This window comes from Coregonus lavaretus, assembly GCF_964263955.1.
Source record: "Coregonus lavaretus genome assembly, chromosome: 6".
NCBI classification, from domain to species: domain Eukaryota; kingdom Metazoa; phylum Chordata; class Actinopteri; order Salmoniformes; family Salmonidae; genus Coregonus; species Coregonus lavaretus.
Genome location: NC_139993.1, coordinates 40,351,232 through 40,423,320, shown reverse-complemented (window position 1 = coordinate 40,423,320; position 72,089 = coordinate 40,351,232). Strand labels below are relative to the sequence as shown.

The following is a 72,089-nucleotide window of genomic DNA, read 5'->3' as shown; positions in this document are numbered from 1 at the left end:
CACAATAATTATCTGAAATAATTATATTAATTAAAAAACAAATAAACAATCACTTAAGAATAAAAAACATCTTTATAGTGCACAGGTGAACCAGAAACCTACAGTGAAAGGTCACAATGACAGGCAGAGCTGGTCAGAAAGCCATGTGCTGAGAGCCGGCTGCAGGGCGGCAGTACACTGAGGCCTCTCCACTCATTGTTCACAGGATCTGCTGCTCTCTTTCGCTGTCTATGGCACACCTCTGGAAAAGCCGCCGGCACATCCGTCTGGAGAACCCTGAAGTACTGGAATGGGGTAAGAAATTATGTATTTTTCTCTCCACTGTTAGATTTGGATTTAGTACTTTTGCATGAGTGGACGACTTGACTGGTAGTGGAAATCAAATTTACAGAAATAAAACATTCAACCTTCAACTGGAGGATACAGATTTTTTAAATTGTATTGTTATTTGAGACATTCACTCCATCTTAACAATAAGCAAGAAATTAAAAAGAAAATACATTTACAATGTGTTTTATTATCTTTAACAAAAACAATGTTATTACATTTTAGGGTCTTTTGAAGCTTTCAAAGTACATCTATTTACATAGGCCCAACAATATGCATAAAAAAAATATTCCTAGTAAAATAGTGGAGGGTAATATGCTCAAATCTATAAAACTAGTATTATCTATAAACACGTATATTAATTTATGCATGTTAAGTAACTTATACATTGAACAGTGTGCCTTGGTAGCACTGCAGAGTGAATTTCTCCTAAATTTGCAGTCTTGATTTAAAATATATATTTGTGTTAATAATCAGAGAGATGATCTTTCGAGAGGTGCATGGATATTAAAAGCTGTCGTTTTTAGAGGGAGCAGGTTTTCTATAATCAATTATCTTTCTGGATCCACACATGAATTGCCTAAAATGATAGGCTTCCATCAATACATCCTTGAATTAAAAAATCTTAGTGCCACTTTTTTCTCTTCTTCTATTCAATCAAATCATCTCAACAATTGCCCTCCTTTGGGGAGATATTATGGTAAGTAATTTGTGTTTCAATGTTACAAATTAGACTTCAAGCTTAATTCTGAAGAAAGCGCAAAAACTTGAGGCGCAGGGAGTGCCCATTATTCTACAGTACATCTGAAGATTATCACTGAGCAAAGTTATTTTACATTTCAAAAGCACTGAATAGAACCTTTTCTTGTATATATAATAAGCGTTCAAATCAGAGAATCAATCCCCCATGCACTTTTTTACTACAATATCAGTATTTATAGTCTTTAAAAATATTATAAAATGTTATATAATTCATATATATATATATACATATTAAGGGTCTGCTACAATTATATTAACAGTACATAGTAGAGTTTAGTATATAGGCATACAGTATACAATAAGTATAACTATCTTTCGTAGTGCTACAATTATATACATTTTTTACTTAATAATTCAAGTCAACGCTGCATTTGTCTATAAAAACATTATGCCCCAATTCAACCTAAACAACTCTTAATATAAAGGAAAATACAGGAGATACACAACAGCGGGGAGTTTAGTCCTTTATCGGGAAACAGAGTAAAAGGACTAGAAAGGCCGGTTTGTTATACAGACGAGAGATGGAAATTGCCACTGGAGAAAATGAGGGGTATTCAGTGTTCCAATAAGCACCAATTTTCTCCTGGTCCTATAACGGCCTTCTCACACGTCCTAAATCATCATTTAATTATAGTGTGAGGGGTGACTGTCAAAGGGTGCCTGTAGGAAGGAGCATGCTACTGCCCAGTACAAAGCCAGACATTACAAAGGTTTGAAAAGGTCCAAAGTCAGCATGTAAGATGAACCCCTCTTTAATTGTAGAAAATGAAGGATAATATTGTTCAAATATCTTAATATTGATATATTTATAGGTCATCAATGTTATCCCTTACATTAAATGTCTTATTCAATAAATCAAATGACAGAGAGATATGATCAAGTATGATCAATCAAATAATGGGATACAATGAGACTTCGTGCCATAGAACAATTTAAGGCAAGTCGTTTTTCCAGTCATGTTATATTTTGTCTCACGATGTCCAGTTCTTTGAAGACAACTGGGTGATGCTAGTGCATAAGGAAAATGTTGTGTCTTCAAATGAAATATTTCAAGAGGATATAATTAGATAAATATTTAAAGAGGATATAATTAGATAGTGCCTCTTCTTAGAACATTTTGCACACAATTAAATATGTTTTGTTGTCAGATAGATCATATGAAAATGTATGACTTGATACATTAAGGTGTTTGCATACATTAATAATAATATTGCTTACACTTTTGCTTAGGATTTTTTTTTTGTCAACACTGAAAATAATTTCACTAAAAGAATGTCAAAAACAAAATGAATCAGACATATTCTGCACCATCTTGATGTGAATTGTTCTGTATTGCAGACTGGAGCGGACTTGTGATGAAGACTACAGGATGCCGACCCACTGTGGCCTAGGGTTTTGATGCCATCTATTGGAATAATTGACCAATTTATCAAGGGGAGTTTACAGAGTGACTACCAACTGAAATGCTTTCTATCCTCATAATAAAAGTGGTCAATTATAAATATATCAGTTACATTCACTAAATTCTACCCAACAAACATTCAGTAAACATTCTGCTCATTTTGATATCAAAATGTTTATATCTCAACTATATCTCTACCAAGTCAAATTTCAAATGATGAAATGGTGATATGATCGTGAACTGAAGATATCTTGATTTTGCATGATGCCATGTGTTTTTATAAAGAAAAACAATTAATTGGATCACTAAAAATAATACCTCATTTCTCCCAACATGTGGAAATCACAGAGAACTAAAATGAAATACAAAGTGGATGGTTTCCTGTATTAAACCCTCTACAAAGGTTGAACTTTATAAATGTAAACATGATATGAATAATGAAATAACAATGATTATACTGTAAATTCGAACGATATCACAAGATACTTCAATTCTTTATGGACATATATGTTGCTCCAACAAATTGGCTAAACTCTTGGGTACACCCATATACAGTCTATGGCTTACCCACCACTGTTAAACAGCACATAATAATTAATGTATCTTTGTTTTAGAAATCTTATCTCCCTCTACTCTAATCATACTGCAGGGGGCACTGCATCCAAACAAATATGCAGCACTCAACTCATCCCACTCACTTCAATTACTCCTGATTAAAGACATCTGTTCCCTGGGAAAGCCCTCCTAACAGTCCAGACAGGAACCATGGGACAAACTCATATTGTAAAATAGTACAGTCAAAACCTTAACTTTTTGAAGAAACCAAAACGTTTTTTAAAAGGTAATTGTTCTCTACATTGGAATGTCTTCAAAACCAATGTAAGAGTTAAGTCAAGTTCAAGGTGAAGAAGAACTTTGTGGATGATCGCAGCACATATTGGAAGGAGGAGGTTTTCTATGCAACAATTGTGTGCAAATAAACCGCTCAGGGACATCAGTAGAATTGTCAGTGTGGGGTGGAATGTTGCACTCACATCTAATAGCAGTGGTTCTGATGACCCTGTTGGTCTGGAGAAGGTCATGGGTAAGGAAGGCTTCACTACGTTCTCCCTGTCCCTGTACACACACACTCTCCATCATCACACCTTCTCAATGGCCTAACAGGGGCCATGGCCGCACAGGGCAAAGGGTTCATTTGATAATTGACTAAATCCTAGGACTAATTCCAGGGAAATGTTTCCATCTCTCTTCTGCCACTGGGATCGATCTGACCTCAAATCGTCTGGCCTCCATCAGAAGGACATTTTCCATCCATCACATGCTGATAGACGCTTGACATTAATTGGACTAAAAAGCAGCCGAGCTCTGGGGCAGGCTGCTACTGTGCTGCTACACAGCCATGTGTGAAGTGGGCCACTCTGAAGTGGCCTTGAGAGGGTGACAAAGAGAGACAGCAAATTACAGTCTACTGATTCAGCCCAAGAGGACATCATAAAACGAATCTGTCAGTTAGCCTGTTAGTGCCTGCAACACTCTGAATGTGTCTACAGACTTCTAGGGCTGGAATTCTATGGAAACCACCATAGCGATGCCTACACAGTGTCTTTGTTTACAAACTACCCATGAACACATCTCTTCTCCACATTTCCAAATACATGATCGGGACTGGTAAGATACTCTTACTGTACCTGTGTGATTGTAGCATAACAATCTAAGTCCTTCATTGTTTGTAAGAACAATGTACAAAACAAAAACATAACTGAGAAAAAATGGTTTAATCATTTGACCAAAGTCCGTTTAAAGGGGCAATCCACAGTTGCTACATCCATTTTTGGACTTATAAATTAATTACATGTACGCATTGATTCTTGAAGAATATAAATGCCTCATAAGCTTAGTTTAACTGTCGTACCCCATTAGAACCCAAAATATATGCTTGTTTTATTCCAATGTTTGTAAACAATGCAAATGTAAACAAACATAGCATAGCCTCAAGACATGGTTAAAAGTATAATTTTGATATTATGGATGGTCAGTCCTTGCACCCATAGCTCTGTCTATGAATTTGAGTGGTTACATTTCTCCAGCCCCATTCCTCAGCTTTTTACCGAAACAGTGGCAGGGGAGTATTGTTTCAATTGCAGATTGCCCCTTTAAGGGGATTCTATCATATTTTCAGCACCCCAAATTACAAAGTGGATTTTTTGTATTTTCTCACTTCAGCACTTACTTTAGAAAATACATCTTAAACTGGTTGGAGAGAAATCACGTAACTCTTCCTAGATGTAGCCGTACTCAGTCATCTAAAAAGGTCTGAACATTCAATGTAAGCAAAAAGTAAGTTCACATCCCTGCAGCCGATGTGAAAGCCTGTCCACAATATTGAGACACATCCAAGTGCATTTCGACAGAGCAGATATTCATCCTTTTCCCTCAAACAGATGGCTGTGCTCATTGTGCTGCTGTCACAAGCGACTAAGATTTATGACAGACAATTACAGTGTCTGCCGTTAGCAGCCTCATAAACAGCGCTATTATTTATAGATTGGAGTAATCAATTGACTGCTACTGCTGTTTATCGGATATAAGGCCTTTTGGACAAATGTTCCCCTTGCTGTCTTCACTCAGTATGGCAGCTCTTAATGGCTTGGAACTATAACCTCTCAGAGGGGAAAACACCATGGGAGGATACAGTAAAAAGCAAAAGTGCCCAATTATTCATGAGTGATGCCTTCCCACTTTCAGCTGTCAGTTTGTACACATTACGTCTGGATCCATTCTGCTCCTCTCTAAATAACAGGCTGATGTTTGTCATTCACAGTATGCAAAGAACACAGAACGCTGAGCAGTTTAAGATAACTAGCGACATCCAGCAGAATGGGGGGAAACAGTGCATTACATTCACAAAAATATGTTTGTTGTTGTCTGGGATCATAACGGCACAGCTAGCAAAAGTGCTACAATTTAAAAAAACACAGACACAAATAAAAGATAGAACAGAGAGAGCTCTGAGTTTTCGGGGATAATAACTCAAATTTCCCCTATGGGCCCCTATGGCACAGCGTTTACATGTGGTAGATACGTTTCAGTCAGCACCCCTGAGTTGTTAATGGCCTCGATTGACCACCTGCAATGATCTGCTCTGCCAGAGCAGAGTGACAGTGAGAGTAAGCACCCTCACATATCCTGCTTTCACAGGATTCAGCACCTGCCATGACACACACACACGTGCATGCCAAATGCATACACATTCTCCCAGCTTCAGCACCCAAACAAGAGAACCCCCATCCCCCATGATGAATGGGCCAGTTGCCAGATGCCCAATTTTCAGTAAGGTCCCTAATTGCAGGTAGACATTTTGCACCACACTTCAGATGTTTTTAGAGACAAGGAAGAAGGACATCTTTTAAGACTACTGGGGGGGGGGGGATCTCTTGTGTACAATTAAAATGGCCAGAGAAGGACAAAAGCAGACGTAAGAGCTAACTCTATAAAAAGCAGCCATGGTCCTGCAAACAGTTTATTTATTTATTTTTTACTTTTGCAATACTGTGGATGATTGCCCTCTTCACATTGAGGCTGGATTCTTTTTTCACATTCCAATTAAATGGTAAAAATCCAGCTGTTAAGAGTAGTTCGTTTTGACTGTGTGGGAATAGCTTACATGGGTAACCCAGTGCAGTTCCACTAAACCAACAATGACCATCCTTTTCTAGGAATTACTATGGTACTTTAAGGCAGGTCTTCTAATGCTCTAGTCAACAGCAGAGTATGTTTCCCTGGGCAGCTCCCAATCTACCTTTCTGGCCCTGTTTTACTATGGTGGAAATCCTGTCCTGTGGAGTCATAGGCCCTCTATCAGCCGTGGCTGAAGCCTGCTGGAAAACCTAGATTGAGGTCTTAATTCTCAAGTGTCTCCTGGACATCTGGTAACATCATTTTTAAATCCTTCATTTACATTAGAAGATTAAGACAAGACAGACTCTTGAGAGGTCTTTAACCATATTAGTTGCAGCTTTCTCTGGCGCAAGATGGAGTTGCTGACTTTAAAATCAAGTTTTGGGTCTCCTTTGCTGGGGTTTGTCCATAAACCGTTTTAATTTCCTGTATCAGAACTAGCAGGTGTTTAAGACCTCATTATTCCACCAAGCTTCTAAGACAAAGTGGTCTCAGGTTAATCCTACATGGAAATTAAACCCATTCAGATATTCAAATGAAGGAATACCAGCTATGATAACCCTGCCCACATATTAACACATACATGCACAGTGCACACAAGTTCACCGGTCTCCATTGCATGTCACCTCGCTCTATTAACACCACCGGGAAGAGCAGTCATATTCACATGCAGTTCAGTCACTCGTTGCATGTGATTAATTGCACTGGTTAGTGCAGCGTATGGTTGACTCCCTCGCTGAGTGCCCAGGGGTCAGATAGCTAACCACAGGCCTGGCTCAGCCTCAGAGTAGGCCTAATGACAGGGTCTGTGGGTACCAGGGTGGAAGAGCGGCCCTATCATCTCTGACTGGCAGGCCCCCAGCTCAATGGGCTCTAATTGCCGGTCAGCGTCGCCCCTCCACTCCTCCAGCTCAGCAGCAACTCCTCCTCCCACTTTACCACGCCATTAAGTTCCTCTTGTTGGAGGGCCTGAGGGAAGCTCATACACCCAGCATAATGGAGACAGATTTATCCCTCAACCTTATTTCTGACGTATTCCAGTGTAATTACAAAGACTTATAGAGGTAATTGCTTACAAAGCATCAAACTGACCACATTAATATGATCATTTGTACAGTAAAGAGGTTACGTTTTATCACATTACACCAGTAAGTGACCACCCAAAAAATACTATTTCTCCATAATCTTTTCTATGTTATCTGTCTTGACAGAAAGTACAAGGTATGAATGAAACTCCATTTACTCCCTCACAGGAACACTGGCTGTTATAGAATACTAACAAATCTATGCTAACTCCCCCAAAACCTGCATATCTCTTATATAAAACACTTGAAATGACCCACACAGTAAGCATAGACATAACATATGGTATAGTATTATGGCAACTGAACAGAAAACGATTCCAGAAAAAAACGATGCTTAAAAGATTTAGAAGACAGAGCTTCAAAATAGACGTGTAACATGTCACAATACAGACAAAATACAGTGGTATTTAAGCCCTGCTATAACATACATATGGCTGCTCACTGTCACACACAAGCCTAAATGGGAAGTCTAGTAAGAATCAATGCAGAGATGAGATGCATACTGGCTGCCTGACTGACTTATTTCCCCAAAGGCTGAAAGATTCCTTTGCTAGTATTGGTTGGCAACAGAGAGTTGACTGATTAAATATTCTTTTGAAATTGAATTTTACCAAGTTATTTGTTCCAGTGCAAATTCTGACATTTCAATCTGCCAAGTGAGAAATCAACTCATTTGAATATTACTCGCTTGTCTATTGTCAACTGAGAATATAGAGGTGGGAACTACACATATGAAACTTGGCAGATAAGAGAAAAAAGTTTCTCAAAAAGTCATCACCTTTTTGAACATACTCAAGAAATGTTGTGTGCATAGGCATATGATTAACACATGTATTAATGACTTGAGAAGATACTTGAGCTAATTCACTTGAGGGAAGTTGAAAGGCAGCACCATAGAAAACAGAACGGACAGTTGGACACCTGGACAGTATCCGACAACCACAATAATCTCAGACTAAGTGTCAAAGAAGACTGATATTAAAATACTAATGATCATTTTACATTATTCATATACAATTTAATTTGTAACATTCCTTGATATCTTTATAGAATGATATGTCATTATATCTTTACAAAATCACAGAAGCTATATCATCAACTTTCACACAGGGGAGTCTTCTATGAACTATTTGTGTATCTCCTCTCATCGGTTAGTAACAAGGATGCTAATTACATCATTACAACTCATTTGTAAGTGCTGCAGTGATTTCCTGCCTTGCCCCTGAGACAGCAGGCTAGGATGCCCTGGGAGGCTTGCCTTACCTTGCCTTCACAGCACCACTCCATTCACATTTCCATGAAGCTACTTAAAGCCCATAGACCTTGTACAGAAGAAGCCTATATTCTGTTCTGAGTTTGAGGCATCAACTCAGTTCCATACATTACATTATGGACCTGGCTCATTGTCTAATACCTGTACTGTGCAGTGAAAAGAGTCCAGAAGCTTAAAAAATGTAATAGTAATATCCCTGTCAGTCAATGTAAATAGCTACAAAACTAAGCATGCCCAGAAAGAAGTATAGCAAGCAGGGAAATAGGACAACTCACCTTCTGAGAGGTATTCCATTGCCTGGCGACTGAAGGGAAAACAACCGGGGAACTCCAGTCTTCAGTGAAAGCTCCTCATCATACCAAGCAGAATAAGGGAACCATGCTCCACTCCCATTTCTTCTGTGGGGGATTGAGCATGACACAAGGGCCGCCTAGAGAGAGAGCAGGTAGAAACATTAAAGCCGGGGCTATTCGCACTACCCGGAACTCGTCTTCACCATTTCACCCCGAAGATGGTAGACTGTGGATGCCTGGCTTGGCACTCCACACAAAACAAACACACAGGGTTTTCAGCACTGTAACCCTGAGTCGGGCCCTGCCTTTGAAATGCTTTCTACCCCACAAGACGGCTTTCATTATCTTCGCAGTCACAGCAAGGCCTAGCTTTAAAAGCTACTGATTTCTTTTTTCCTTTAGCCTCCCACACAAAGGAAGGGCATTTTGTAAATGAATTGCTCGTTTCAGACCAACAAAGGGTACTTTCAATGAAAACTCCCCATTTGATTTTGCTCAAATTTGATTACAAGGATTGAAAAACTGGAAGAAAAAGGAGGAAATAAAAAAACAGATGGTGTCCTCATTCAGCGCTCTGAAAGGATTTATCTGTGTGCCTTTATAAACTGTGGCAATACAAAGCGTTTCAGTGGGCTAAAAAAAGAACTTGACAAAATTATTGGTTTGCTGACATGAGCAACTCAAATAAAAGCCTTTTCTCTCCCACTGTCTTTCAGTGAATCGCCTTCTTAGATCAAAATAATGGAGATTAGGTATTTCATTAGAAATTATAGTTGATATGAAGTAGGCTGTCATATTAATAGCAACCTGCCCATGGCCTTCAGTGTGTGCTATTCACCTAGACAATAGAGAGAGATGGGGGCATGTATTGAGCCTCTCATTCAAGCCTGATCAATTTTCCATCATCAAGACAGGAGGGGATTTAACAAAGAAATACACATAGTAGTGGTCTGCAGAGCACCCCCAACCTTACACACACACTACAAAACAGTTCAAATTAAACACACAAAAAAACATTTCATAACACAAAAAGATGCATTCTTCCATGAGAGAAAGAGACAGAGATGGGCTGTATAATTCCTTTTCTATGGCCACAATAGGCATTTCAGCCTGTACTTGTTTTTCCTTTGTGGGTAATTACAGGGTTGTGTCTAGCACACACAGAGAGAATAAAGAGAGGGAGCAAACAAGAGAACTTATAAATGTTGTTCATCCCCAGATGGCTGAAAGATGGTTGATGTGTCAATCAGTTGTTGAACCTGAAAAGAAGAACCCACTGTAGTGTTCGATAGCCACAATTGATCACACAACACATTTTCTCAAATCAGGTAGGCTACTATGCATTATTAGCTACATAATTGTAACGTGATATGGGATGCGCCATATCCATTACAGCTTAGCTAATGTAATGTAAAGCCCCTGCACCCATTTTTCAACGAACCTTTTCTTGGCGATACTTTCTTCGTTCTCGATTCGGAAGAAAACTGTCTTTTATAAACGTCCGTGTCCAGTTGCAGGTCATTCTCCAAAAACCAGAGAAAATTCAGAAAATTATTAAATCCACTTTTTGCACTGCCATCTTAGCTGCCGCACATCTCGCATTTCCCAACATCTTTGCAGGAACTAGTCGCTTCTATGTGACGCGTCCATGTGTAGAAGTAGATGAGTGTGTCACACAGTGCGACCAAAACAAAGCTCTACACCAGGGTTCTTCAATTCCGGTCCTGGAGGGCCGAAACACTTCTGTTTTTTATTTATACCTGGTAGTTAATTGCACTCACCTGGTGTCCCAGGTCTGAATTAGCCCCTGATTAGAAGGAGAGGATGAAAAACAGAGGTGTTTCGGCCCTCCAGGACCGGAATTGAAGAACCCTGCTCTACACACATGCAAGAGGCATTTCTCACTCCAAACAAAAAGTGGATTTAATATTTTTCTGAATTTTCTATGGTTTTTGGAGAACCACCTGCAACTGGACATGTTTATAACAGACAAGTTTCTTCTGAATCGAGAACGAAGAAAGTATCGCCAAGAAAAGGTTAGTTGAAAAATGGGCGCCAGGGCTTTCCTTTACATTAGCTAAGCTGTAATGGATATGGAGCATCACATCACGTTACATTTCTGTAGCTAATGCATTATTTATTTTGACAAGGAGCTCAGGGGCGTCATGCACCCAATATTTTAGAGGATGGATGTGAGGATGGACGGGGGGTGGTCTTGAGGAGGGCTGCATTTTTCAAACACCTGAAACTGCTTTTTCCTGCAATCTAGAGCCATAATCATTATGCCTAATTCTATGTTAAAAATATGTATATTTATCTGAAAAGGTTATCTAAGCATACAGTGGGGAAAAAAAGTATTTAGTCAGCCACCAATTGTGCAAGTTCTCCCACTTAAAAAGATGAGAGGCCTGTAATTTTCATCATAGGTACACGTCAACTATGACAGACAAAATGGAGAATTTTTTTTCCAGAAAATCACATTGTAGGATTTTTAATGAATTTATTTGCAAATTATGGTGGAAAATAAGTATTTGGTCAATAACAAAAGTTTCTCAATACTTTGTTATATACCCTTTGTTGGCAATGACACAGGTCAAACGTTTTCTGTAAGTCTTCACAAGGTTTTCACACACTGTTGCTGGTATTTTGGCCCATTCCTCCATGCAGATATCCTCTAGAGCAGTGATGTTTTGGGGCTGTCGCTGGGCAACACGGACTTTCAACTCCCTCCAAAGATTTTCTATGGGGTTGAGATCTGGAGACTGGCTAGGCCACTCCAGGACCTTGAAATGCTTCTTACGAAGCCACTCCTTCGTTGCCCGGGCGGTGTGTTTGGGATCATTGTCATGCTGAAAGACCCAGCCACGTTTCATCTTCAATGCCCTTGCTGATGGAAGGAGGTTTTCACTCAAAATCTCACGATACATGGCCCCATTCATTCTTTCCTTTACACGGATCAGTCGTCCTGGTCCCTTTGCAGAAAAACAGCCCCAAAGCATGATGTTTCCACCCCCATGCTTCACAGTAGGTTTGGTGTTCTTTGGATGCAACTCAGCATTCTTTGTCCTCCAAACACGACAAGTTGAGTTTTTACCAGAAAGTTCTATTTTGGTTTCATCTGACCATATGACATTCTCCCAATCCTCTTCTGGATCTTCCAAATGCACTCTAGCAAACTTCTGACGGGCCTGGACATGTACTGGCTTAAGCAGGGGGACATGTCTGGCACTGCAGGATTTGAGTCTCTGGCGGCGTAGTGTGTTACTGATGGTAGGCTTTGTTACTTTGGTCCCAGCTCTCTGCAGGTCATTCACTAGGTCCCCCCGTGTGGTTCTGGGATTTTTGCTCACCGTTCTTGTGATCATTTTGACCCCACGGGGTGAGATCTTGCGTGGAGCCCCAGATCGAGGGAGATTATCAGTGGTCTTGTATGTCTTCCATTTCCTAATAATTGCTCCCACAGTTGATTACTTCAAACCAAGCTGCTTACCTATTGCAGATTCAGTCTTCCCAGCCTGGTGCAGGTCTACAATTTTGTTTCTGGTGTCCTTTGACAGCTCTTTGGTCTTGGCCATAGTGGAGTTTGGAGTGTGACTGTTTGAGGTTGTGGACAGGTGTCTTTTCTACTGATAACAAGTTCAAACAGGTGCCATTAATACAGGTAACGAGTGGAGGACAGAGGAGCCTCTTAAAGAAGAAGTTACAGGTCTGTGAGAGCCAGAAATCTTGCTTGTTTGTAGGTGACCAAATACTTATTTTCCACCATAATTTGCAAATAAATTCATTAAAAATCATACAATGTGATTTTCAGGATTTCTTTTTCTCAATTTGTCTGTCATAGTTGATGTGTACCTATGATGAAAATTACAGGCCTCTCTCATCTTTTTAAGTGGGAGAACTTGCACAATTGGTGGCTGACTAAATACTTTTTTTCCCCACTGTACCTCTTTACCTGTTCAATTGTCATTTTAATTAATGATACACATTGATTCTTTAAGGACTTTTATGCCTTAGGAGTTTAGTACAACTGCCACACTGGTATATACAATAGTATCATATTCCTAACCCAAGAATTAAAGCAATTTGAGTATTTTCTAAAGTTTAGCAACCTTGCCAGCAGGCTTGCCAGCTAAAATACTTAGAAAAGCTACTTTAACTTGAATGATGTCCTGAAATGTCTTGGTAGCTATACCATTACACATTTAAAATATATTTTGTGGATGCATTTTAGTATACATGTGAAATAGAAAGAATTTGACAAATAATGTATTTATTTGTACATTTTGAAATGCATTTTAATGTGTGACATACAGTCAGGTCCATAGGTATTTGGACAGTGACACAATTTGCATAATTTTGGCTCTGTACGCCACCACAATGGATTTGAAAGGAAACAATCAAGATGTGCTTTAAGTGTAGACTTTCATCATTAATTTAAGGGTTTTGTCAAAATTATTGTATGAACCTTGTAGGAATTACAACCAATTTTAGGAGCTCATAAGTAATTGGACAAACTAACATAATCATAAATTAAATTGTGAGTTTTAATACTTGGTTGCAAATCCTTTGCAGTCAATGACTGCCTGAAGTCTGGAACCCATAGACATCACCAGATGCTGGGTTTCTTCCCTGGTGATCCTCTGCCAGGCCTTTACTGCAGCTGTCTTCAGTTCCTGCATGTTCTTGGGGCGTTTTGCCTTCAGTAAGTGAAATGCATGCTCAATTCGATTCAGTTCAGGTGATTGACTTGGCCATTGCAGAACATTCCGATTCTTTGCCTTAAAAAAGTATTGGGTTGCTTTCACAGTATGCTTCGGGTCATTGTCCATCTGCACTGTAAAGCGCCGTCCAATGTGTTTTGAATCTGAGCAGATAATATAGCCCTAAACACTTCAGAATTCATCCTGCTGCTTTTGTCAACAGTCACATCATCAATAAATACAAGGGAACCAGTTCCATTGGCAGCCATACATGCCCACGCCATAACACTACCTCCACCATGCTTCACAGAAGAGGTGGTATGCTTCGGATCATGAGCAGTTCCTTCCCTTCTCCATACTCTTCTCTTCCCATCATTCTGGTACAAGTTGACCTTTGTCTCATCTGTCCATTGGACGTTGTTCCAGAACTGTACAGTCTTTTTTAGATGTTTTTTGGCAAACTCTAATCTGGTCTTCCTGTTTTTGAGGCTTACCAATGGTTTACATCTTGTGGTAAACCCTCTGGATTTACTCTGGTGAAGTCTTCTCTTGATTGTTGACTTTGACACAGATATGCTAGTCTCCCGAGTGGCGCAGTGGTCTAAGGCACTGCATCGCAGTGCTAGCTGTGCCACTAGAGATCCTGGTTCAAATCCAGGCTCTGTCGTAGCCGGCCGCGACCGGGAGACCCATGGGGCGGCGCACAATTCGTCCAGGGTAGGGGAGGGAATGGCCGGCAGGGATGTAGCTCAGTTGGTAGAGCATGGCGTTTGCAACGCCAGGGTTGTGGGTTTGATTCCCACAGGGGGCCAGTATAAACAAATAAAATAATGTATGCACTCACTAACTGTAAGTCGCTCTGGATAAGAGCATCTGCTAAATGACTGAAATGTAAATGTATATGCCTACACCTGGAGGGTGTTCTTGATCTGGCCAACTGTTGTGAAGGGGTTTTTCTTCACCAGGGATATCATTATTCTGTCATCCATCACAGTTGTTCTCTGTGGTCTTCCGGGCCTTTTGGTGTTCCTGAGCTCACCAGTGCGTTCTTTCTTTTTAAGAATATACCAAATAGTTGATTTGGCCACACCTAATGTTTTTGCTATCTCTGATGGGTTTGTTTAGATTTTTCAGCCTAATGATGGCTTGCTTCACTGGCAGTGACAGCTCTTTGGACTTCATATTGAGGGTTAACAGCAACAGATTCCAAATGCAAATGCCACACTTGAAATCAACTCTAGACCTTTTATCTGCTTACTTGTAAATGAACTAATGAGGGAATAACACACACCTGGCCATGGAACAGCTGAGCAGCCAATTGTCCAATTACCTTTGGTCCCTTAAAGAGAGGGGGACCACATATAAAAGTGCTGTAATTCCTACACCGTTCCCCCGATTTTGATGTAAATACCCTAAAATGAAAGCTGAAAGTCTGCACTTTCAGCTCATATTCATTATTTAATTTAAACTCCAATATGCTGTGGTAGACAGCTAAAATAATCATAACTTGGTCAATGTCCAAATATTTATGGACCAGACTGTACATTTGTAAATGTATTTGGAATACACACATTTGACTGCAAATGTGTTATTTGGCCATTTTATAAAATATTTTACATGTATTTAACACATTTCACATTTTATTTTGGTATGGGTTGGGAGATTGGGAACCTGTCTAGCTGGCTAGATAACGCCAACTTCATTAGATTGCTAGGTGGCTAGTATTACAGAGAAACAACAAAACAGTTTTGCTTTATTTATTCGTCAAGAAGGAATCAATAGGCTACATAGCTTGATCAAATTAATTTACAAACATACCTACTGCGAGTCCTGCCCATCACCGGCAGCTAAAATCAAATCAAACGCTGTGTGTGTTACTCGACACTCTCTCTCCTCCTCTACTGACCGATACTGTCTGCAGGCATATCTGCTCCGTGGTGCACCTTGAAAGAAACCACTTACTTGGGAGAATAGCGTGGGGGGGTTACTCTTTGCCTGGTCCAGTCATTGTGCCCCCTCTACAAAATACAGCTGACAGATGTTTTTTATAAATAATTATGATCAAACGTAGGCTTAAAAATAAAGTTTAGTAATTAATTCAACATAAAAAAACCTTGGGTGATGCACAGCAACCATTTTGTGCTAAAACACTCACCACACATCAGCTAGCATGGTGGAGAGGTGAGGAGAGATCTATGCCAATTAGGAGTGAGGGGGGTGATTAGGTGGCCATGATGGAATTTTGGTATTTTATTAGGATCCCCATTAGCTATTGCGAAAGCAGCAGCTACTCTTCCTGGGGTCAGTGGTGTAAAGCACTTAAAAGTACAAATACTTTAAAGTACTTAAGTAGTTTTTGGGGGTATCTGTACTTTACTATTTATATTTTTGACAACTTTTACTTTAACTCCACTACATTTCTAATGAAAATAATGTAATTTTTGCTCTATACATTTTCACTGACACCCTAAAGTACTGGTTACATTTTAAATGCTTAGCAGGACAGGAAAATGGTCCAATTCACGCATCAAGATAACATCTCTGGTTATCCCTACTGCCTCTGATCTGGCGGACTCACTAAACACAAATGCTTCGTTTGTAAATTATGTCTGAGTGTTGGAGTGTGCCCTTGGCTATCCGTAAGTTTTTAAAAAACAAGAAAATTGTGCTGTCTGGTTTGCTTAATATAATGAATTTGAAATTATTTATACTTTTACATTTACTTTTGATACTTAAGTATATTTGAGCAATTACATTTACATTTTATACTTAAGTATATTTAAAACCAAATACTTTTTTTACTCAAGTAGTATTTTACTGCATGACTTTCACTTTTACTTGAGTCATTTTCTATTAAGGTATCTTTACTTTTACTCAAGTATGACAATTGGGTAGTTTTTCCACCACTGCCTGAGGTCCACACAAAACTTGAAACATGACATAATACAGAACATTAATAGACATGAATAGCTCAAGGACAGAACCACATACATTTTAAAATGGCACACATAGCCTACATCTCAATACATACACATAAAATATCTAGGTCAAATAGGGGAGAGGCATTGTGCCGTGAGGTGTCGGTTTATGCGTTTTTTTTAAGCCCGGTTTGCTGTTCATTTGAGCAATATGAGATGGAAGGGAGTTCCATGCAATATTGGCTCTATATAATTCTGTACGTTTTCTTGAATTTGTTCTGGATTTTGGGACAGTGAAAAGACCCCTGGTGGCATGTCTGGTGGGGTAAGTGTGTGTGTCAGAGCTGTGTGTAAGTTGACTATGCAAACAATTTGGAATTTCCAACACATTAATGTTTCTTATAAAAATAAAAAGTGATGCAGTCAGTCTCTCCTCAACTCTTAGCCAAGAGAGACTGGCATGCATAGTATTTATATTAGCTCTCTGAATACAATGAAGAGCAAGACGTGCCACTCTGTTCTGGGCCAGCTGCAGCTTAACCAGGTCTTTCTTTGCAGCACTTGACCACATGACTGGACAATAATCAAGATAAGACAAAACTGTCTTATCCCCTGTAGCTCAGTTGGTAGAGCATGGCGCTTGCAACGCCAGGGTTGTGGGTTTGTTTCCCACGGGGGGCCAGTATGAAAATGTATAAACTCACTAACTGTAAGTCGCTCTGGATAAGAGCGTCTGCTAAATGACTAAAATGTAAAAAACTAGAGCCTGCAGGACTTTCTTTTTGGAGTCTGGTGTAAAAAAAACAGAGCATCTCTTTATTATGGACAGACCTCTTCCCATCTTTACAACCATTGAATCTATATGTTTCGACCATGACAGTTTACAATCTAAGGTAACACCAAGTAATTTAGTTTCCTCAACTTGTTCAACAGCCACACCATTCATTACCAGATGCAACTCCTTGTTAAGGGTTTCAGTTACTCCATTAGCTGTGGTTGCTGATGCGTATATTGTTTGATGCCAGTGGCAGGTCACTGGTAAAAATAGAAAAGAGTAGAGGGCCTAGAGAGCTGCCCTGTGGTACACCACACCGTACATGTTTGACATTACAGAAGCTTCCATTAAAGAAAACCCTCTGAGTTATATTAGATAGATAGCTCTGAATTCACTACATGACAAAGGTTGAAAAGCCATAAATAGTACGTTTTCTCAACAACAGGTTATGATCAATAATATCAAAGGCTGCACTTAAATCTAACAGTACAGCTCCCACAATCTTCTTATTATACATTTCTTTCAACCAATCATCAGTCATTTGTGTCAGTGCAGTACATGTTGAGTGCCCTTCTCTATAGGCATGCTGAAAGACAGTTGTCAATTTGTTTTCAGAGAAATAGCATTGTATTTTGTCAAACACCACTTTTTCCAACAGTTTGCTAAGAGCTGGCAGCAAGCTGATAGGTCGCTGTTAGAACCAGTAAAGGCTGCTTTACCACTGTTGTGTAGCATAATTACTTTGGCTTCCCTCCAGGCCTGAGGACAAACACCTTCCTCTAGAAAAAGTATTTGCCCCCTTTCTGATTTTCTCAATTTTTGCATATTTGTATACTGAATGTTATCAGATCTTCAACCAAAACCTAATATTAGATAAAGGGAACCTGAGTTTACAAATAACAACAACAACAACAAAAAATACACTTATTTTATTTATTGAATTAAAAAAGTTATGCAACACCCAATTCCCCTGTGTGAAAAAGTAATTGCCCCCTTACACTCAATAACTGGTTGTGCCACCTTTAGCTGCAATGACTGCAACCAAATGCTTCCTGTAGTTATTGATCAGTCTCTGACATCGCTGTGGAGGAATTTTGGCCCACTATTGCATGCAGAACTACTTTAACTCAGGGACATTTGTGGGTTTTCAAGCATGAACTGCTCGTTTCAAGTCCTGTCACAACATCTCAATTGGGATTAGGTCTGGACTTTGACTAGGCCATTCCAAAACTTCAAATGTGTTGCTTTTTAGCCATTTTCATTTAGACTTGTTTGTGTGTTTTGGATCATTGTCTTGCTGCATGACCCAGCTGCGCTTCAGCTTCAGCTCACAGACGGATGACCTGACATTCTCCTATAGAATTATCTGATACAGAGCCGAATTCATGGTTCCTTCTATTAAGGCAAGTCGTCCAGGTCCTGAGGCAGCAAAGCCTCCCCAAACTATCACACTACGACCACCATGCTTGACCTCTTGTTGGAATTAGAAACGCAAGACGTTTCATCACAATCGCCTTATCATTGAAAATGTTCACAATTCATTTGTTCTCGCATTTCAAAATTATTTCCTTGCAATATATATATTTTTTGCTGTCAATACTTTTGGGTTTATGTTTTCTTTCAATTCAATTTTTTTTGCTTACAATACTAAGAATTGTGTTCTCAACTTCAGAAGTTTTGCTTGATATTAATGGCACAAAAGTAACTCCATAAGTTTGCACCTGGTGAAAAGGGATTGCATTTGTTTTGAAACCAGGCTGCCTCCTGGGTGTGAGCCTGGGTGTGAGCCTGGGTGGGAGCCGGCTAAGTCGGCTCAAAAGAAAGTGATGTAAAACATTGTTTGTTTATTACAATGTTTTTACAATGTCTCCAACCCTGATATCAGACACTCACAAAGTGAAATCATATGTGTGTACATTGAACAATCAATTGGTGAGCCTCAAATATTACATTCATATGTACACTGAGTGTACAAAACATTAGGAACCCCTGCTCTTTCCATGACAGACTGACCAGGTCAATCCAGATGAAAGCTATGATCCCTTATTGATGTCACCTGTTAAATTCACTTATATCAGTGTAGATGAAGGGGAGGAGACAGGTTAAAGAAGGATTATTAAGCCTTGAGACAATTGAGACATGGATTGTGTATGTGTGCCATTCAGAGGGTGAATGGGCAAGACAAAATATTTAAGTGCCTTTGGGACGAGGTATGGTAGTAGGTGACAAGCGCACTGGTTTGAGTGTGTCAAGAACTGCAATGCTGCTGGTTTTTTCAAACTCAACAGTTTCCTATGTGTATCAAGAATGCTCCACCACCCAAAGGACATCCAGCCAACTTGACACAACTGTGGGAAGCATTGGAGTCTTCATGGGCCAGCATCCCTGGGGAACGCTTTCGACACCTTGTAGTCCATGCCTCGACGAATTGAGGCTGGGGGGTGGAACTCAATATTAGGAAGATGTTCCTAATGTTTTGTACACTCAGTGTACAGTGGGGAAAAAAAGTATTTGGTCAGCCACCAATTGTGCAAGTTCTCCCACTTAAAAAGATGAGAGAGGCCTGTAATTTTCATCATAGGTACACGTCAACTATGACAGACAAAATGAGAAAAAAATTCCAGAAAATCACATTGTAGGATTTTTTATGAATTTATTTGCAAATTATGGTGGAAAATAAGTATTTGGTCAATAACTAAAGTTTCTCAATACTTTGTTATATACCCTTTGTTGGCAATGACACAGGTCAAATGTTTTCTGTAAGTCTTCACATGGTTTTCACACACTGTTGCTGGTATTTTGGCCCATTCCTCCATGCAGATCTCCTCTAGAGCAGTGATGTTTTGGGGCTGTCGCTGGGCAACACAGACTTTCAACTCCCTCCAAAGATTTTCTATGGGGTTGAGATCTGGAGACTGGCTAGGCCACTCCAGGACCTTGAAATGCTTCTTACGAAGCCACTCCTTCGTTGCCCGGGCGGTGTGTTTGGGATCATTGTCATGCTGAAAGACCCAGCCACGTTTCATCTTCAATGCCCTTGCTGATGGAAGGAGGTTTTCACTCAAAATCTCACGATACATGGCCCCATTCATTCTTTCCTTTACACGGATCAGTCGTCCTGGTCCCTTTGAAGAAAAACAGCCCCAAAGCATGATGTTTCCACCCCCATGCTTCACAGTAGGTATGGTGTTCTTTGGATGCAACTCAGCATTATTTGTCCTCCAAACACGACGAGTTGAGTTTTTACCAAAAAGTTATATTTTGGTTTCATCTGACCATATGACATTCTCCCAATCCTCTTCTGGATCATCCAAATGCACTCTAGCAAACTTCAGACGGGCCTGGACATGTACTGGCTTAAGCAGGGGGACACGTCTGGCACTGCAGGATTTGAGTCCCTGGCGGCGTAGTGTGTTACTGATGGTAGGCTTTGTTACTTTGGTCCCAGCTCTCTGCAGGTCATTCACTAGGTCCCCCCGTGTGGTTCTGGGATTTTTGCTCACCGTTCTTGTGATCATTTTGACCCCACGGGGTGAGATCTTGCGTGGAGCCCCAGATCGAGGGAGATTATCAGTGGTCTTGTATGTCTTCCATTTCCTAATAATTGCTCCCACAGTTGATTTCTTCAAACCAAGCTGCTTACCTATTGCAGATTCAGTCTTCCCAGCCTGGTGCAGGTCTACCATTTTGTTTCTGGTGTCCTTTGACAGCTCTTTGGTCTTGGCCATAGTGGAGTTTGGAGTGTGACTGTTTGAGGTTGTGGACAGGTGTCTTTTATACTGATAACAAGTTCAAACAGGTGCCATTAATACAGGTAACGAGTGGAGGACAGAGGAGTCTCTTAAAGAAGAAGTTACAGGTCTGTGAGAGCCAGAAATCTTGCTTGTTTGTAGGTGACCAAATACTTATTTTCCACCATAATTTGCAAATAAATTCATTAAAAATCCTACAATGTGATTTTCTGGAGAAAAAAAATCTCAATTTGTCTGTCATAGTTGACGTGTACCTATGATGAAAATTACAGGCCTCTCTCATCTTTTTAAGTGGGAGAACTTGCACAATTGGTGGCTGACTAAATACTTTTTTCCCCCACTGTATATATCCACTGTATAGCCTCCATGAATCGCAGCAAAGTTGGTTCCTGTTTCAGTCACATCTTTGGCAGGGGTTAAAGTAGATTTAATTTCTTCCCAGTGTGGTGAAACTGATGGTTTGTCGTGAACTGATGGCTTCTATGGTTGTGGCTAGATGGAGTTCAGCTACGGACAGAAGTGGCTTTACGTAGCAGATTAGGAGAACTAACGCAGCAGATTAGGATAATTAACGTAGCAGGTTAGGAGAATTAGGTTAAGGTTAGGAAAAGGGTTAGGCTTAGCTAAAATGCTCCTGTTGTCCCTAATGCAACAACTAAATTGAGCTGTACTCCATCTAGCCACAAACGTAGAAGCCATCAGTTCTGAGAAACCATCAGTATCTCCACACCAGCTTACTTTCAACCCTGGTCTTTGGTCACATTCATGTGGGTCAAACAAAAACACCCTAATGATTGGTTGACAATAGAGCCTACCACAATGCAGGCAATGGCTGCTGCCTGCAGGATAAAGTTGACAAAGAGCAACTGCAGAAACTTGCAATCAACTGAAGTTAAAACTTCATGACTGTTGATCACGTGGCTTTTGTAAAGTTCATGCAGTCTACATATAGGTGCAGGTTGGACAGTTTTTATTCCCAAATGCAACACACTGAAAAGTGGTGACCAATGAAGGTGGCAAAACTGATCAGCTCAAACTCGCTCAATATGACCAGTTCCAAAACTGAGATTTGCGAGATTTAGGGAAAACGATTATGTTCCTAAATCCTTGGATATTTGAGGTTTGGGTTTTGATTTCAATCATGCCCAGTCATGCCCACTAACACGGGGTGGTAATGCTGTGTTCGTAACCAGGTGGGAATTTACCAGTTGTGAAGTCATAAATATCAGTTGGATGCATTCACGTGTTTTGAACTCATTGAGAAACGCTGATTGGCTAATGGCCAACAAGCTGCGTCAACCATGAACTAAAAGTACCGCTATCATGCTTGTACACAAATTATAGTGTTCAAAAACCATAGATTACTTTTTATAAATAATGTTTTATTGTTGCATTTAACTGCCGAAAATGCTGTTATCGAGGTGACGTCAGAGGTTAGCATGTGGGAGAAGTTGCAGCTCAGGATGATAGACGAATTTCCCACTAGTAATTACCAGTTTGAGGGCCATTCAAGTGGATTTGTCCCAGTCGTATGTGGTAAATTCCCTCTTTCCACTTGGTTACGAACACAGCATAATGCCTAGGGAGAATTATCATGCAAAGGGAAACAGCTGCGCTGAGTGTGCTCTATCCAATCAACCAACAGAATCAACCTACAGAAATACATGAGACAGCAATACATAGACATCGTTGCCAATGTTAGGTTGAAAGAAGGAGACTTGGTGTTTATAAAAGGCTTGGATTTTTTCCAACTCAAACATCCTCATATTTGTGAGCTGACGTTAGAATCACAAACACAACTGTCATCAAAGATAGAGGTTGTGTTCCCCTTCTCAGATGCTTCTGACGCATGCCAGATATTACCACGCCTGGATAGGAAGGCTATTTTCCTTATCAGCTAACCACATATTATGTTATAGCAATCTGTTGTCCGAAGGCACAGTCAATGATGTGACATGCAATGTCTGAGCAGAGGAACATGACCAGATACTGATACTCTAGAATTTAGGAAATGCTCGGCGGTTGGGATTCTTGACGAATCACATTTACGTTGTCATGCTGCGTCACACGGTTGCTAAGCCATTCGTCACGCCTACGGTGGCTGTTTGGGATATTTCAAGTAAAGAGGAAGCATAGAGACAGATAGAGGACTCTAGTGCCCAAAAGCCAGTTTTAGCATGGGCAGCGACATTGAGGTCTTTCACCATTTTCAAGTAGTAAACTGGATGGGATTTCCTTTGGTTTAATGAAGGAACACACAATTCCATCCAGGTCACCAGGAGGGATCAGCCAATTAATTGTACTCGTGAGGAAACATTCCATAACTGCAGGTGGCAGTAAATCGCCAAACTTGGCTTTATACCTGTTCAAACAACACACTCTAGGTGGCAGTGTGCACCCTTTCCGTTTTTAGTAGTAAAAAATTAAATTGACTACCACAAAATAGAGCCCCACAGTGGCTCACATAATACCCATAAAACCTAGCGGTCAAACAGGGAAATGGTTCCAATTGTTTTTCCACCATTCATTTTTCCCATAGGGGATTTTAGAAACACTTAAAATAAGGGCTGTGTTTCGTGTAGGCTTACCCTGGCGTGGCGTTTTGATAACCATGTAAGTCTCTCCCGGACAAGGTGACTTTTATCAATATATTCAGCCCAATTTACTCTCAGATCTGAAAATGCTAATTAGGATCAAAGTAGGCATCATGCAAGACTACAAATCTCTGCAAGCTCCTGCACGTAATCTCTAGCAGACACCTTTGCTAACAGGTATTGTGTCAATTTAAAACTTGCACAAGACAGTTCACAGAATTGTACATTTAAAGACATTTAGCCAATTTATTCATTACTAAATTTAGCTAACATTAGATAGTTAATCCAGAGATTCTTACCTTTTCCTCAATTCGGCAGTCTCGTCTAGATCATCATGGCATTTGTAGTTCTTTATGATAGCCACATTATCAGCTAGTTAGCGTAATTTTTTTGGGGGGTAAATACAGACAAATAGATTGATAAAAGTCACCTTGTCCTAGAGAGATTTACACGTTTTCAAAACGTCACACCAGGGTAAGCCTACACTAAACACAGCCCTTAAGTGTTTCTAAAATCCCCTATGGGAAAAATGAATGGTGGAAAAACGATTGGAACCATTTCCTTGTTTGACCGCTAGGTTTTATGGGTATTATGATTTATACTGTGGTATTCTATGGAGATAGCCTCAATGGTGCTGCTTGTGCTCTCACAGATGCCATAATGGGACAGATACAATGATGTGATCAGTGTTGGGGAGTAGTGAAGTTTGCAGTTTGCAGTTGTGTCTAAAAAACACTATTTTGCTCAAAAAGTCTTTTTTTTTACCCTTTAGTGTGTGTACTTTACTGTATTTATACTTGGGATATCGCTTTTCAACAGTAACAGTTCAAAAATCACTGGAGGACGTCTTTAAATGTAATAGCTACCACCTGGGATCTGACCACTGAGGTTAAGTGGCTTGCGAAAGTATTCACCCCCCTTGGCATTTTTCCTATTTTGTTGCCTTACAACCTGGAATTAAAATTGATTTTGGGGGGGTTTGTATCATTTGATTTACACAATATGCCTACCACTTAGAAGATGCAAAATATTTTGTATTGTGAAACAAACAAGAAATAAGAAAAAAAAAAAAGAAAACTTGAGCGTGCATACCTATTCACAGCTCCTTCAAGTTGGATGGGTTCCGCTGGTGTACAGCAATTTTTAAGTCATACCACAGATTCTCAATTGGATTGAGGTCTGGGCTTTGACTAGGCCATTCCAAGACATTTAAATGTTTCCCCTTAAACCACTTGAGTGTTGCTTTAGCAGTATGCTTAGGGTCATTGTCCTGCTGGAAGGTGAACCTCCGTCCCAGTCTCAAAGCTCTGGAAGACTGAAACAGGTTTCCCTCAAGAATTTCCCTGTATTTAGCACCATCCACCCTGCCGATGAAAAACATCCCCACAGCATGATGCTGCCACCACCATGCTTCACTGTGGGGATGGTGTTCTCGGGGTGATGAGAGGTGTTGGGTTTGCGCCAGACATAACATTGTCCTTGATGGCCAAAAAGCTCAATTTTAGTCTCATCTGACCAGAGTACCTTCTTCCATATGTTTGGGGAGTCTCCCAAGTGCCCTTTTGTCTTGTTTGCTTATTTTGTTCTTTAAGCAATGTTTTTTTTCTGGCCACTCTTCCAGTTCTGTGGAGTGTACGACTTAAAGTGGTCCTATGGACAGATACTCCAATCTCCGCTGTGGAGCTTTGCAGCTCCTTCAGGGTTATCTTTGGTCTCTTTGTTGCCTCTCTGATTAATGCCCTCCTTGCCTGGTCCGTGAGTTTTGGTGGGAGGCCCTCTCTTGGCAGGTTTGTTGTGGTGTCATATTCTTTCAATTTTTTTTATAATGGATTTAATGGTGCTCCGTGGGATGTTCAAAGTTTCTGATATTTTTTTATAACCCAACCCTGATCTGTACTTCTCTACAACTTTGTCCCTGACCTATTTGGAGAGCTCCTTGGTCTTCATGGTGCCGTTTGCTTGGTGGTGCTGTCACACTCTGGCTCCGGGACTGTGTGTTAGAGCCAGGGTGTATTTCATTTGGTGGTGTTGGGTTGGGTGAGTTTCATTTGTTTGTGTTTTTGGTGATTGGTTAATGACTCCCAATCGGAGGTAACGAGTGTCAGCTGTCGGCTCGTTATCTCTGATTGGGAGCCATATATATTCTGTGTGTTTTTCACCTTGTGTTTGTGGGTTTTTGTTCCAGTGTTCCAGTGTTCCGTGTTTCAGTATTTGTAACTTTTGGACTTCACGTATCGTCTTTTGTTTTGTTTTCTCGTGTTGCACTTTACTAAATAAAGTCATCATGTTCACTCGCAACGCTGCGCATTGGTCCGCTCCTGTTGTAGACGATCGTGACAGAAAAACCCACCATCAAAGGACCAAGCAGCGTGTCCAGGAGCCGAGGGTCTGGACATGGGAAGAGCTTTTGGACGGTAAAGGGTCCTGGACGTGGGAAGAAATCCTGGATGGCATGGATCGCCGTCCATGGAGCGAGACAGAGGAGAGGCGACGGAGAGAGGAGCAACGGCGTCGGCAGAGCCAACGTCGGAAGGACGAGAGGCAACCCCAATAAATTTTTTGGGGGGGGCACATGGCTTGGGCGACTGAGCAGCAGGAGGCTGCCACAAGGCAGAGTCAGAAGGCTGCCAGGTTAAGGGGGCTGACGGAGGCAGAGAAGGGACGGATTCAGGAGGCTACCAGGTCAAGGGGGCTATTGGCGAGTAGAAGGAGGGAAGTGTGTGTGGCACGGCGTGAAGGACTGATGTGTGTTGCCAGTCCGGTCCGGCCCGTTCCTGATCCTCGGTTGAAGCCAGTAGTGTGTGTTCCCCGTACGGTACGGCCTGTTCCGGCCCCTCGCACTAAGTGTACGGTGCGCGTCGCCAGCCCGGTTCGGCCTGATCCTGCCACCCGCACCAAGTGTACGGTGCGCGTCGCCAGCCCAGCCCGGCCTGTTCCGGTCCCTCGCACTAAGTGTACGGTGCGCGTCGCCAGCCCGGTTCGGCCTGTTCCTGCCATCCGCACCAAGTGTACGGTGCGCGTCGCCAGCCCAGCCCGGCCTGTTCCTACTCCACGCACCAGGGATACGGTGCGCTTCGCCAGCCCGGCCCGGCCTGTTCCGGCCACTCGCACCAGGGATACGGTGCGCGTCGCCAGCCCAGCCCGGCCTGTTCCTGCTCTCCGCACTAGGCGTGAGGTGAGTCCCCAGGGTCCAGCATGCCCTGTTCCGGCTCCCCGCACTAGGCGTTATGGGAGTCCCCAGGGTCCAGCATGCCCTGTTCCGACTCCCCGCACTAGACCTGAGATGCGTGTCCTCAGCCCGGTACCTCCAGTTCCGGCACCACGCATCAGGCCTACGGTGCGTCCCCAGGGTCCAGCATGCCCTGTTGCTGCTTCCCGCACTAGCCCTGAGATGCGTGTCCTCAGCCCGGTACCTCCAGTTCCGGCACCACGCATCAGGCCTACGGTGCGTCCCCAGGGTCCAGCATGCCCTGTTGCTTCTCCCCGCACTAGCCCTGAGATGCGTGTCCTCAGCCCGGTACCTCCTGTTCCGGCACCACGCACCAGGCCTACGATGCGCCTCAGACGGCCAGAGTCTGCCGTCTGCCCAACGGGGCCTGAACTGCCCGTCTGCCCAAAGCCTGCAAAGCCGCCCGTCTGCCATGAGCCATCAGAGCCGTCCGCCAGACCGGAGCCGCTAGAGCCTTCCGCCAGACAGGATCAGCCAGAGCCTTCCGCCAGACAGGATCAGCCAGAGCCTTCTGCCAGACAGGATCAGCCAGAGCCTTCTGCCAGACAGGATCAGCCAGAGCCTTCTGCCAGACAGGATCAGCCAGAGCCTTCCGCCAGACAGGATCAGCCAGATCCGTCAGTCGGCCATGAGCAGCCAGATCCGTCAGCCAGCCATGAGCAGCCAGATCCGTCAGCCAGCCATGAGCAGCCAGATCCGTCAGCCAGCCATGAGCAGCCAGATCCGTCAGCCAGCCATGAGCAGCCAGATCCGTCAGCCAGCCATGAGCAGCCAGATCCGTCAGCCAGCCATGAGCAGCCAGATCCGTCAGCCAGCCATGAGCAGCCAGATCCGTCAGCCAGCCATGAGCCGTCCAGCCAGGATCCGCCAGAGCCGTCCGGCCGGGATCCGCCAGAGTCGTCCAGCCGGGATCCGCCAGAGCCGTCCAGCCGGGATCCGCCAGAGCCGTCCAGCAGGGATCCGCCAGAGCCGTCCAGCCAGGATCCGCCAGCCAGCCAGGATCCGCCAGAGCCAGCCAGCCAGGATCCGCCATTTAGTCAGGTGCTGCCCCTTAGCTCGGTGTTGCTCCTTATCCTGGTGCTGTCCCTTATCCTGGTGCTGTCCCTTAGCCTGGTACTGCCCCTTAGTCCGGTACTGCCCCTTAGTCCGGTACTGCCCCGTAGTCCGGTGCTGCCCCTTAGTCCGGTGCCGCCCCTTAACCCAGTGGGGTGTAGTTGGGGGGTGGTAATGTGTAGGAGGCTAATTAAGTGGGTAATGACTATGGTGGGGTGGGGATCACGACCAGCGCCAGAGCCGCCTCCGTGGAGTAACACCCACCCAGCCCTCCCCATTTTTGGGTTAGGCGCGGTCGGAGTCCGCGCCTTTGGGGGGGGGTACTGTCACACTCTGGCTCCGGGACTGTGTGTTAGAGCCAGGGTGTATTTCATTTGGTGGTGTTGGGTTGGGTGAGTTTCATTTGTTTGTGTTTTTGGTGATTGGTTAATGACTCCCAATCGGAGGTAACGAGTGTCAGCTGTCGGCTCGTTATCTCTGATTGGGAGCCATATATATTCTGTGTGTTTTTCACCTTGTGTTTGTGGGTTTTTGTTCCAGTGTTCCAGTGTTCCGTGTTTCAGTATTTGTAACTTTTGGACTTCACGTATCGTCTTTTGTTTTGTTTTCTCGTGTTGCACTTTACTAAATAAAGTCATCATGTTCACTCGCAACGCTGCGCATTGGTCCGCTCCTGTTGTAGACGATCGTGACAGGTGCCCCTTGCTTAGTGGTGTTGCAGACTCTGGGGCCTTTCAGAACACGTGTATATATACTGAGATCATGTTTAATAATTAATAATATAATCATGTGACACTTAGATTGCACACAGGTGGACTTTATTTAACTAATTATGTGACTTCTGAAGGTAATTGGTTGCACCAGATCTTATTTAGGGGTTTCATAGCAAAGGGGGTGAATACATACAGTATGCACGCACCACTTTTCCGTTATTAATTCTTTAGCATTTTTTGAAACAAGTTTTTATTTTTTTCACTTCACCAATTTGGACTATTTTGTGTGTCCATTACATGAAATCAAAATCAAAATCCATTTAAATTATAGGAAAAACGCCAAGAGGGATGAATATATTTGCAAGGCACTGTATAAGGGAGCTGACAGAAGCACAAGGGTGTGTTCAAGATCAACTCTGTTACATTGATAAACTGCTGAAATTAATAGGGGGAAATGTTGTATAATCGATTTGTGATTGGTTTCAAGTGTGTGACGTTACTAGCCTGTGCATAGGAATCACTTTTTTATACCATCAATAAATAATTTAGGTCTTATGAGCACTGTAAATAGTCACCAGGTTTAATTGTATTTGCAATACCTGGGTTCGCTAGTTTTTAATCAATGCTATTGATTGATAACATTGTAATACATCTAGGCTAAACATGCATTATCTTCTATTCCCTGAGGGAACTGGATAACCATATAGTATCACTTTACAGTGCCTTCAGAAAGTATTCACACCCCTTGACTTTTCCACATTTTGTTGTGTTGCAGCCTGAATTTAAAAATGATTAAATGTAGATGTTTTTGTCACTGGCCTACACACAATACCCCATCATGTCAAAGTGGAATTATGTTTTTCAAAACAAAATGATTAAAAAATGATCAATAAATATTCAACCGCTTTGTTATGGCAAGCATAAATAAGTTCAGCAGTAAAGATATTCTTCACAAATTGCATAATAAGTTGCATGGACTCATTCCGTGTTCAATAATAGTGGTTAACATGATTTTTGAATGACTACCCCATCTCTGTATCCCACACATACTATTATCTGTACGGTCCCTCAATCAAGTTGTGAATTTCAAGCACAGATTCAACCACAAAGAACAGGGAGGTTTTTCAATGCCTCGCAAAGAAGGGCACCTACTGGTAGATGTGTAAGAAATTGAAAAAGCAGATGCCGAATATTCCTTTGAGCAGGGTGAAGTTATTAATTAGGCTTTGGATGGTGCATCAATACACTCAGTCACTACGAAGATACAGGTGTCCTTCCCAACTCTGTTGCCGGAGAGGAAAGAAACCGCTCAGGGATTTCACCATAGGGCTAATGGTGATTTTAAAACAGTTACAGAGTTTAATGGTTGTTATAGGAGAAGACTGAGGATGGATCAACAACATTGTAGTTACTCCACAATACTAACCTAATTGACAGAGTGAAAAGAAGGACGCCTGTACAGAATAAAATATTCTGAAACATCAGTGCTAGAAAAAGTACCCAATTGTCATACTTGAGTAAAAGTAAAGATGATTTGATAGAAAATGACTCAAGTAAAAGTGAAAGTCACCCAGTAAAATACTACTTGAGTAAAAGTCTAAAAGTATTTGGTTTTAAATATACTTAAGTATCAAAAGTAAATGTAATTGCTAAAATATACTTAAGTATCAAAAGTAAATGTATAAATAATTTCCAATTCATTATATTAAACAAACGATTTTCTAGTTTTTTTAAATTTACGGATAGCCAGGGGCACACTCCAACAATAATTTACAAATGAAGCATTTGTGTTCAGTGAGTCTGCCAGATCAGAGGTAATAGGGATGACCAGAGTGTGTGGGATTGGACCATTTTCCTGTCCTACTAAATATTCAAAATGTAAGTACTTTTGCGTGTCATGGAAAATGTATGGAGTAAAAAGTACATGATTTTCTTTAGGAATGTAGTGGAGTAAAAGTAAAAGTTGTCAAAAATATAAATAGTAAAGTACAGATACCCCCCAAAACTACTTAAGTAGTACTTTAAAGTATTTTTACCTAAGTACTTTACACCATTGCAAAACATGCATCCTGTTTGCAACAAGGCACTAAGGTATTACTTTTTAAAGAAATGTGGCAAAGCAATTCACTTTTTGTCCTGAATACAAATTGTTATGTTTGGGGCAAATACAATACAACACATTACTGAGTACCACTCTCCACATTTTCAAGCATAGTGGTGGCTGCATCATGTTATGGGTATGCTTGTAATTGTTAAGGACTGGGGAGTTTTTCAGGATAAAAAATAAATGGAATGGTGCTAAGCACAGGCAAAATCCTAGAGGAAAACCTGGTTCAGTTTGCTTTCCATTAGACACTGGGAGATTAATTCACCTTTCAGCAGGACAATAACCTAAAACATAAGGCCAAATATACACTGGAGTTGCTTACCAAGAAGACAGTGAATGTTCATGAGTGGCCGAGTTACAGTTTTGACTTAAACCTGCTTGAAAATCTATGGCAAGACCTGAAAATGGTTGTCTAGCAATAATCAACAACCAATTTGACAGAGCTTGAAGAATTTTGAAAATAATAATGGGCAAATGTTGCACAATCTAGTTGTGGAATGCTCTTAGAGACCCAGAAAGATTTACAGCTGTAATCACTGCCAAATGTGCTTCTACAAAGTATTGACTCATGGGTGTGAATACTTATGTAAATAAGATATTTCTGTATTTCATTTTCAATAAATTTGCAAAAATGTCTAAAAACATGTTTTCACTTCGTCATTATGGGGTATTGTGTGTAAATGGTGAAAAAAAGTTATATTTAATCTATTTAGAATTTAAGCTGTAACACAACAAAATGTGGAATAAGACAAGGGGTATGAATACTGTCTGAAAGCACTGTACATGTACCAGAAACACTCTGATTTATACGGACTAATAGACTTATAAACCATTAGGCCTAGTGGGTTATTGATCAATTGAATGCTGATATTTGGCATCAGTCAGCTGCTGATGAGGTCTCAGCAGTGGGCGATGTGAGCAGTCAGCAAAGGATGCCTACATGTACAGTATATAGTCTGTTTAGTATTCACCCTGCATTCTTCCTATTATGACCTAGAAAAATGACATGAACAATGATGATTACTGAAAAGAAAAAAAAAGAAAAAAATAGGAAAGAAATGCCTTCCCAAAATGTATTGGAAAAACGTTGCATTATAGCTAAGCCCACAACGTACTGTAGCCTAAGATATGTAAGATGCTGATGCTGGAACAATTACAGTTCAAGTAGGCTACCATATTCTGCTGACATATTGGCATCATCACCTAGACATTAACATTGCACATCCTCAGACAGCCATGTATGTTCAAATTTGAAGAAATTTTAAAAGGGAGACAAAACTGTACTGCTGATTATTGCAAAGATTCCTTCCTGTGGACTCTCTGAACATTCATCAGCCATACTGTGTTGAACTAGAAGTAATTATTGTCTCTGAAGATAAAAAGAGAGTGGGCAATTTTGAAAAATAAACTAGTGATAGAATGACCTTAAATATATTTAACTCCTTTTCCAATAAAACCATTTCATCTGAGTTTTTGATAAAGGGATTACTGGATTGCATTATGCAGCACTAGTCGAATCTGGATGTGGAGGTGCCAATTTGATTGAATAATTCTTGTTTCCTTTTTGCAAACCTTGCAGTCCTTTTGGAAACTAAAATTCAGCATAATGCAAGATTTACTTGTGGTCTGGGAAAGCGATGAGGTTTGTCCCTCATGCCATATCCGTCCACTGCAGACCTGGGAAAAAGCTGCAGCCAACGCCATTACCAGCCAGAGCTGGTCAGTTCAGAATCCATTATCGTACTAAAACGCAAATGACAGAGCACAACTTGCCTGTCAGTGCATCTATTATTTGACACTAGTGGTTGCTTTTTATCTCACAAGCTGAAACCCTGACCCGCAATCATTAGGGCTGTCAGGGTTAATCAACAGACTCTTGACTTGCCCAATTTTCTGATAAGGCCTTATTGCAGGTATGGGGTAAGTGGGATGGGGTCATGGTGAAGGGGCATATGTTGGGGCCTCTGTTTTGTCTGGATGTTTCAGACACATTTAAATGCATTGAATGAATCACTTTAAAAAAGTGCCTAATTTCTCTTGCAAAACATTATCAGTCCACAGCCCTCACTACTACTTCTTTAATATATACAGGTAGTGAGATCTGGGAGACAACAAAGTCAACAGTTGAAGTAATCTGCATTTATTGAAATCCATCAGGCACCCACTGAAAACATATTTGGGAACCATATATTCCCCCATTATCTGGGAGTTTGTTCTGCTATACACATAGGATACTTAAAGGAGAATACTTTGTCATATTTCTTTGCAGCAAGCAAAAATTTAAATGTGTAAACTGACATCCTCCATGAAGATATATGTATGATGTATGATGATCAACATAACTGTTATGAACCTGTAATGTAATGAAACTGACAAAAAATCATTACCAACAACATACTATTAGGATAACAACTTTTAGTAAGCTGTCATTAGCAACTTATCAAAACAGTTATGCTCTGCTCAACAACAAAAATGTTTATTCCCAATAATCATTCTATCTTTGACTTATTTAGAACCTATTATTTAATATGTGCTCACACATTTTTGCTATGACAGAATTTGCTATGTGTTTGCCTCTTCAAAAACACTTGATGACTTGATCAAGTTGATAGGATCCAATTCTACTAAACCATTATAAAATTCACAAAGTACAGTTTCCTAAACTTGGCATATCTGCATGAGAAAACATCATATTAACATGTAAAGCAGAGTTGAATATGATCAACACTGCTGTTATCAGATCAAAGTTACAGTATCAATACTCTCTTTGAATGTTTAGGAGTAAGTAAGCAAATACATATAACAAGAATCTACATCACGTCTATTAGAGGTCACCTCTATGTCAACCTGACAATAAACAAACCACTAAACATATATCTTTACTCCAGACTATCTAAACATTATTTCACCAACAAATGTAGTAGTTCGTCTGTTAAAGGTATAAGGAATGACCCCTAGTTTGTATAATAATTATAATAATAATAATAATTGGTCATTTAGCAGACGCTCTTATCCAGAGCGACTTACAGGAGCAATTAGGGTTAAGTGCCTTGCTCAAGGGCACATCGACAGATTTTTCACCTAGTCGGCTCGGGGATTAGAACCAGCGACCTTTCGGTTACTGGCACAACGCTCTTACCCACTAAGCTACCTGCCGCCCTATATATATATACATATATATATACACATCTGCTATACAATACCACATACAATACCACATACTCTTTCTATATATAGAACCTCTTTCCTTTAGACACAATCACACATCAATTAAATGAACCACTATATAAAGTCTACAACTTAAACTGAACACTACTAAATTAAACGTTGCAGAGTATAACGGCTTTGAATATACCCCCTCTCTGCATCACAGACATGGGGAGAATGCACCCAATTCCTTAAATGTAAAATAAATGCCCCATGTCCCTGAAGTGCCACATTGGAATGCTTAATCATCTGAGTCTGAATCATAAACAATCTCAGAACTTTTATTGTGTCTCTCTATTTATGCATATCCCTAAAGGTGTTGCCTTTAGATACTTCCTACAAAAAAGGGAAACAAATAATTACAAAAACAAAAAAATGAAATACCTTTCAGATGCCCAGAGGAAGGCTGTGGACAGACAGATGATGTGATATATTTCTCCCCCTCATTCTTAGGCAGCTTCCTCTCTCTGCGGCTGAAAGCAAATGCTTTGAGACTCTGTAGCATATTTAATTAGAAGCAAGCTGTTTGCACTATCAGTGTGAGGATCTACCTCTCCAATCTCTCGTGAGTCAATCTTCCCCATCTCTGATTTTCTTTTATATTTATGCTGGAATATTTAATTGTAGACAAAAGGTTACTCTGGCAGCATTCACTGCACAGAGGCAGAATAATCTGCTTTAAAAGGCTTGACATTTCAGGCTTTTCAAAAAGGATGAAAAAATTATATCCCTGCTTTTGTTAATCAATGAAGTAGAACTCCCCTGAACAAAAGAATTAAATTGCTTGGTTGGTTTAATAAAAGCAACAGAAATAGCTGCTTCCTCTGGGCTTTTTGTGTGTAGGCTCACCACATGCACCCAGCACTGTAATTCCATATGATTTTGGGGCAAAACTCTAATTTCTCCACACAGTTGGCTTTTTAAATCCTATTGAAACTCCAGCCCTCCAGCCAGTGTGTCTGCCTGGTGGAGGACAGATTCATCATTAAACCTGACTTTCACTGACTGCTGCAGGTCCACTACAGCTTACAATTTCTATACTGCCCTTGCCTTGGAAAACATTGTAATTATGCAAATGATAGGGGCAATAATTAGGACCTTCAACATCTCATTGTGTTGCTCCAGTGTGCTCCATTCCAATGGGAAGATAGATAACCATGTTCTATTCTATTTTAAATTGCTCAGAGCAGATGTTTGGCTAAAGTTCTGTTCAGTCCTATATTATAGCATTCCTTGGGAACTGACCATGTAAGGTAAGATCAATTATGTTCTTTCTAGTTACACTACATGACCAAAAGTATGTGGACACCTGCTTGTCGAACATCTCATTCCAAAATCATGGGCATTAGTGAGGTCGGGCACTGATGTTGGGCGATTAGGCCTGGCTCGCAGTCGGTGTTCCAACTCATCCCAAAGGTGTTCGATGGGGTTGAGATCAGGGCTTTGTGCAGACCAGTCAAGTTCTTCCACACCAATCTCGACAAACCATTTCTGTATGGACCTAGCTTTGTGCACTGGGGCATTGTCATGCTGAAACAGGAAAGGCCCTTCCCCAAACTGTTGCCACAAAGTTGGAAGCACATAATCATCTACAATGTAATTGTATGCTGTAGCGTTAAGATTTCCCTTCACTGGAACTAAGGGGCCTAGCCCGAACCATGAAAAACAGCCCCAGATCATTATTCCTCCTCCACCAAACTGTACAGTTGGCACTATGCATTGGGGCAGGTAGCGTTCTCCTGGCATCCGCCAAACCCAGATTTGTCCGTCGGACTGCCAGATGGTGAAGCGTGATTTATTTACTCCAAAGAATGTATTTCCACTGCTCCAGAGTCCAATGGCCGCAAGCTTTACACCACTCCAGCCAACGCTTGGCATTGCGCATGGTGATCTTAGGCTTGTGTGCGGCTGCTCGGCCATGGAAACCCATTTCATGAAGCTCCCGACGAACAGTTCTTGTGCTGATGTTGCTTCCAGAGGCATTTTGGAACTCGGTAGTGAGTGTTGCAACTGAGGACAGACGATTTTTACGTGCTATGAGCTTCAGCACTTGTCGGTCCCGTTCTGTGAGCTTGATTGGCCTACCACTTTGCAGCTGAGCCATTGTTGCTCCTAGATGTTTCCACTTCACAATAACAGCACTTACAGTTGACTGGGGCAGCTCTAGCAGGGCAGAAATTTGAGGAACTGACTTGTTGGAAAGGTGGCATCCTATGACAGTGCACATCGAAAGTCACTAAGCTCTTCAGTAAGGCCATTCTACTGCCAATGTTTGTCTATGGAGATTGCATGGCTGTGTGCTCGATTTTATACACCTGTCAGCAACGGGTGTGGCTGAAATAGCCGAATCCACTAAGTTGAAGGGTTGTCCACATAGTTTTGTATATACAGTGCATTTGGAAAGTACTCAGACCTCTAGACTTTTTCCACATTCTGTTACGTTACAGCTTTATTCTAAAACGTATTACATTGTTTTTCCCCTGATCAATCTACACACAATACCCCATAATGTCAAAGCAAAAACAGGTTTCTATAATTCTTTGCTAATGTATTAAAAATAAAAAACTGAAATATCACATTTACATAAGTATTCAGACTCTTACTTTGTTGAAGCACCTTTGGCAGCGATTACAGCCTCGAGTCTTCTTGGGTATGACACTACAAGCTTGGCACACCTGTATTTGGGGAGTTTCTCCCATTCTTCTCTACAGATCCTCTCAAGCAGTGTCAGGTTGTCCCGAAGCCACCCCTGCGTTGTCTTGGCTGTGTGCTTAGGGTCATTGTCCTGTTGTCCAGCAGGTTTTCATCAAGATCTCTCTGTACTTTGCTCCGTTCATCTTTCCCTCGATCCTGACTAGTCTCCCAGTACCTGCCGCTGAAAAACATCCCCACTGCATGATGCTGCCACCACCATGCTTCACCATATGGATGGTGCCAGGTTTCCTCCAGGCGTGACGCTTGGCATTCAGGCCAAAGAGTTCAATCTTGGTTTCATCAGACCAGAGAATCTTGTTTCTCATGGTCTGAGAGTCCTTTAGGTGCCTGTTGGCAAACTCCAAGCAGGCTGTCATGTGCCTTGTACTGAGGAGTGGCTTCCATCTGACCACTCTACCATAAAGGCCTCATTAGTGGAGTGCTGCAGAGATGGTTGTCCTTCTGGAAGGTTCTCCCATTTCCACAGAGGAACTCTGGAACTCTGTCAGAGTGACCATCGGGTGCTTGGTCACCTCCCTGACCAAGGTCCTTCTCCCCCGATTGCTAAGTTTGGCTGGGCGGCCAGCTCTAGGAAGAGTCTTGGTGGTTCCACACTTCTTCCATTTAAGAATGATGGAGGCCACTTTGTTCTTGGGGACTTTCAATGCTGCAGACATTTTTTGGTACCCTTCCCCAGATCTGTGCCTTGACACAATCCTGTCTCGGAACTCTTTGGACAATTCCTTTGACCTGATGACTTGGTTTTTGCTCTGGCATGCACTTTCAACTGTGGGACCTTATATAGACAGGTGTGTGCATTTCCAAATCATGTCCAATCAATTGAATTTACCACAGGTGGACTCCAATCAAGTTGTAGAAACATCTCAAGGATGATAAATGGAAACAGGATGCACCTGAGCTCAATTTCGAGTCTCATAGCAAAGGGTCTGAATAATTATGTAAATAAGGTATTTCTGTTTTTTATTTGTAATACATTTGCAAAGATTTCTAAAACCCTTTTTTCACTTTGTCATTATGGGGTATTGTGTGTAGATTGATGGCGAAAAAAAGTAATGTAATCCATTTTAGAATAAGGCTGTAACGTAACAAAATGTGGAAAAAGGGAAGGGGTCTGAATACTTTCTGAATGCACTCTATAGTGTATGAATGAGTGCCTGTTGTAATTTGAGTGACTAACGTGTGACTATTTGATATTACATTCCCACTGCTGTACAATACTGCTTGTTTGTACTGGACATGTATGTATTGGACATGCACCCTTGGTCCATTGGATTTTTTAAAAATTAAATTGAGTTAGTGAAAGGTTTAGCCGAAAACATCAAAGCAGAGTAGAAATAAGCACACTTTCTCAAAATGGTCTCTGAACAAAAAGTATCTAAACAATAGTAATATATCTGGGCAATAGGTAAAAAGGCTGATTTATAAGTATTTTATATCAGTTTACTGTAGTTTATACATTACCTTAATAATGTGTTCTGAAAAACACTATCCACACAATTATATTTTATTAATGCATGAGCATTTTCAGGTCCAGAGATGCTGGACCAGATAGGCAACATATTTTATAGGACACTAAGTTAGATATTAACTGGGCAAGAAGTGCCTAGGGGCTGGGCATACATTTTTATGGAATTGGGACCCTAACATTTTGCGACAGTGTTGAGCAATTGACTTTAGTCGTTACGACATGTGCCTTTACTTTCCGTCAGGCCAGAAGTATACAACAGAGAAGTCATTGATGAAAACATGAGGGGTCATCTGTGACTTTGTTTATCGTAGACAAGTGGATACAAAGTTATGTTTCAAGTCTTTGATATAGGCGGATCTTAGCATAAAAACATGGTGAGTTAGAATTAATTATATCGAGGCTACCGTGAAAGGATAGCTTAACGTTACTGCATTGAAGTGTTTAGCCAAGAGCAGCAGAAGCGTTAGCATTTTCGTTAGTTATGCTGGCTAGCTAGGCAGCCAGTTAGCTAACTAGCGACTGTAGCAGCACAGGGTAACAGCATACTAGTGAAGTGAGCAAGCTGATAAAAGAGTGAGTGTGTGTAGCTACGACTAACAGTCATACAGTTGGTGGCTAGCTAATATTACTCACCCTAGACCTCTAAAGCATAAGTGGTTAACGTTACAGCTACAAACAAATAGCAGCATGACTGTTGCAGCTCCATCATGTGGAAAGCAATAAGGTGCGTGACCTACAGATCACACAGGATTTGACCACAGATCTGAGATGTGACCACTAGCTGACTTTGATTATAAACATGTCTTGTAGGCTTTGTATGAAAATGTATGTAATGTTTGGAGATATCTTCCTCCACTAATGAACATCCATAATCGATTCATGATTTACAGGCCAGTTCCATGGTGGCAGTGGGGCTCACCCTAGCAGCAGCTGGATTTGTAGGTCAGTTTATCTTTATAATAATACAGAATATGCAGAGTTGAAGAAATGTTTTGATGGATTTTGTGACACTAAAATGAGGATCCTACTTGATTCAGGTCGATATGCCATGCAGGCCATGAAACACATGGAACCCCAAATGAAGCAAGCTATGCAGAGTTTTCCCAAATCGGTAAGATTATATGGGCTTTCACATGTGTTGGCCTCTACAAGACACAATGGCATTATTAATATAGTCTATTAACCGAAAAACTCAAATCTGTGCAGTGGTGGAAAAAGTACCTAATTGTCATACTTGAGTAAAAGTAAAGATACCTTAATAGAAAATGACTCAAGTAAAAATCACCTAGTAAAATACTACTTGAGTAAAAGTCAAAGTATTTGGTTTGAAATATACTTAAGTATCAAAAGTAAAAAGAATGTCAAATTCCTTATATTAAGCAAACCAGATGGCACCATTTTCTTGTTTTTTTAATTTACGCATAGCCGATCTCCAACACTCAGACGTCATTTACAAATGAAGCATTTGTGTTTAGTGAGTCCGCCAGATTAGAGGCAGTAGGGTTGACCAGGGTTGTTCTCTTGATAAGTTTGTGAATTGGACCATTTTCCTGTCCTGCTAAGCATTCAAAATGTAATGAGTACTTTTGGGTGTCAGGGAAAATATACGGAGTAAAAAGTACAATATTTTCTTTAGGAATGTAGTAAATTGAAAGTTGTCAAAAATATAAATATCCAACAAAAACTACTTTAGTACTTTAAAGTATTTTTACTTAAGTACTTTACACCACTGCATCTGTGATACAATTGTAACTACTGTCTTGTTGCAGGCTTTTGGTGGGGGATACTACAGAGGTGGATTTGATCCCAAAATGAACAAAAGAGAGGCTTCACTTGTTCTAGGAGTCAGGTACTGTAAATTTCACTGTGTGTGATAGGCAAATGCTTGACTTTATTGCACTAATGTATCATATTGTTGTCCCCAGTCCCACGGCTAACAAGACCAAGATCAGAGAAGCCCACAGAAAACTGATGATTCTAAATCACCCCGATAGAGGTTTGAGGAACATTGTTACTTGAGGAACTACAGTGAGGGAAAAAAGTATTTGATCCCCTGCTGATTTTGTATGTTTGCCCACTGACAAAGAAATGATCAGTCTAGAATTTTTTTGGTAGGTCCTCTTTGCAGATCTTCTCTAAGTCATTAAGGTTTCGAGGCTGACATTTGGCAACTCAAACCTTCAGCTCCCTCCACAGATTTTCTATGGGATTAAGGTCTGGAGACTGGCTAGGCCACTCCAGGACCTTAATGTGCTTCTTCTTGAGCCACTCCTTTGTTGCCTTGGCCGTGTGTTTTGGGTCATTGTCATGCTGGAATACCCATCCATGACCCATTTTCAATGCCCTGGCTGAGGGAAGGAGGTTCTCACCCAAGATTTGACGGTACATGGCCCCGTCCATCGTCCCTTTGATGCGGTGAAGTTGTCCTGTCCCCTTAGCAGAAAAACATCCCCAAAGCATAATGTTTCCACCTCCATGTTTGACGGTGGGGATGGTGTTCTTGGGGTCATAGGCAGCATTCCTCCTCCTCCAAACATGGCGAGTTGAGTTGATGCCAAAGAGCTCAATTTTGGTCTCATCTGACCACAACACTTTCACCCAGTTCTCCTCTGAATCATTCAGATGTTCAATGGCAAACTTCAGATGGGCCTGTATATGTGCTTTCTTGAGCAGGGGGACCTTGCGGGCGCTGCAGGATTTCAGTCCTTCACGGCGTAGTGTGTTACCAATTGTTTTCTTGGTGACAATGGTCCCAGCTGCCTTGATCATTGACAAGATCCTCCCGTGTAGTTCTGGGCTGATTCCTCACCGTTCTCATGATCATTGCAACTCCACGAGGTGAGATCTTACGTGGAGCCCCAGTCTGAGGGAGATTGACAGTTATTTTGTGTTTCTTCCATTTGCGAATAATCGCACCAACTGTTGTCACCTTCTCACCAAGCTGCTTGGCAATGGTCTTGTAGCCCATTCCAGCCTTGTGTAGGTCTACAATCTTGTCCCTGACATCCTTGGAGAGCTCTTTGGTCTTGGCCATGGTGGAGAGTTTGGAATCTGATTGATTGCTTCTGTGGACGAGCTGAGATTAGGAGCACACTCTTAAAGTGCTCCTAATCTCAGCTTGTTACCTGTAAAAAAGACACCTGGGAGACAGAAATATTTGATTGCGAGGGGGTCAAATACTTATTTCCCTCATTAAAATGCAAATCAATTTATAACATTTTTGACATGCGTTTTTCTGGATTTTTTTATTGTTATTCTGTCTCTCACTGTTCAAATAAACCTACCATTAAAATTCTAGATTGATCATTTCTTTGTCAGTGGGCAAACTTACAAAATCAGCAGGGGATCAAATACTTTTTTCCCTCACTGTAGTACAACTTTTGCGTGGTCATGCCATTTCTTTCCAAATAAATATTTGCTTTTATTGAGCTTGTAAAAAAAATATTTGGATCACTGACAAGCTGCATGCATGTGGATTGCACTGTACTCTGAAAATGCACATTTTGTTCTATTGCAGGTGGATCACCATATCTTGCGGCTAAAATAAACGAAGCAAAGGATTTACTTGATGGACAACTAAAGAAATAGATCAGAAAATCACATTGCATTTAATTTCTTATTAATTGTGCCCAAATAAATCATTTAATGAGATCAAACTCAGTCTTCCTCTGTACATTAATGTTCTCAGGACAAAGGATGGTTTTGGATCTAAATGGAAGATCAGGTTTTATTTAAGAACTACCGGCATACAAAACATATTGCACATCAAACCAGAATGAGCATAAAAAAAACAGAATTGTAGTTTACCGAACCAAAATCTGGAAACATCTCTTTCAGTAGTCCAAATTGTCACCTGCATGAAAATACGGTCTTCAGCCAGTTTTAGGAATAACAGCTTTTTAAATACTGTACATTTAAAAATAAACCAAATAAAGCTCCTTCATGAGACCAGTTACTGCCACCATCATTCCAGCCTCTGGTGGGTGCATTCCAGCGTACAGGTTCATTACTATGTGGAGTGTCGTTCAGGATTTAAAAAATTGACAAGAACATTAACAGACCAGTTTCCAGACTGTTATTCTTATGGAAAATAAATTACAATTCAGTGCAAAACTTTCTCTTCCAGACTGCATTTCCTAGTTTTCCTCGTATGAAGAAGTGGTTGCATATTAAAATGTAACAAAAAGCAGCTAACTCTCAACAAATATTAGGATAACTGGATTCTTCCTATCTTTGCCATCATTGACAAAACTTTGACTACAGCCAGGCAACTAACTACATTGAATCTACTCTCAAGGCACAACATCTGATCATGTTCTTGAAACATACTCTTATGTCTCGGTTCAGTGCTAAATCTCCCCCTCTGTGTTCCATGGTGAGGGAACTGAAAAGTGCAAGTAGAGAATCTGGAAGTCCATGACTATCTTTGGCAAGCTTGTACAAGAACTATTGTAAAAATGTAGTACAATTAATGAGTGAGTGGATTCGTAGATTAGGAAACCCCGTTCAGGACAGGCTGCTGGTCACCGTTCCCTTGGTAAGCGATTTTGGCAGCCCGTTCTGTGGAAGCCCTGCCTGGTTCGTCACTTCCATTGCTGGGGCCGTTGCTTGTATTTGCTTCTGCAGATAGGCTGTGCTCCGCGATACACTCGACCTGCCCATACAAGATACAAGTAGAAACAGTTACAGAAGCTTGACCAAAGACATACACTTCACATTTCTGTGTTGATACAATTATAGGAATTGAAAACCAGCCTGGTCTCTGAACTCATTGGCAGGGTTCCGTACACTACCATGGTTCTTTCTCTGGCCTGGGACTGACCTGTATGTAACAAGTATCTCAGAGTAGGAGTGCTGATTTAGGATCAGTTTAACCTTTTAAATCACAATGAGTAAGATAACGGATCCTAGATCCGCACTCCTATTCTGAAGCACTTGATACATACAGGCCCTGAAGTCTGATATGTAGCATTGTTTTCCAAACTCACCAGTTCTTTTTTGTTCTTTTTCAGTTCCTTTTGGTTAGTCTGTCTGCTTTGTGATTCAGCACGGGATATGTAATCTGCCACTGTAACTGCAAAACAAAGAATGTTAGAACCACTTGCATTGGTAATTAATTGAACTAGAACTTAAATCGGATGTCATCATAGCTAATGAAAAACAGACAATGCAGTTAAAAATAACTAAAAGGCAGTCTTAGGAGTGCAAGTGAGAAATACAGGCAACTAGTACTACAGCAAGGAAAACGCAACACATTTTCACAACCTTAAAACGGTAGTCAACCAGTAGCTGACATGTTAGTGAATTGGAGCGGGAACATTAAAAACAATGGAACTTCTTGATGGCATGCCTTTCCTAAATTTCTCCTCAGCTCCAGATTTAGAAATTGAAGAGGCTTTCCAGAGCAAGTCGATGGTTACTGGTTGAATCACTTTACTGCTAGCGAGGGCAAGTGTTAAGCACACTCAGTCGTGCTGGTTTTGGTAAACAAACAAACTACAGGCCCGTTCACCACCGGTTACCTGGTTGCCTTTCCTCTGATGGGCGGACACGGCGTCTGCTGCTACGGTTACGCCGTTGTGGTTTAGCTTTTGAGTCATCTATGTGGGGGAGAATTTGTGCAGAGCCCTCAGTGAGAGTATTGGATGAGGATGGACTTGGGATTGGTGTCAATTTGTGTGATTCTATCTTTTGTCATTGAGGAATTGTCCCAAGTCTTCTGTAACATGAAATTATTGTATTTTCTAATGCTTATGAGAGTATGTTTGTTGTTGAATCCCATTGGCTCCCAGGGCTTGTTTCTTTTACTCAGACACCTTTATCCAAAAGGGACTTACCAAGGCCATTCTCACTGAGGGAAGCGTTATCTGATTCGCTCATGCCATCAATGACTGTTGTGTCCTCGTCAGTCCGGCGGCGGCGGGAGCGGCGGCGGCGGTTTGTGTTGAGGTTGGAGTCGCTTGCATCAGTGTCGGCCGTCTGGTCTGTCTCTGTGTTGTCAAGCACACTGTATGGGTTGCCATAAGGATCCTTCAGAGCTACACAGTAAACAAAATTGTTTAATATTTAATACCTATAGTTTGAGGAACAATTCACAAACCTTCACGTGATCATTCATGATAAACATAAGGGATAACACAAATGATTGTCTGTCATCAGCATGTGTATGACCCATCAATTGTGTCTGCAGCCTTACCAGTGTTGGGGTCTCCTCTCCCTGCTCCGCGGCCCCTGGGCCCTCTCCCCCTCCCTGGACCAGCTCTCCTCCTGCTGTCTCTTTGTGGCCGGGTCCCCCTCTCCGGTTCCTCTCCCGCCAGGGACCAGTCACTCAGCTCATCCTTCCGTTCAGAGTCAGTCTCAGAGGCATTGGATTGCTCAGAGTTTGTGCCTGAAAGTCAAACGTAGCTTTTTAATACCACATGGCTGATAACTTTTCTATCACATCCTGTTGAGCTATAGCATTATATCCCAATATCAATATTCCCCTCTAGATTGTGTCTTGAAACTTTCGATTGACCACCTGATAGGTGTGGAAGACTGGCTTGTAATGGGAGAATCTACAAAATGTCTTCAGTATCATTGTGAAAATGACACTCACCATAGCCGGAGGTGTAGTTGGGGCCCCTGCGTCCGCGGCCTCTGCCGGTGTATGAGCGGCTGGTGTGCACGGCGGTAGCAGCCACACTGTCGTCTGTGGTGTAGCCCTTGTCCTTGTCTGCTGGGCGGCCAGATGAAGGCCGGTGGCCCATCCCAATCTGCCTCAGCTGCTCGTCTATCTGCAGTCTCTCCATACGCAGCTGCTCCACTTCCTGCAGTCGACAACAGGCAAACATGTCACTCTAAAAAAATAAAAAGTCCTACAGCTCTGACTCAAACCATTAGGAGTTTGTTACTGTATATCTCTGCTTACGTTCAGGTAGGCGATGTGGTACTCCAGAAGTACCTGGACATTCCCAATGTTCTCCTTAGTGCCGACAAACGTAAACGGGACCATTCCCTGTGTCAGCGCATCACAAATAAATGATGTTATTATGGGTGAAGAGTTTCTATGACAATACTGATCTCTTCATCTACTAAGTGAGCTGGAAAGTAGCAGAAAAGTAAGGGCTTACTTCTTGACGTGGCTGGGTGCCATCCTTGTCCCCTTCAATCCTCACTCTCACCACTCCAGACTTGTCAACGATCTCCTGAATGACTTTTCCGTTCTTGCCAATTACCTTGCCTTAAAAAGCCACAAAGGACTTGTGTGAACTGCTACAAAGCACACACCATCACAGATGTCTTGAATTTTATCATGATCAAATCCTTCTTCATACATACCGACCAAGTTCCTGGGGATCTGAACAGAATCTTCAAGAAACTCCAGATAATTTCTTGCCTTCTTAACTGCTTCCTCATTCTTGAAGAATACAAAAGGTTTTAAGAAACACAAATGTCCTGGTGGTAAATACATGTCTATAGTTCACTCATAACAAGGTCTTGAAGCAGCAAAAGCATTAGCACACCTCTCCGTAAATTCTGAACGTCCCGCTCCCCTCATCCAGCTCAATAGCAGTGACTCCAGGCACTTTTCTGGCTTGTTGAATGTTGCTGCCATGGCTTCCAATGGCAAGGCCCATGAGGTCCAGCCTGACTGTAAACTCCTCTTGGAAACCGGACGCCAGTTGCTTTGTACTCTTGAGAAGATAATGTTTTTGAGTGAAATCTTAAATTCACAGATGCTATTCATTTTACTATTATCCTATTTAATTCAGTCATGTGCATTAATTAATATGAGGTGTTTTTATGCCAGGATGCAATAATGAAAATCACCCTTACCTCCAGATGTTTAGTGGCCTCCTCATTTCGGGACATGAGCATGAGCTTAGTACGAATGCTTCTCAGGTGCATGTCACTGAGCAAAGACACTCGCTTAACTGTGGCTTCATTTATGGACTGTAGGGAAACAAGAATATAAATGTAAACAAATGGTCAAAACACATTCATTGGGGGGGGAGAAAAATTGATAGTTACATATCGGGATATTATTTTTGACGATATCTCATATCATTTTGACAATATCACAATATTATTTTTGCGCTAGTTGGCTGTACCTGCACCAAAACTCCAGTATTTTTCCTTCATAGCTTGTTCTCCATCTTTTTAAATAGGGAGCCAATTTGTTTTCAGCACTTATTTCCATAACTGATCAAAACTAGTTCTCATGTCTCCCTCTTGTCCCTCTGCAGCAGACATATAGTGAGCAATGTTTGGAACATCGAATCGCAATAAAATCACAGTATCGAATCCCAATACATATAGAATTGTTGAGAATCCCATTACATATTGTATCGGCATTTAAGTATCGTGATAATATCATATCGTGAGGTCCCTGGCAATTCCCAGCCCTATTTCATTGTTCTACTCAAAACTGCTGGAACTGAAGAAAGAGTGTCAGATTTATACAGACTTACCAGTACAACCAAGTTACTTGTTTCTGGACAGTAGACAATCCGACAAGCTCCTACTGCCTTTTTGAAATCTTTATGCGTTTGTTCACTTTCGCACCTGAAGTAGAAGGAACTATAATCAGATTCTGAATTCTAATGCATGTAAATAACAACCAACAAATAACCAGTCTATATCCCAATCAGAAACTACTTTTAAACAAGGTACATACGCTGCTTTCAGATCGTCAGGAACTGGGACTGTGCACTTGAAGAAGGAGCTCTTTGACACCGCCTTGTTGACATTTACAGGCCGAAGACGTTCAAATGTGACTATTTCATTGTATGTGGCGTCACAGGCAGCATACTCGATCACATAGAACTACATAGTAAACACAACACAGGTTACATATTGACTTGCATGAAACTGACAAACATAATATCAGGATGAGGAAACCACAGGATAAACATCTGCTTGATGAAACAACTCTCAAATGACATTGTGGGACCAGTGAAATTGTATCCACAGTTAACTACTCACATCTCCCTTCATCATGCACACTTTGGCAAGCCACCAGCCACATGGCTCCTGCTCATTGGCCCGGGAGAAGATCTGGTACAGAGAGAAATAAGGAGAGATAATTAAAAGTAAGACATCCTAAGGAAACCGTGTCTGTTAAATTTCTATGAAGATAGACAGTTCTCACCTCCACCTCTTCTCCCTCCCCGATTTCCTTTTTACCGTCGGCTGGAGGTGGCATCCGAACATCACTAAAGGGAACTTGTCTCTCTGGTTGCCAACTTCATTAATAACAACAAACATTTAAATCAGTATCAAAGTTATGCCCAAACTGATACCACTATCATTCCTACATAGATATGACAAACTACAACCCCACAAGAAATAACGAATGCCACACTTACTTGTTCTCAAAGGTAATAGTGAGTGAATCGTCATGGACATCTTTGACAAATCCCTAGAGAAAGGACAGCAGTACTTTAAATTCAGAAGTGCTCCCCCACCCCTAGATTATATATACAGTGCCGTGAAAAAGTATTTGCCCCGTTTCAAATTTTCTCTAATTTTGCATATTTTTGATACTGAATGTTATCAGATCTTCAACCAAAACTGTCAAAAGAGTTATACTTTTGACTCATCTGTCCATAGAACGTTCTTCCAAGAGTCTTGATGATCATCCAGGTGCTTTTTAGCAAACTTCAGTCAACTCTTTGGATGAGATGGGTCCCATTATGCCTGGTGAAAATGAAACACTGCATTCCACAGGAAGAACCTCATACCAATGGTCAAGCATTGTGGTGGTAGTGTGATGGTTTGGGGATGCTTTGCTGCCTCAGGACCTGGACGACTTGACTTAATAGAAGGAACCATGAATTCTGCTCTGTATCAGAGAATTCTACAGGAGAATGTCCGGCCATCCATCTGTGAGCTGAAGCACAGCTGGGTCATGCAACAAGACAATGATCCAAAACACACAATCAAGTCTACATGAAAATGGCTAAAAAGTAACAAATTTGAAGTTTTGGAATGGCCTAGTCAAAGTCCAGACCTAATCCCAATTGAGATGCAGTTCATGGTTGAAAACCCACAAATGTCGCTGAGTTAAAGCAGTTCTGCATGCAAGAGTGGGCCACAATTCCTCCACAGCAATGCATTTGGTTGAAGTCATTGCAGCTAAAGGTGGCACAACCAGTTATTGAGTGTAAGGGGGCAATTACTCTCCGGGAAGCAGAAGGGCGGAGGTGTGTGTTTCATGATTAACCAACTCATGGTGTAATTGTAGTAACATACAGGAACTCAAGTCCTTTTGTTCACCCAACCTAGAATACCTCACAATCCAAGAGAATTTTCCTCCGTTACAGCCACGGCCGTTTATATCCACACTTCAGGATTGGTTTGATCACATGGACTGGGATATGTTCCGGGTAGCTTGCGAAAATAATTTAGACTAATACGGTAACTGAGTTTATCAGGAAGTGTATAGGAGATGTCGTACCCTCTGTGACTATTAAAACCTACCCTAACCAGAAACAATGGATAGATGGCAGCATTCGAGCGAAACTGAAAGCGCAAACCACCGCATTTAACCATGGCAAGTTGACTAGGAAGATGGCAGAATATAAACAGTGTAGTTATTCACTCCGCAAGGAAATCAAACAAGCAAAACGTCAGTATAGAGAAAGTGGAGTCGCAATTCAACGGCTCAGACACGAGACGTATGTGGCAGGGTCTACAGACAATCACTGACTACAAAAGGAAAACCAGCCACATCGCAGAGACCGACGTCTTGCTTCCGGACAAGCTAAACACCTTCGCCCGCTTTGAGGATAACACAGTGACACCGACGCGGCCCGCTACCAAGGACTGTGGCCTCTCCTTCTCCGTGGCCAACGTGAGTAAAACATTTAAACGTGTTAACCCTCGCAAGGCTGCAGGCCCAGACGGCATCCCTAGCTGCGTCCTCAGAGCATGCGTAGACCAGCTGGCTGGTGTGTTTACGGCCATATTCAATCTCTCCCTATCCCAGTCTGCGGTCCCCACATGCTTCAAGATGGCCACCATTGTTCCTGTACCCAAGAAAGCAAAGGTAACTGAACTAAACGACTATCGCCCCGTAGCACTCAGCTCTATTATCATGAAGTGCTTTGAGAAGGATCATATCACCTCTACCTTACCTGCCACCCTAGACCCACTTCAATTTGCTTACCGCCCCAATAGATCCACAGACGATGCAATCGCCATCACTCTGCCCTATCCCATCTGGACAAGAGGAATACCTATGTAAGAAAGCTGTTCATTGACTATAGCTCAGCATTCAACACATTTTTAAAAACATTTTTAGTAATTTAGCAGACGCTCTTATCCAGAGTGACTTACAGTTAGTGAATGCATACATGTTTTTTATTTTATTTTTTTCATACTGGCCCCCCGTGGGAAACGAACCCACATCTCTGCCGGCCAAATCCTCCCCTACCTTGGATGACGCTGGACCAATTGTGCGCCGCCCATGGGTCTCCCGGTCGCGGCCGGCTGCGACAGAGCCTGGACTCGAACCAGGATCTCTAGTGGCACAGCTAGCACTGCGATGCAGTGCCTTAGTACCCTCCAACACCATAGTACCCTCCAAGTTCATCATTAAGCTCGAGGCCCTGAGTCTGAACCCCGCCCTGTGCAACTGGGTCCTGGACTTCCTGACGGGCCGCCCCCCAGGTGGTGAAGGTAGGAAACAACACCTCTACTTTGCTGATCCTCAACAATGGGGCCCCACAAGGGTGCGTGCTCAGCCAACTCCTGTACTCCCTGTTCACCCATGACTGCGTGGCCAAGCACGCCTCCAACTCAATCATGAAGTTTGCAGATGACAACAGTAGTAGGCTTGATTACCAACAATGACGAGACAGCCTACAGGGAGGTGGTGAGGGCTCTGGGAGTGTGGTGCCAGGAAAATAACCTCTCACTCAACAAAACAAAGGAGATGATCGTGGACTTCAGGAACAGCACTCCCCCTATCCACATCGACGGGACTGCACTTGAGAAGGTGGAAAGCTTCAAGTTCCTTGGCGTACACATCACTGACAAACTGAAATGGACCACCGACATAGACAGTGTGGTGAAGAAGGAGCAACAGAGCCTCTTCAACCTCAGGAGGCTAAAGAAATTTGGCTTGGCATCTAAAACCTTCACAAACTTTTACAGATGCACAATTGAGAGAATCCTGTCGGGCTGTATCACCGCCTGGTACGGCAACTGCACCGCCCGCAACCGCAAGGCTCTCCAGAGGGTGGTGCGGGGGCAAACTACCCGCCCTACAGGACACCTAGAGCACCAGATGTCACAGGAAGGCCAAAAAGATCATCAAGGACATCAACCACCCGAGCCACTGCCTGTTCACCCCACTATCATCCAGAAGGCGAGGTCAGTACAGGTGCATCAAAGCTGGGACCGAGAGACTGAAAAACTGCTTCTATCTCAAGGCCATCAGACTGTTAAACAGCCATCACTAGTACATTGAACCGCTGTAGTTTACAACAATTATAGTTTCTGAGGTGGAAGTTGGGAGAGTTATATTTGGGTGTTGTGGTGAGGGAGGCCCCGCTCTCTCCTTTCCCAGATGTTTAGTTCATTTCATTCCGATCTCCTTTGCATTATTGTAGCCATTTTCTGCAGCCTGTCAACTATGCCTCTGCCTATCCCTGTTCTCTCCTCTCCGCACAGGCTATACAAACGCCTCACACCGCGTGGCTGCTGCCTCTCTAACCTGGTGGTCCCTGCACGCACCACCCACGTGGAGTTCCAGGTCTTAGGCAGCCTCTGGAACTGCCGTTCTGCTGCCAACAAGGCAGAGTTCATCTCAGCCTATGCTACCCTCCAGTCACTCGACTTCTTGGCACTGACGGAAACATGGATTACCACTGAAAACACTGCTACTCCTACTGCTCTCTCCTCGTCTGACCATGTGTTCTCGCATACCCAGAGAGCATCTGGTCAGCGGGGTGGTGGCACAGGAATCCTCATCTCTCCCAAATGGACATTCTCTATTTTTCCCCTGACCCATCTGTCTATCTCCTCATTTGAATTCCATGCTGTCACAGTCACTAGCCCATTTAAGCTTAATATCCTTGTCATCTATCCCCCTCCAGGTTCCCTTGGAGAGTTCATCAATGAGCTTGACGCCTTGATAAGTTCCTTTCCTGAGGATGGCTCACCCCTCACAGTTCTGGGGGACTTCAACCTCCCTACGTCTACCTTTGACTCATTTCTCTCTGCCTCCTTCTTTCCACTCCTCTCCTCTTTTGACCTCACCCTCTCACCATCCCCCCCTACTCACAAGGCAGGCAATACGCTTGACCTCATCTTTACTAGATGCTGTTCTTCTACTAATCTCACTGCAACTCCCCTCCATGTCTCCGACCACTACTTTGTATCCTTTTCTCTCTCGCTCTCCTCCAACACTACTCACTCTGCCCCTACTCAGATGGTAATGCGCCGTCGCAACCTTCGCTCTCTCTCTCCCGCTACTCTCTCCTCTTCCATCCTATCATCTCTTCCCTCTGCTCAATCCTTCTCCCTCCAATCTCCTGATTCTGCCCCCTCAACCCTCCTCTCCTCCCTTTCTGCATCCTTTGACTCTCTATGTCCCCTATCCTCCCGGCCGGGTCGGTCCTCCCCTCCAGCTCCGTGGCTTGATGACTCATTGCGAGCTCACAGAACAGGGCTCCGGGCAGCTGAGCGGAAATGGAGGAAAACTAGACTCCCTGCGGACCTGGAATCTTTTCACTCCCTCCTCTCTACATTTTCTTCATCTGTTTCTGCTGCTAAGGCCACTTTCTACCACTCTAAATTCCAAGCATCTGCCTCTAACCCTAGGAAGCTCTTTTCCACCTTCTCCTCCCTGCTGAATCCTCTTCCCCCTCCCCCCTCCTCTGTGGATGACTTCGTCAACCATTTTGAAAAGAAGGTTTACGACATCCGATCCTCATTTGTTAAGTCAAATGACACTGCTGGTCCTGCTCACACTGCCCTACCCTATGCTTTGACTTCTTTCTCCCCTCTCTCTCTCCAGATAAAATCTTGCGACTTGTGACGGCCGGCCGCCCAACAACCTGCCCGCTTGACCCTATCCCCTCCTCTCTTCTCCAGACCATCTCTGGTGACCTTCTCCCTTACCTCACCTCGCTGATCAACTCATCCTTGACCGTTGGCTATGTCCCTTCTGTCTTCAAGAGAGCGAGAGTTGCACCCCTTCTCAGAAAACCAACACTCGATCCCTCTGATGTCAACAACTACAGACCAGTATCCCTTCTTTCTTTTCTCTCCAAAACAATTGAGCGTGCCGTCTTTAGCCAACTCTTGCTATCTCTCTCAGAATTACCTTCTTGATCCAAACCAGTCAGGTTTCAAGACTGGTCATTCAACTGAGACTGCTCTTCTCTGTGTCACGGAGGCTCTCCGCACTGCTAAAGCTAACTCTCTCTCCTCTGCTCTTGTCCTTCTAGACCTGTCTGCTGCCTTTGATACTGTGAACCATCAGATCCTCCTCTCCACCCTCTCCGAGCTGGGCATCTCCGGCGCGGCTCACTCTTGGATTGCGTCCTACCTGACCGGTCGCTCCTACCAAGTGGCGTGGCGAGAAGCTGTCTCCGCACCACGTGCTCTCACCACTGGTGTCCCCCAGGGCTCAGTTCTAGGCCCTCTCCTATTCTCGCTATACACCAAGTCACTTGGCTCTGTCATATCCTCACATGGCCTCTCCTATCATTGCTACGCAGACGACACACAACTAATCTTCTCCTTTCCCCCTTCTGATAACCAGGTGGCGAATCGCATCTCTGCATGTCTGGCAGACATATCAGTATGGATGACGGATCACCACCTCAAGCTGAACCTTGGCAAGATGGAGCTGCTCTTCCTCCCGGGGAAGGACTGCCCGTTCCATGATCTCGCCATCACGGTTGACAACTCCATTGTGTCCTCCTCCCAGAGTGCGAAGAGCCTTGGCGTGACCCTGGACAACACCCTGTTGTTCTCCGCTAACATCAAGGCGGTGACCCGATCCTGTAGGTTCATGCTCTACAACATTCGGAGAGAACGACCCTGCCTTACACAGGAAGCGGCACAGGTCCTAATCCAGGCACTTGTCATCTCCCGTCTGGATTACTGCAACTCGCTGTTGGCTGGGCTCCCTGCCTGTGCCATTAAACCCCTACAACTCATCCAGAACACCGTCTGGTGTTCAACCTTCCCAAGTTCTCTCACGTCACCCCGCTCCTCCGCACACTACACTGGCTTCCAGTTGAAGCTCGCATCTGCTACAAGACCATGGTGCTTGCCTACGGAGCTGTGAGGGGAACGGCACCTCCGTACCTTCAGGCTCTGATCAGTCCCTACACCCAAACGAGGGCATTGCGTTCATCCACCTCTGGCCTGCTGGCTCCCCTACCTCTGCTGAAGCACAGTTCCCGCTCAGCCCAGTCAAAACTGTTCGCTGCTCTGGCACCCGAATGGTGGAACAAGCTCCCTCACGACGCCAGGACAGCGGAGTCACTCACCACCTTCCGGAGACATTTGAAACCCCACCTCTTTAAGGAACACCTGGGATAGGATAAAGTAACCCTTCTACCCCCCCCGAAAAAACATTGTTTTTGTAAAGTGGTTATCCCACTGGCTATAAGGTGAATGCACCAAATTGTAAGTCGCTCTGGATAAGAGCGTCTGCTAAATGACGTAAATGTAAATGTATATTAGAGGCTGCTGCCTATAGACATAGACTAGAAATCACTGGCCACTTTAAGAAATGGAACACTAGCCACTTTAATAATGCTTACATATCTTCCATTACTCATCTCATATGTACAGTTGAAGTCGGAAGTTTACATACACCTTAGCCAAATACACTTAAACTCAGTTTTTCACAATTCCTGACATTTAATCCTAGTAACAATTCCCTGTCTTATGTCAGTTAGGATCACCACTTTATTTTAAGAATTTGACAATAGTAGAGAGTGATTTATTTCAGCTTTTACTTCTTTCATCACATTCCCAGTGGGTCAGAAGTTTACATACACTCAATTAGTATTTGGTAGCATTGCCTTTAAATTGTTTAACTTGGGTCAAACGTTTCGGGTAGCCTTCCACAAGCTTCCCACAATAAGTTGGGTGAATTTTGGCCCATTCCTCCTGACAGAGCTGGTGTAATTGAGTCAGGTTTGTAGGCCTCCTTGCTCGCACACGCCTTTTCAGTTCTGCCCACACATTTTCTATAGGATTGAGGTCAAGGCTTTGTGATGGCCACTCCAATACCTTGACTTTGTTGTCCTTAAGACATTTTGCCACAACTTTGGAAGTATGCTTGGGGTCATTGTACACTTTTTGCGATTTGCGACCAAGCTTTAACTTCCTGACTGATGTCTTGAGATGTTGCTTCAATATATCCACATACTTTTCCTTCCTCATGATGCCATCTATTTTGTGAAGTGCACCAGTCCCTCCTGCAGCAAAGCACCCCCACAGCATGATGCTGCAACCCCTGTGCTTCACGGTTGGGATGGTGTTCTTCGGCTTGCAAGTACCCCCTTTTTTCCTCCAAACATAACGATGGTCATTATGGCCAAACAGTTATATTTTTGTTTCATCAGACCAGAGGACATTTCTCCAAAAAGTACAATCTTTGTCCCCATGTGCAGTTGCAACCCATAGTCTGGCTTTTTAATGGCGGTTTTGGAGCAGTGGCTTCTTCCTTGCTGAGCGGCCTTTCAGGTTATGTCGATATAGGACTCGTTTTACTGTGGATACTTTTGTACCCGTTTCCTCCAGCATCTTCACAAGGTCCTTTGCTGTTGTTCTGGGATTGATTTGCACTTTTCTCACCAAAGTACGTTCATCTCTAGGAGACAGAACACGTTTCCTTCCTGAGCGGTATGACGGCTGCGTGGTCCCATGGTTTTTATACTTGCATACTATTGTTTGTACAGATGAACATGGTACCTTCAGGCGTTTGGAAATTGCTCCCAAGGATGAACCAGACTTGTGGAGGTCTACAAAACAAATTCTGAGGTCTTGGCTGATTTCTTTTGATTTTCCCATGATGTCAAGCAAAGAGGCACTGAGTTTGACAGTAGGCCTTGACATACATCCACAGGTACACCTCCAATTGACTCAAATGATGTCAATTAGCCTATCAGAAGCTTCTAAAGCCATGACATCATTTTCTGGAATTTTCCAAGCTGTTTAAAGGCACAGTCAACTTAGTGTATGTAAACTTCTGACCCACCGGAATTGTGATAGATTATTTCACTTATAATTCACTCTGTCTGTAAACAATTGGTGGAAAAATGACTTGTGTCATGCACAAAGTAGATGTCCTAACCGACTTGCCAAAACTATAGTTTGTTAACAAGAAATTTGTGGAGTGGTTGAAAAACGAGTTTGAATGACTCCAACCTAAGTGTATGTAAACTTCCGACTTCAACTGTATTCTATACTATTCTACTGTATCTTAGTCCATGCCGCTCTGACATCGCTCGTCCATATATGTACACTACCGTTCAAAATGTTGGGGTCACTTAGAAATGTCCTTGTTTTCGAAAGAAAAGCATTTTTTTGGTCCATTAAAATAACATAAAATTGATCAGAAATACAGTGTAGACAGTGTTAATGTTGTAAATGGCTATTGTAGCTGGAAACGGCTGATTTTTAATGGAATATCGACATAGGCGTACAGAGGCCCATTATCAGCAACCATCAGTCCTGTGTTCCAATGGCACGTTGTGTTTGCTAATCCAAGTTTATCATTTAAAAAAGGCTAATTGATCATTAGAAAACCCTTTTGCAATTGTTAGCACAGCTGAAAAACAGTTGTGCTGATTAAAGAAGCAATAAAACTGGCCTTCTTGAGACTAGTTGAGTATCTGGAGCATCAGAAATTGTGGGTTCGATTACAGGCTCAAAATAGCCAGAAACAAATAACTTTCTTCTGAAACTCATCAGTCTATTCTTGTTCTGAGAAATGATGGCTATTCCATGCGAGAAATTGCCAAGAAACTGAAGATCTCGTACAGCGCTGTGTACTACTCCCTTCACAGAACAGCACAAACTGGCTCTAACCAGAATAGAAAGAGGAGTGGGAGGCCCCGGTGCACAACTGAGCAAGAGGACAAATACATTAGTGTGTCTAGTTTGAGAAACAGACGCCTCACAGGTCCTCAACTGGCAGCTTCATTAAATAGTACCCGCTGTTGTGTTATTTGTAAACTCAGGTTCCCTTTATCTAATATTAGGTTTCGGTTGAAGATCTGATAACATTCAGTATCAAAAATATGCAAAAATAGAGAAAGTCGGAAAGGGGGCAAATACTTTTCCCCAGAACTGTAGTTTATTGGCTGAGCTAGGGTATATTTAGGTATATTCTATTCAAGCACTCAATCAGTTTCAAAACCACAGGCCAACTCATGAATTCAAGAGCTTGGCCAGGGTCCTGTGATATCCTCTCACTATGTGGATCTTTGACTCAGTGAATACAAAAATAGACCTGGTGCCTAAAGTATCTGCTGAATCTGACAACAGCTGAGGACTGAGAGCAGCTGACACTGCATAGATCAGTGGGCCTAAGACTGGGAATTCATGTAATAACTTCAGGATAATGTGTTGTTCACATTTCCAACTGCCTGTACTAGTCTAGATAACATCCATAACGAGTGCTAAAATGTTCACCAAATGTATGTTCTTAAATGGACAAGATTTCAGCTAGCTAGCTATACATTTCCTTATTCAGACTTCACTGGGGAGCAAATTAAAACATCAGTGAGCTGGCTATGATTTATATATGATTTTAACAAACGTTTTACTTTGAAATGGTTTTATGAGTAACACATATGGTTAGCACATAAACGTTTTAGATCGTCTAGCAGGTCATAAAGTTACCCAGATAAATAATCTGATTCAAGACGAGCAAAGACTCAAAAGAGCAACCGAACCCGATAAGTTAGCAAGTTAGTTCAGCTAGCCAAGTTAGCTAACTAGCTTGTACCTAGCTAGCTGGTTGATGCTAACAATAGACAACCCGTCTGGCTAGCTAAGCTAGCCAGTTAATTAAGTTATAAACATCCCTCAACGTTTTCATTCAAGAAAACTAATATCGTAATCCTGTAACGTTAAGACAAACAGTACGTGAATAAACGTTGCTTGCAAAAAAAAGTGACAAAAGGCCAACTAGCTATAATATTTGGCCATGAAGTTAGCGTATCTAGCTAACGTTTCGTAATAGCTAGCTAACTACCAACGTCAGACATGTTGAAAACACATATTTAGCTTCGTGTATGTAGCTAGCTAGCTTACGTTTATTGACTATAGTTGGGGAACAGATGTGTGATTCATGCTTTATAAAACATGATTATGGTCAGTTTACATTAATATTATGAATTGATTTACCTTATAATAAGCTCCGTTGGAGCCACGGACCTCCACCGTCAGTTCCTCCATGTTGGACATGCAATGCATGCCGGGGAGGAGTTCTAGAAGTTTACAATTGTACAGGTCTAGAAGTGTACTTGCAAATTGATAGGCCAAATTCAATGTGCACATAATCCATACTCCAGGAATACAACATTGTTGTCCATAACATAGGCCTACATTTAACAGATTTAGTTAGCTAAATGAAAACATGAGGGAAATAATATGACACTTCAAAGTGTTGCACAACAGATATTCTATATTTTAGGTTAGCTACATTGTAAAATGGGGAAATCAACAAGGCCTATCATTGATTTTGGCACACTGTAAATCCCCTGAGCGAGTGCATTTTAGATATATGGCCATGTATCATCCATCAGCTTTGCTATCAATGACATCAGACAAAGGATCAAGATGAGGACCACACTTTGAAATGGCCTGATGTGCCGACAATTGTAGTCAATCAATTGACAGGCATAAAGGCTAAACTTGTGAATCGGAAATCCGAGATGAATAACGAAAAGGTTTGTGTGTCACTCATAAATGGTCAATTTATTCAGATGTAAATGTTGTAATGACGCTGGATTTCAATCAAAACCACACTGCAGTACAACATTGTTCCTGGGCCATAGCACATTCTCCTGGTACAGCACCTTAAGAAAGTATTCACACCCCTTGGACTTTTTCCACATTTTGTTGTGTTACAGCCTGAATTTAAAATTGATTAAATTAACTTTTTTTTGTCACTGGCCTAAACACAATACCCCATAATGTCAAAGTGGAATTATGTTTTTAGAACATTGAATGTTCCTGAGTGGACTAGTTACAGTTTTGACTTAAATCAGCTCGAAAATCTATGGAAAGACTTGAAAATGGCTGTATAACAATGATCAACAACCAACTTGACAGAGTAGAATCCAGGTGTGCAAAGCTCTTAGAGTCTTACCCAGAATGACTCACAGCTGTAATTGCTGCCAAAGGTGATTCTAACATGTATTGACTCAAGGGTGTGAATATTTATGTAAATGAGATAGTGTATTTTTTTATTCTTATTTTTACCCCCAATTTCGATCTTGTCTCATCGCTGCAACTCCCCAACGAGCACGGGAGGCGAAGGTCGAGTCATGCGTCCTCCGAAACATGACCCACCAAACCGCGCTTCTTAACACTCGCCCGCTTAACCCGGAAGCCAGCTGCACCAATGTGTCGGAGGAAACACAGTTCAACTGACGACCGAGGTCAGCCTGCAGGCGCCCAGCCCACCACAAGGAGTCGCTAGAGCGCGATGAGCCAAGTAAAGCCCCCCCTGGCCAAACCCTCCCCTAACCCGGACGACGCTTGGCCAACTGTGCGCCGCCCTACGGGACTCCTGGTCACGGCCGGTTGTGACAAAGCCTGGGATCGAACCCGGGTCTGTAGTGACGCCTCAAGCACTGCGATGCAGTCCCTTAGACCACTGTGCCACTCGGGAGGCCCTATATGAAAATAAAATAAAAAATAAATAAATGTATGTATGCACTCACTAACTGTGTAAGTCGCTCTGGATAAGAGCGTCTGCTAAATGACTAAAATGTAAATGTAATACAGTGTATTTCTGAATTACATTTTCAATAAATTTGCCAACATTTCTAAAAACATGTTTTCACTCATTATGGGGTATTGTGTGTAGGTGGGTGACAAAGAAAATACATTTAATCCATTTTAAATTCAGGCTGTAACCCAGCAAAATGTGGAATAAGTCAAGTGGTATGAATACTTTCTGTAGGCACTGGCTTGGGGCCAATGTTGTGGCTGGGACTGTTGTGAATCAATCTGTGGAGTAAACTGAAGCATGCAGATACCCAAAATAGGCCTATTTTACTTTATTTTAATTAAAGTGTTTCCCTCCCAGTGCATAAACAATGTGCATTTCCATAGTGCATATTTCACAGTGTGGAGTTGATTGAATCTGATCCTTTGAAATAAAACTATTTTGTGACATCTAGTGGCCGATATAAAATCTTTTCAATTACCAGTCTGCTCCCATATACCTGCCAAGAACATCATTGTCCTTCCACACACCATTTTTGAATGGCTTCTAATTGTACAGGGACTGTTTCTGAAATAAATAATGCAGGAGAATGCATACTGCATTTTTCTGAAAATAAAATATGTTGAAAATATTGGGTGATACACAAACACATATTTACAGTTATAACCAGACATGTTTTAATTGCAGTGCCTTCAGAAAGTATTCATACCCCTTGAATTATTCCACATTTTGTTGTGTTACAGTGTTACAGCCTGAATTTAAAATGGATTAAATATATTTTTTCTTCTTCTCACCAATCTACACATAATACCCCATAATGAAAAAGTGAAAACATGTTTTTAGAAAATGTTGCTAATTTATTGAAAATGAAATACAGAAATATCTCTGTTACATAAGTAGTCACACCCCTGAGTCAATACTTCGTAGAAGCACCTTTTCCCAAGAGCTTTCCACATCTGGATTGTGCAACATTTGCCCACTATTCTTTTCAAAATTCTTCAAGCTCTGTCAAATTGGTTGTTGATCATTGCTAGACAACCATTCTCAAGTCTTGCCATAGATTTTAAAGTAGATTTAAGTCAAAACTGTAACTCAGCCACTCAACATTCACTGTCTTCTTGGTAAGCAACTCCAATGTAGATTTGGCCTTGTGTTTTAGGTTTTTGTCCTGCTGAAAGGTGAATTAATCTCCTAGTGTCTGTTGGAAAGCAGACTGGACCAGGTTTTCCTACAGGCTTCCTTCTTTTCACTCTGTCACTTAGGTTAGTATTGTGGAGTAACTACAATGTTGTTGATCCATCCTCAGTTTTCTCCTATCACAGCCATTAAACTCTGTAACTGTTTTAAAGTCACCATTGGCCTCATGGTGAAATACCAGAGTGTTTTCCTTCCTGTCCGGCAACTGAGTTAGGAAGGAAGCCTGTATCTTTGTAGTGATTGGGTGTATTGATACACCATCCAAAGTGTAATTAATAACTTCTCCATGCTCAAAGGGATATTCAATGTCTTTTTCTTCTTCTTTGTTTTACCCATCTACCAATAGGTGCCCTTCTTTGCGAGTAATTGAAAACCTTCCTGGTTTGTGTGGTTGAATCTTGTGTTTTAAATTCACTCCTTGACTGAGGGACCTTACAGATAATTGTATGTGTGGGGTACAGAGACGAGGTAGTCATTCAAAAATCATGTTAAACACTATTATTGCACACAGATGAGTCCATGCAACTTATTATGTGACTTGTTAAGCACGTTTTTACACCTGAACTGATTTAGGCTTGCCATAACAAAGGGGTTGAATACTTATTGACTTAAGACATTTTAGCTTTTCATTTTTATTACTTTGTAATCAATTGAAAAACATAATTCCACTGTGACATTATGGGGTAGTGTGTGTAGGATAGTGACAAAATAATCTAAATTGAATCCATCTTAAATTCAGGCTGTAACACAACAATGTGGAAAAAGTCAAGGGGGTGTGAATAGGCACTGTAATTATTGCAGAATTTGCAAACAATAAATTCACCCTCAATGAGTATCCTATTTGTGAAAACAACCTTGTTTTTCAAGTTATTCGGAGTCCTCTGTTTGTTTCCACAATAAAATGTACTGAGACAAACATAATAGTATAAAGACATGTAACCTTTCAACAAAATAAGTATTACAGACATTAATTATGACTTATCATATTTGAGTATTTATGTTTGCACATATGTTCCTGTGACACTGTCCCTATAAGAAGAAAAATAATCTAATCAATAAGACATATGCTTGTGAAAATATTTCACTGGGCTCAAGAGGCATTACCATATAAGCATTTAGGGCCTAGCTGATAGTCTGTCCTCACTTTCAGATTTAAACCAGTTTACGAATTCCATTATGCTAAGCCTGAACACTAGTGGAAATGATGAATGATTATGAAATACATAATCTCCGGTGGTACCATCATTGCAATATGACAGCCAAATTTCATTCATCCTATCAAATCTTTCCTTATTTAAGAAAGTCATTTACTGGCCCTCTCTCACATGTAGTAAAATGCATCCACATAGAGATACAAGTGTGTTCCCAATGTCTGACCCTTCATAGGTTTCACATCCCTTTTGCTTGAATCACTCATTTAGTCAAAATATTTTGTAAAATATTATCTTCCAGTAATGGTTGTTTGAAACAGTGCTGTTTTATAAGTGGTTTACATAGCTGCATGCTACTTTGCTTGAAACCACATTTTATAAAACCATATCTGGCTAAATAAAAAGTGGTAATGCTATGAAAGATAAGATTTGTTTTCAACTGATAAATTAGAGACCAATGTTAATAGGTGTTTTGGGTCAGTAATAACCACTCAGAAATTCAATGTAAACTCAGAGACATCATTTTGGCACCCATCTTAATTCACCAGCCATGAGATAAATATAAAATCATCAGTCTCTCATTCATCGATCAAAATGAGCATATTGTTGTTGTTTTTTCTCTTGAGCTGTTCCTCTCCTGTTACATAAACATAAACAGGAGGTGAGAGAAACAGAGAGGGCTTAACATCTATTACTGTTTGTTCTCAATTCATGTCCAATGTTCCTCCAATCTTTGATGCATTATAGGTATAATTGAAAATTAGTAGTACATCTTTTTTGGGGAGGGTAATTTATCATGGGTCATTGTTCCACGCTGACACTTTAGCCCTGGCTCTAACAAGGCGTTGGTAGCTCGATGGTTGAGCCATGGAGAGCAATTATGCTGTAGTGATGCATTTTCACTGCTTTGTTGCTAATTGTGGCCTCCCTTCTATTGAATTGCGAGTCGAGTAAAAGAGCTTGTTGGCTCGATGCAGGAGAGCAGCCTGGGCCGCTCTCACCATTATCAAAGATACTCTTGATCTTTTCAAAAGCAGGAAATAGACTTTCTCCCTGTTCAACAGTGAAAAAGTAATTTGCAATGTGTCCATTAGTTCTTCATTAAAGCAAGATTAAATTGCACTGCAAATCACATCTGCCTTTCAATGATTAAAGGGTGGCATTTTTGGAGCCAAAACTAATTACTAGTCAAAATGAATGAGAATGAAAAAACAGGCATGTTTTAACATTAGATAGTGTGGCCTGTAATTAGATTCAGGCTAATTCCACTATTTCTGCTCCTTTAATGTGATGAGACTGTCCTCGTATTTTTTGTCTCTTTTTGTAGGCCATGCTAACAGCTTCAAATGTATAATTTTGATAACACAGCGTTTACATAAATTACTTTTCTAGTTACCTGCCACAAGTGCCAAATCTGTGAGGGACGGAATTCTTATTCAATGAGAGGAGGGAAGTGATTTGGGGGATGAAATGGGAACCCAAGACAGAATGGTTGCAGCTGCTGGATTTTTGTTATTTTATAAAAACCTGCCGATTATTTATTGAGAAGAGCGTGTAGTTGCACTGATTTGTTGTCAGCTGACATTTGGAGCTAGGTTATCAGTTAGTCTTCCACTACTTCAACTCTCTAATCTCTACTCCTAGAAATGACACATTTATAACATGAAAGCTGTTCAATAGTGAAGACTGGACACCTTTACTGTTTGTCCAATTCAGACCTCTCACTCTGTGGTCTTAAATGTTACACATTAGCTTGCTCTTCTAAATTTAAGAAAATGCCACTGGGGCAAGGATTGTCACATTAATGTAACACCGCAGAGCAACCCAGGGACACAAACAGGATTTATTATGTTCAAGAGAAGCACATCTCCCCTGCCTGTAATGCATCATAGAAAAATTATGAGGATGTAAACATAACATGCTTATGTCAGATATGCCTGATTTCTGTGAGACTTAAAGTGCAGAGTATACATCAACTTAACATGTATGCATTTGTAAAGTTAAACATCTTGCAATCAGAGATGAGTCAATAATGATCTCAACTTGAGCTTTTACTTATAGTATAAACCTAGTATTGCACAATACATTTAGTAAATTCTCAACTGATTACTCCTCTGAAAAACGTTTGCGCCCCAACATTTCTACATGCAATGCATTTTCACAAGACCAGACTTCCTTTCCTTGCAAAAAATATATGCAGTAGCACTAATTTTTAAGCACAGGAATCGTTCTATTTCTGCTGAAGCGAGATTTTGCTCCACAGCCCGTAGTCGTTCCAGAAATTCAAACCTCATAACATTTCATCCAAAGCTTATACTAAGCTTGTTAGTATTTCTGATGCAGTAGGTGATATGGCCGCTGCATTACCATAAATCAGCAGAATTAACTATGATCTTCAACAGCATGTTTAAAACTGGCTGACAGAAGTTTGCAATATGCTGCACAGAATATTATGATAACAAGCCATAATAAATGTTTATAATCTACTTAGGGCCAGTGTTCAAATACATTCTATATTAATGCTTTTTCTCCAATAAAAAAACAAAACTGTTCCACAATCAGGACCAAGTGACATATGGACATGAATATAAGAAAATGGTTTGGGTCAAAAAACTCCCCAAGATCATAGAAATATTCTTCATACTATTTTCTTCACATAGTGAAATTAATGAATCAGCTGTAACAATTGAGGAAGTTCCTCTTTTATACTTTTATGCTAGCGTTTTACTTTGAAGGTACTATAGAGCAGCGTTAACATCATTACGACTGTGTATTCAAGTTTTGAAAAATATTCAAGTTATGTCTCTCAAGGCAACTTTAGACACAAGGAAATTAATATGTTATACTATCAGAAAAGACCAAGGCCATTCTTTGAAATGGTTACCAGCTTTATAGGATTCCTTTGTTGACACATACAGTACATATCATAATGGGATTAGCATTCCATTTGCTGGGACAAAGGTCTCCAGAAAATAACATACTTAGACACCAATGGTATCATAAGTACCTTACCAAGGATCAGTGCAGACAGTCTGAAACACATGACTAAAAAATGCATGTAAAGCATCTTTATGGGTAAGGTTAGGTATGCTGTTTGCTGGGGCAAATGGAAAAAACATCATGGTTTACTATCAGAATAATGACTGGTGTGAATAGGAGATCACATCATATGATCTTCTGTAACTTTACCATGGCCTCTAAGAGTGCAGACCGAACACAGAAGTGTATGCACGCATGACTGTAAGTTGCTTTGGATAAAAACATTTGCTAAATGGCATATATTATTATTATCATTATTGTTATTATTAGAAGTGGTTGGATGGTAGAGTGACTGAGTAATGGTTGAACTTTGATTTATAATGAGTAAAGAGCAGCATTTTTCAGTGCATTGTTTTGTGCAAGCAGTCATAATACAACTTTCAGTAAGCAACAACAGTAATACTACTCTGGTGTTGTGGAGCACCAAGACTGTGTTTACATTACATAAATCAAAACAACTGAGTACAGTTAATAACTCATCCAACCACTGAACTGGGTTAAAATGAAATACAGTGCCTTCAGAAAGTATTCAAACCCCTTGACTTATTCCACATTTTGTTGTGTTACAGCCTGAATTCAAAATGGATTGAATATTATTTTTTTCTCACCCAACTACACACTATGACAAAGTGAAAACATGTTTTTAGAAATTTTTGCACATTTCTTGAAAATGAATTACAGAAATATCTCATTTACATAAGTATTCACACCCCTGAGTCAATACTTTGTAGAAGTACCCTTGGGTGGCGATTACAGCTGTGTCTTTTTGGGTCTCTAAGAACTTTCCACGCCTGGATTGTACAATATTTGCCCTTTATTCTTACAAAAATTATTTAAGCTCTGTCAAGTTGATCATTGCCATTTTCAAGTCTTGCCATAGATTTTCAAGCTGATATAAGTCAAAACTGTAACTATGCCAACCAGGAACATTCAATGTGGTCTTGGTAAGCAACTCCAGTGTAGATTTGGCCTTGTGTTCTAGGTTATTGTCCTGCTGAAAAGTGATTTCTTCTCCCAGTGTCAGTTGGAAAGCAGACTGAACCAGGTTTTCCTCTAGGATTTTGCCTGTGCTTATAGCTGTATTCTGTTTCTTTTTATCAAAAAAAAAACTCCCTAGTCCTTGCCGATGACAAATACCCATAACATGATGCAGCCACCGCCATGCTTGAAAATATCAAGCGTGGTACTCAGTGATGTATTGTGTTGATTTGCCCCAAACATAACGCTTTATATTCAGGACAAAAAGTTAATTTCTTTGCCAAATTTTTTGCAGTATTACATAAGTGAGTTGTTGCAAACAGGATGCATGTTTTGGAATATTTTTATTCTGTACAGGCTTCCTTCTTTTCACTCTGTCGTCATTTAGGTTAGTATTGTGGAGTAACTACAATGTTGTTGATCTATCCTCAGTTCTCTAATCACAACCATTAAACTATGTAACTGTTTTAAAATCACCATTGGCCTCATGGTGAAATCCCCGAGCAGTTTCCTTCCTCTCCGGCAAGTTAGGAAGGACGCCTGTATCTTTGTAGTGCTTGGTTGTATTGATACACCATCCAAAGTGTAATTAATAACTTCACCATGCTCAAAAGTATATTCAGCTTTTTTTTTTTACACATCTACCTATCGTTTCCCTTCTTTGCTAGGCATTGAAAAACCTCCCTGGTCTTTGTGGTTGAATCTGTGCTTGAAATTCACTACTCTATTGAGGGACAGATAATTGTATGTGTGGGGTACAGAGATGGGGTAGTTATTCAAAATTCATGTTAACCACTATCAATAAACAGGGAATGAGTCCATGCAACTTATGTGATTTGTACTCCTCACCTTATTTAGGCTTGCCATAACAAAGGGGTTGAATACTTATTGACTCAAGACATTTCATCTTTTAATTTAAAAAAAATTCTACAAACAAAATTCCACTTTGTCATTATGGAGTATTGTGTTTAGATCAGTGACACAAAATCTCAATTCAGTCAATTTAAAATTCAGGCTATAACAACAAAATGTGTAAAAAGTAAAGGGGTGTGAATACTTTCTGAAGGCACTGTACATGTAAGATAACTTATTGCTTGGGTTGGTTTTTCTCCTCAGTGTTATCTTTTAATATGAAATATTCCAGCTATACCATTGGACAAATGAATAGAAATAGTTTTATGTCTGTAATTAGAGAAAGGGGCTTCTTAAGTAGGGGGAGGGGCAGGACTAATGATTAAACAGAAAGCAAAGCATCTCATGAAATCTGTGAGAAATTATCCTAATGTCACTTACAGTATGTCCGACTTTAATGCAAACCAAATTCATCTCTGCTGTAATAAGAAGTTTCCCAGAATTAGTTTCCTTTTGCAGAAAATTGCAAAAGGCTAGTACTTTTATCTCTGTATTTCATTTGAGCATAAGCAAAAACCCCTCATACATTATTTGGTTACGTTCCATCAGTAGGAGAAAAAACATAATGCACTGCAAATTCTATGCATGTTAATAATAAATAGACATCCACCTGCTTTCAGATACATTTTGTTTATTTTTCCGTTGCCCAGTGCCTGGTTGGCCTTTCATAATTGACTTATGCACAGCCATTATTAAAATATGGGGAAAGCAAATTAGAAAGTCTTCCTATCTCCACTGGATTTAGCCAAGGAAGGGCTGTAGCTAACACAGTCAGCATTTCACTCTGAAATTCTGCTCTCCTGAAAATTCTCCCCTCATCTCTGCATTTCTATGCTGTTGTAGGAGCTGTGACCCTGTGTTTACTAAATTGACCTAAATCGTTTTGAGATCACAAGTGTAATGGAATCTGCAGACTTCTTCAATGTGTGTATCAGAATGTATTTGTCGCTGGACTCAAATTTCCTTTAGCTGTACGTGCCCTCTGTTGTTGCAAGAGACAATAGCAAAAGCTCAATGGTTGAAAGATATAAATCTGAAAGGGAACCTGGAACGCTTGTAGCTCTGCAGAGGATAACAACTTGTTAGGGAAATAATAAGTGTTGGAATGGGATCAGATTCAGAGTGCTTTTACAAGCATTACATTTAAACATGATTATTTTAGAAAAAACTCCTCTGTACTCAAGTTAACCTTGGATGGTACAAGCTGTATATTTCCTTCGGATACAGTTAAAGCCCTATGCAGTGTAGGCCTGTTGCAGTGCGAGTTTGATTGAACAACTGCCTGGGGTAGATATGCTGGGGTTAAAAAGCTTTCAATTCGTAATTATCCAAGAACTTAAAGGCACCACTTCCATTTACTTTTCATTTTCAACCCCATACATATTGTCATGCTCTAGGAATTCAATGTAATACTTATATTTTAAACTGAAATACATTTTCTTTTTCGGACATTCATTTAAAATGTGTCATCTCTGCATGTTCAACTGTCTGATTGCCCCATGAAATAATGACTTCATAGAAATGGAAGCCCCGTTTTGAAAAGGACCACTGGTTTTTCCATCTATGAGTCAAAGAAAAGGAATGAATGATTCTCAAATGCAAAGATCTGCAGTTTCATCAAATGCAGTCAGGTCTGCCCTTAAGCCAGAGCCTAGTGTCATCACTGAGGCCTTTTCTTAATTGGATTTGTTCAACTCCTGCATTCCCTCTCCTCCATCCTCTCTAACCTCCTTTTGAAAAAGGTCAAAGGTAATCGAGGAGAGGCAGCGAGGAGAGGGAACATGGACGAAAATGTGCTTGTATGAAATGAGACTCCTTCTACACTCACACGTCATGGTTTTGACTAGATGGGATGACTCCAGTGTCAAAAGTGACTTCGTAGCAGGTTAGGAGAACGTACGCAGCAGGTTAAGAGAATTAACATAGCAGGTTAGGACAATTAGGTTAAGGTTAGGAAAAGGGTTAAGATGATGATACACTATCAATTTTTCAAGCAATATTGCCGAGCAATGTTGCTGGCAATGGAGTGGGGTATGAGACACTGAAGCAATGATCAGCAATGAGCAACATGGACATGAATAATAGGGCATAATATATTAACTTAAAACTCAATTTCCCTATTTATTTAATAATTGCCTCTAGCTTGTTGTTGCCTATTGTTGCCTGTTGATTGTTGTACTGGAATTTATCAGCTAACAAACAAGCAACAAAGAGGTTTTGCCCCTGCCCTGGGCATTCACTCAACCTACTGCCAGTCAAGTCAATGCAGACATAATTAGATTTAGCAAACATTTTACTTCACAATTCTAAGCTAGAAAGTGTAAATGGTATTCATTCAGCTAGCCAGCTAGTTTAACATACCAAATGAAATGTAAAATCTACATGGCTAGCTAGCGAATTAGCCTGTTTGTCCCATTGATTTAGCATGAGTTTCGATTAGCATGGGTTAATTGATTAGCATGCACCCCAGTGTAGATATTTTCATCAGTTACTGAACACAGTTTGTATGTGTTAATGTATCATGATCAAATATTATGGTGCGGAAACATTTGAGACGTGAATGGCCAACATTTCACTCCAAAACGGGAGTTGATTTTCTCACTTCAGCTCAAAAACCTCCGCCATGTTTTCCAAAATATTTTATAAATGGCAGACTGATCACATGACCAATATCTACGCTCTGATTGGAGGATTCCTAAAATTTGCCCACTAGGTGGCACTGCCCATAGAGATCCTATTAAATTACTAATTATAATTACTAATTCTATGGAGCTGCTGATCAAAATTCCCCAGTTTATAGACTGGTTGGTTGTTTAGCAACAGAACCAACACGTGCGCATATATGGGGCAAAATAGACGGGCTTGGCTTAGATTGTTGATAACATGTAAACTATATTTCCTCTCCAATGTTTATTGAAAACCTAAAGTTGCACAATGAGCACTTGTCTCTCAAATACATTGTTACATTGTTTGTTCGTAGCTAGCAAATGTTTGCCATATTAGCATAGACGAGACATCAGTCAAAACACATCAAAAACTAGACATGGTATCAAGAACAAGATCAAATGAGCTGAAACGAGCCACTTATATTTCACCACAATGCAGTTTCTTGTCATTGTTGCTAGCTATCTGGCCATCCAGAACAGTGGCGGTCAGTGCCGTTTAAGATGAGGGAGGACAATTTTTTTTCATGAGCATGGCCTTATTTCTATTACAGCATATGGGATGACTCATTCATATTCCATTCACCCAGTTCAATGTAACAGCAATAGGTTTAGGCTACTACATGATACTCAAATGTTCCCTATACCCATCATGAGGTTGCTACAACCTAGCCTATGAATGAAAGTTTACAATGTAGGTGCACACAGGTCAAGAGACAAATTTGAGGTCACAGGCAGACAGTGACATTGAATATTCCCTTGCACACTCTTGTCTGCATCTAGCTGATATAGGGTGTAATCATTAGTCCAACAGTTGCAAACAAGAGTTTCTATTGGACAAATTCAGGTATGTTTATTCCTGTTTTGTTCCGTTTGCTTCCGTTAAAGAAATGTTTTTCAACAGAATCGGCGGAATGAATACACTGATCACGTGTAACACAGTTCACTTTCATAGCAGCCACGTTGTATTCCTTGTCGCATCTATGTGCTCTCTTCCTCTCACCTCTTCCCTTCTGGACTTCAATGCACAACACATCAGCTGTATGTGACAAGGCGAAAAAAACCTTTCCAAGCCAAACCACTACACACAGGCTACATCGTTGTCACCATATTAGCCATAGTAACATCATAGTCAGTAGAACGCGTTAGTAAACCCGCTACAATCATGCAGTAACGTTACAGTATACAGTCAGTAAGCAGTTACACCGGCGGCCCCCGGGGGCAATAAATGAGTAATAACAAAAGCTTACCTTGACTTGGAAGAGTTCCAGTGTTGGATAGTCATAGCTAGCTAGCTAACATAGCATCCATCTGTTTGAGCAGGGTGTTTCAGTAGGCTAAACTAGCGAGCTGCATTTGCTAGCTAAGTAATTGAAACTGAAAGTGAAAAAAAAGGACGAAATCTCTCTCTGTCTCTATTTCTCTCTTGCTTCTCCTTCATTTTGGAATAAATGAATTTGTTCAAAACTGTTCAACTATGTTATTTCTCTCTCTTTGAGTCAACTACTCACCACATTTTATGCACTGCAGTGCTAGCTAGCTGTAGCTTATGCATTCAGTACTATATTCATTCTCTGATCCTTTGATTGGGTGGACAACATTTCAGTTGATGCTGAAAGAGCTCTGATAGGCTGGAGGATGCCCTCCGGAAATTGTCATAATTACTGTGTAAGTCTATGGAAGGGGGTGAGAACCATGAGCCTCCTAGGTTTTGTATTGAAGTCAATGTACCCAGAGGAGGATGGAAGCTAGCTGTCCTCTGGCTAATTTCTATGAAATTCACTGAGGAGGATGGTCCTCCCCTTCCTCCTCTGAGGAGCCTCCACTGAGATTCCAGAACTATAACAACACAAGACCTTCCGACCCATTGAAGCGTGTGCATCGTTTTTGTGATGTTGTCAGCTAATTGCTCAGCAATATATCCCTTCTAGACATGACCGCGTGTCATCAGGCAAATTACGTTTTCAGGGGTGGATCCCAAAATAAATGTGTAAAGTGATAAAAACAAATTAAGTTAGTTATGCAAGACAATTTCTTGGATCTTTTATTTCAGCTCATGAAACATGGGACCGACACTTTAAATCAAATCAAATCAAATCACATTTTATTGGCCACATGCGCCGAATACAACAGGTGCAGACATTACAGTGAAATGCTTACTTACAGCCCTTAACCAACAGCGCATTTATTTTTAATAAAAAAAGTAGAATAAAACAAAAAAGTGTTGAGAAAAAAAGAGCAGAAGTAAAATAAAATAACAGTAGGGAGGCTATATATACAGGGGGGTACCGGTGCAGAGTCAATGTGCGGGGGCACCGGCTAGTTGAGGTAGTTGAAGTAATATGTACATGTGGGTAGAGTTAAAGTGACTATGCATAAATAATTAACAGAGTAGCAGCAGCGTAAAATGATGGGGGGGGAGGGGGGGGATTGGGGGGGGGGCAGTGCAAATAGCCCGGTTAGGCATGATTAGCTGTTTAGGAGTCTTATGGCTTGGGTGTAGAAGCTGTTGAGAAGTCTTTTGGACCTAGACTTGGCACTCCGGTACCGCTTGCCGTGCGGTAGCAGAGAGAACAGTCTATGACTAGGGTGGCTGGAGTCTTTGACAATTTTGAGGGCCTTCCTCTGACACCGCCTGGTATAGAGGTCCTGGATGGCAGGAAGCTTGGCCCCAGTGATGTACTGGGCCGTACGCACTACCCTCTGTAGTGCCTTATGGTCGGAGGCCAAGCAGTTGCCATACCAGGAGGTGATGCAACCAGTCAGGATGCTCTCGATGGTGCAGCTGTATAATCTTTTGAGGATCTGAGGACCCATGCCAAATCTTTTCAGTCTCCTGAGGGGGAATAGGCTTTGTCGTGCCCTCTTCACGACTGTCTTGGTGTGTTTGGACCATGATAGTTCGTTGGTGATGTGGACACCAAGGAACTTGAAGCTCTCAACCTGTTCCACTACAGCCCCGTCGATGATAATGGGGGCGTGCTCAGTCCTCTTTTTTTTTTCCTGTAGTCCACAATCAACTCCTTTGTCTTGGTCACGTTGAGGGAGAGGTTGTTATCCTGGCACCACATGGCCAGGTCTCTGACCTCCTCCCTATAGGCTGTCTCATCGTTGTCGGTGATCAGGCCTACCACTGTTGTGTCGTCGGCAAACTTAATGATGGTGTTGGAGTCAT

The 72,089-nt window shown here is 41.5% G+C and overlaps 2 protein-coding genes across 3 annotated transcripts; one reads left to right on the top strand and one right to left on the bottom strand.

Moving 5' to 3' along the window:
- The first annotated feature begins 38,290 nt into the window (after window positions 1–38,290).
- dnajc19 (DnaJ (Hsp40) homolog, subfamily C, member 19) lies at window positions 38,291–41,707 on the top strand. The gene is made up of 6 exons (XM_084163776.1): window positions 38,291–38,425; window positions 38,942–38,993; window positions 39,089–39,162; window positions 39,821–39,900; window positions 39,977–40,047; window positions 41,569–41,707. Exons 1-6 carry the CDS (start codon window positions 38,423–38,425, stop codon window positions 41,637–41,639), a joined length of 351 nt encoding a protein of 116 aa, XP_084019902.1. The 5' UTR covers window positions 38,291–38,422; the 3' UTR covers window positions 41,640–41,707.
- Window positions 41,708–41,761: 54 nt separating this feature from the next.
- Window positions 41,762–57,491, bottom strand: fxr1 (FMR1 autosomal homolog 1; the record flags this gene model as incomplete). 2 transcript variants are annotated; one of them, XM_084163777.1, is made up of 16 exons in its annotated part: window positions 41,762–42,705; window positions 43,040–43,125; window positions 43,889–44,089; window positions 44,248–44,439; window positions 44,650–44,860; window positions 44,962–45,048; window positions 45,164–45,273; window positions 45,372–45,450; window positions 45,557–45,727; window positions 45,870–45,986; window positions 46,505–46,598; window positions 46,711–46,859; window positions 47,019–47,090; window positions 47,185–47,278; window positions 47,402–47,454; window positions 57,423–57,491. In XM_084163777.1, 16 exons carry the CDS (start codon window positions 57,489–57,491, stop codon window positions 42,544–42,546), a joined length of 1,947 nt encoding a protein of 648 aa, XP_084019903.1. In that variant the 3' UTR covers window positions 41,762–42,543. The 2 variants fall into 2 exon arrangements, with proteins under 2 accessions (XP_084019903.1, XP_084019904.1); XM_084163778.1 differs by lacking the exons at window positions 41,762–42,705; window positions 43,040–43,125 and adding an exon at window positions 43,463–43,651.
- Window positions 57,492–72,089: the final 14,598 nt, after the last annotated feature.

What these genes read in the sequence shown, in the direction of transcription:
- dnajc19 (XM_084163776.1), top strand. An exon ending in AGCAGCAGCTGGATTTGTAG is followed by an intron (nt 38,994 to 39,088) that starts GTCAGTTTATCT and finishes TACTTGATTCAG; the next exon opens with GTCGATATGCCATGCAGGCC. An exon ending in TCACTTGTTCTAGGAGTCAG is followed by an intron (nt 39,901 to 39,976) that starts GTACTGTAAATT and finishes TGTTGTCCCCAG; the next exon opens with TCCCACGGCTAACAAGACCA.